The sequence below is a fragment of the Somniosus microcephalus genome, chromosome 17, assembly GCF_052327205.1.
Source record: "Somniosus microcephalus isolate GS21.2 chromosome 17, FLI_Smic_1.0, whole genome shotgun sequence".
Lineage (NCBI taxonomy): Eukaryota > Metazoa > Chordata > Chondrichthyes > Squaliformes > Somniosidae > Somniosus > Somniosus microcephalus.
Window position 1 is genome coordinate 16,372,187 of NC_141003.1, and position 72,089 is coordinate 16,444,275.

The window sequence follows — 72,089 nt, forward strand, 5'->3', positions numbered from 1 at the left end:
TATCAGGACAAATGAAATGATAATCACATAAATGGCTATCGTTTAAATTTATCCACTCAATTAGCTTTTGTGTCTATTTAAAAAATCCTAAAGTCTTTGTTTCAGGGTCTCAACCTGTCTCAAAAGCTTAGACTTCAACTGGATATTTGTTTAGCATCCAACCACATCTGTGCAGTCCCAGTTTCTGTAGTTTACAGATTTTTACAGCATGCGGTTTGTGTATTTGGAGCATGCCCAGTTTGCAGAGTGTCCCAACATACTGCCTATGCATCAAAAGGAATTGAAGTGTAGAGGATATGTCCGTTGAGTCCTAACTGTTTGAGAATTGCGTTGATTATTCCAAAAGACTGAAATAAATTTGAGATTGAATTCGCGAATATTTATTGAATGAAAGTGATGACATTTATTAGGAGATGTTGTTCTCTGTTGCGAACTGCTTAGACAACACAAGTGAGGGACAGACCACTTGAGTAGCAACGTTGTGACTGTGGTTTCCACAACTAAAATGTTATGCTTATTAAATTCAGTGGCCGTTCTCCTGATCGGCCATAATTTAGAATAAAAAATTCATAGAAATTTACGGCACAGAAGGAGCCCATTCAGCCCATCATGTCTGTAACGGCCGAAAAGGAGCTAACCAGCCTAATTCCACTTCCTAGCTCTTGGTCCATAGCCTCGTAGTTTATGGCACTTTAAGTGCATGTCCAAGTACTTTTTTAATGTGATGAGGGTTTCTGTCTCTTCCGCCCTTTCATGTAGTGAGTTTCAGAACCTCACCAACTTCTGGGTGCAAATACTTCTCCTCTACTCCTCTGTAATCCTTCCACCAATTACTTTAAATCTATGCCCCCATGTTATTGGCCTCTCTGCTGAGGGAAATAAGTCCTCCCTAAACATTCTGTGTAGGACCCTCATAATTTTACGTACATCAACTGAATCTTCCCTCAACCTCCTCTGTTCCAAAAACAACAACCCCAGCATATCCATTCATTCCTAGCTAAGATTCTTCAGTCCTGGCAACATCCTCGTAAATCTCCTCTGCACACTCTCTAGTGCAATCACATCTTTCCTGTAATGTGGCGACCAAAACGTTACACAGTACTTGAGCCATGGCTTAACTAGTGATTTATACAGCTCTAGCATAACCTCCCTGCTCTTAGATTCTATGCCTCAGCTAATAAAGGAAGTAGCCTGTATGCCTTCTAAACCACCTTATCTAGCTGTCCTGCTACCTTCAGGGATCTGTAGACATTTACGACAAGGTCCCTCTGTTCATCTGCACTTCTCAATATCCTACCAGTTATGTTATATTCCCTTGCCTTGTTAGCATTCTCCAAAAGCATTACCACACACTTCTTTGGATTGAATTCCATTTGCCACTTTTCTGCCCACCTGACCAGTCCATTGATATCAACCTTAAGTCTACAGCTGTCTTCCTCCTTATCACCAAACGACTTATTTTTCTTTCATCTGCGAACTTCTTAATCATACCCCCTACATTTAGGTCTAAATCAAGGATATATACCACAAAAAGCAAGGGTTCAAGTACTGAGCCCTGTGGAGTCACACTGGAAACAGACTTGCAGTCACAAAAACATCCGGTCACCAATACCCTTTGCGTCCTGCCACTGAGCCAATTTTGGATCCAACTTTCCACTTTCCCTTGGCTCCCATGGGCTTTTACTTTTCTGACCAGTGTGCCATGTGGGACCTTATGAAAAGCCTTGCTAAAATCCAAGTGGACTGCATTAAATGCAATAACCTCATCGACCCTTCTTGTTACCTCCTCAAAAAATGCAATGAAGTTAGTCAGACACGATCTTCCCTTAACAACTTCATGCTGACTCTACATGATGAGTCCATGCCTCTCTAAATGATGATTAATACTGTCCATCGGAATTTTTCCAATTATTTGCCCACCACCGAGTTTAGGCTGACTGATCTGTAATTACTCAGTCTATTCCTTTCTCCCTTTTTAAACAATGGTACAATGTTAGCAGTGCTCCAATGCTTCAGCACCACGCCTGTAGCCACAGAGGATTGGGAAATAATGGTCAGAGCTTCCGCTATTTCCTCTCTTAACCGTCTGGGATACATTTCATCCTGGCCTGGTGATTTATCTACTTTCAAACATGCTAAACCCCTTAATATTTCCTCTCTCACTATGTTTATCGCATCTCATATTTCATACTGTTCCTCCTTAACTATAATATCTGCATTGTCCTTCTCTTTTGTGAAGACAGACGCAAAGTGTTCATGAAGAACCATACCCAGGTCTTCTGCTTCCACACAGAGGTTACCTTTTTGGTCTCTAATAAGCCCTACTCTTTCCTTAGTTATCCTTTTGCTCTTTATATATTTACTAGCTGGAGTGCCCGGCGGTGCCGAGGCTTTTTCGAGGGTATGTTGTTGTTGGAAGAGAGAGAGAGAGAGCGCGCGACTGGGGGGGAAAGAGAGAGCGCGACTGGGGGAAGAGAGACAGCGACTGGGGGGAGGGAGGGGGAGGAGGAAGGGGGGAGGAAGAGGGGGGAGGGAGGGGGGAGGGGGAAGGGGGAGGGGAAGGGGGAGGGAGGGGGAGGGGGGAGGGAGGGGGAGGGGAGGGGAGGGGGAGGGAGGGGGGAGGGAGGTGGAGAGGGAGGAAGGAGGAAGGGGAAGGGGAGGGGGGAGGAAGGGGGGGAGGGGGGAGGAAGGGGAGGGGGAGGGGTAGGAAGGGGAGGGGGAGGGGAGAGAGGGGGAGGGGGGAGGAAGGGGAGGGGGAGGAGGAAGGGAGGGGAGGGGGAGGAGGAAGGGGAGGGGGAGGGGGAGGAAGCAGAGGGGGAGGAGGAAGGGGAGGGGGCGAGGAAGGGGAGGGGGGAGGAAGGGGAGGGGGAGGGGGAGGAAGGGGAGGGGAGGGGGGAGGAAGGGGAGGGGGGAGGGGGGAGGGAAGGGGCGGGGGAGGGGAGGGGGGAGGAAGGGGAGGGGGGAGGAAGGGGAGGGGAGGAAGGGGTGGGGGAGGGGGGAGGAAGGGGAGGTGGAGGGGGGAGGAAGGGTAGGAGGGGGGAGGAGGGAGGAAGGGGAGGGGGAGGGGGGAGGAAGGGGAGGAGGGGAGGGGAGGGGGAGAGGAGGGGGAGAGGGGGAGTCCCTGAGCCCTGCCCCCCGATCTCCCGAACCCCGATCTCCCGATGTCCCGCCCCCCAATCTCCCGATGTCCCGCCCCGTGATCTCCCGATGTGCCACCCCCGATCTCCCGCCCCCCGATCTCCCGTCCCCCGATCTCCCGATGTCCCGCCCCCCGATGTCCCGTCCCCCGATCTCCCGATGTCCCGCCCCCGATCTCCCGATGTCCCGCCCCCCAATCTCCCGATGTCCCGCCCCCGGATCTCCCGATGTCCCGCCCCAGATCTCCCGATGTCCCGCCCCCGCGATCTCCCGATGTCCCCGCCCGAGCCGGCTTCAAGACCAGAGAGACGCCGCTGCGCAACCTACCGTGTGAGGCCCGGCCGGACTCAAGTCGCGCTCGGGCAGAAGCTGACGCGGACGCTCACTCCCGCCCCACCCGCCTTTACTAAGATGGCGGCGGTGGCGATGCTCAGCTCAGGCCCGCCCCCTCCAGCCTTCCCGGGAGGCGCCTAGCTCGGGCATGGCTGGTCAACAGACGCCCAGGCTTTGAGGCCTGGAAAAAACGGTGAAAGTTTGGAAAATTATAGAGGTTAAACAAAAAGATTTACAAATTAATAAACTTTTTTAAAAAACAATTTGTCTTTTAAAAGCAACTTTTTTTTGCTGGAAATGTAGATTTGAAAAGAAACACGCAGAAAGCGGGGAAAAGAAAGGAAAAATTTGGAATCAAGATGGCGGCGACTCACCTCGGTTCAGAACTATAAGGCCCGCCCACACAGGCACCGATTGGTGGACCGTCAGGTCACCGAAGCGTAGGATTGGTCAATCGTCCCGTCACTCGACCGTAGGAGGGCCCGGCCGCATGCGCCAGGAAGCCGCCATACGATTGGTTGACCTCGACGTCACTCGATGCTAATGAGCGGATAATGAGCGGAATGTTGAATGTTTTTTGGATACCGCGGGCGCAATTTTTGTGCGGCCAAAACGTAAATACACTTAGGACGGTTCTGGAATCGTCAGCTTTCTTTCGACGTAACGCACGTGTAGGTACGCTCTATAACTTTCGAGTTAATTCAATACAGACAGACAGACGGAATGACAGACAGACAGATGTATCCTTTTATATATATAGATAGATAAAACATCTTTGGGGTTTCCTTGATTTTACTTGCAAATATTTTTTAATTCCCTATCTTTGATTTCCAATTTCCTTTTTAATTTCACCCTGCACTTGCTATACACCTCTAGACTTTCTGTAGTATTGAGCTCTTGGAGCTGACAAAAGCTTTCCTTTTTTTGCCTTATCCTACCCTGTATGCTCCTTGACATCCAGGGGTCTCTAGATTTGGGAGTCCCACCCTTTTTCTTTGTGGGAACATGTTTGCACTGAACCCGCACTATCTCCTCCTTGAATGCCTCCCACTGCTCTGACACTAACTTACCTTCAAGTAGCTGTTTCCAGTCCATATTTGCTAAATCACAACTCAGCTTTGTAATATTGACCATTCCCCAATTGAGAACTATTATTATTTTTCTTTGTCCTTTTCCAACACTACAGTAAATCTAACTAAAATATGATCATTACCACCAAAGTATTCTTCCACTGAACACCCCTTCCATCTGCCCAGCTTTATTCCCTAAACTAAGTCCAGAACTGCCCCCTCTCTTTTTGGGCCTGCTACGTACTGGCTAAAAAATTTCTCCTGAATGCATTTTAACAATCCTATGCCCTCTATACCTTTTACACCGATTCTATCGTAGTTAATATTAGGGTAGTTGAAATACCCTACTATCACTGCCCTATTGTTCTTGCACTTCTCAGAAATTTGGCAACATGTTTGCTCTTCTATCTCCCTCTGACTGGGGTACTATAGTACACTCCCAGCAGTGTGATTGCCCCTTTTTTGTTCTTCAGTTCAACCCATTTAATGATCCTTCTAACATATCATCCCTCCTCACAGCTGTAATTGTTTCTTTAACTGATAATGCGAAACCCCTCCTTTTTTATCCCCTTCTCTATCTCGTCTGAACACGATGTAACCAGAAATGTTGAGCTGCAATTCCTGCTTTATTTTAAGCCATGGATCTGTAATAACTATGATATCATAGTTCCACGTGTCTAACTGTACCCTCAGCTCATCTCCCATATTCGCTACACTCCTTTTTTTTAAATTCATTGATGGGATGTGGGCATCGCTGGCTAGGCCTGCATTTAGTGCCCATCCCTAATTGCCCTTGAGAAGATGGTGGTGAGCCGCCTTCTTGAACCGCTGCAGTCCATATGGTGTAGGTACACCCACAATGCTGTTAGGAAGGGAGTTCCAGGATTTTGGCCCAGCGACAGTGAAGGAATGGCAATACAGGTCCAAGTCAGGATGGTTTGTGGCTTGGAGGGGAACTTGTAGGTGGTGATGTTCCCATGCGTCTGCTGCCCTTGTCCTTCTAAGTGGTAGAGGTCGCAGGTTTGGAAGGTGCTGTTGAAGGAGCTTTGGCGAGTTGCTGCAGTGCATCTTGTAGATGGTAAACACTGCAGCCACAGTGCACTGGTGGTGGAGGGAGTGAATGCTGAAGGTGGTGGATGGAGTGCCAATCAAGCGGGCTGCTTTATCCTGAATGGTGTCAAGCTTCTTGAGTGTTGTTGGAGCTGCACTCATCCAGGCAAGTGGAGAGTATTCCATCACACTCCTGACTTGTGCCTTGTAGATGGTGGAAAGGCTTTGGGGAGTCAGGAGGAGAGACACTCGCCACAGAATTCCTAGCCTCTGGCCTGCTCTTGTAGCCACAGTATTTATATGGCTGGTCCAGTTCAGTTTCTGATCAATGGTAACCCCCAGGATGGTGATAGTGGGGGATTCAGTGATGGTAATGCCATTGAATGTCAAGGGGAGATGGTTAGAGTCTCGCTTGTTGAAGATGGTCATTGCCTGGCACTTGTGTGGTGCGAATGTTACTTGCCACTTGTCAGCCCAAGTTTGAATGTTGTCCAGGTCTTGCTGCATATGGACACGGACTGCGTCAGTATCTGACGAGTCTCGAATGGTGCTGAACAGTATGCAATCATCAGCGAACATCCCCACTTCTGACCTTATGATGGAGGGAAGGTCATTGATGAAACAGCTGAAGATGTTATAATTGCTGTTTGGCAATATATAATGGCCCAGAAATTCAGGTCTCCACGGGTGAGTACGCACGGGGTACTCACCCGTAGGCCCGATGGAAGTGCCGGTTTCCTGCATGCACTGTGCATGCGCGGGAAACCGGCACTTCCGTTCCTCTGAAAGCAGGGGTTCAGAGGTCGAACACGTGCACGGGGGAGGCTGCACATGCGCATTGAACTTACGTTTTTTTTACAGGTTTTTCCGTGAGGGTAAGTCTGCAGAAGTTAGAAATTTAAAAAGCAGGCGTAAGGCCTGCATTTTACAAGGTAAGTGGTGAATTAATTAAAATTAAAACATTTTTTCCACAGGTTAATTATTTTTAAATACTTTAAAGCAAGGTAAGTTTATTTTTAGCCCTGTTAGAATATAAAATAATTTTTTTCAAAAATTTAAGTTATTGTTTAAAATAGTTATTTCATGTAATTTATAGTTTATTTAAAAAATTTGATTTTTAAATTTTATTTGAAGGTTTAGTACTATTTTGGGGCCGTAGTATTTATAAGTCTTGACAGCACTTCCTGTCAAGACTTATGAATGGAGCATTCCCTGCTCCGATTGGTTCCCCATGGCCCATGTGATCCCAGGGAATGCATCGAAGTAACTGTGCCCTGGGATACGCAAGCACCGCGCGCCGGCAGCTGGACCAAGCCCCGGATCGGAATTCCATGGGGCCCTACAGCTCAATGGCCGGCGCGCAAGGTGCGTGCAGGTCGGGGGCTTGCACCTGCGGGTAGCCCCCGACCCGAATTTCTGGGCCATTGAGAACCACTTTCACTGCTCCCAAAATCTTCAACCACATTTCCAAAGCCCCCTGATCCTTGAACTGCCATCTTTACTGCCAGACCATGAGTGAAACACAACATCCATCTCACAGTGATCACTGTGGCAGGTCCTGCACCAGTATTGCCAGAAACAGTATTGTGTTTCCAGAATACTTGGGCACTCTCTCAATGCTGTCAGACTCCGAAACACTCAAAATACAGCTAGACACCATTCATTAATTTTAAAACCCTAATATTCTGAATGCTCACAGATACTAAGGCTGCCTGAATGCCGTTTAATCAGATTCCATTCTAAAAGCTTAAAAACTTCCATTAGACAACTGGGGGTTTGAAATTAGTCCCCTTAGCACCTCCCATTAGTGCCAGTAGATGGCAGTAATGGGGCGTTAGACCAGTATCGCTGGGGCGAGGCATATCCAGTGCCACATGCCATGCCACACCCCCACTCACCACAGTGCCGCTGGTAAGAGGTATCCTCAGGAACGTCAACGCCAGGTATATCATGACGTCAGTGAATGTGCAATGCTCACTGACTCCACGATTTGCTAAATTTATTCTTGCAACCTACCCCAGCACCAAGAACCCGGCTCCAGGAACATTATTTAAAGGGATCATCAGAAATGACTTGCAGCTGTCAAGTTAATGCAGTTTTAATGGTTTCTTGTCAGTTTCACCCACTGCAACAGTTCCATTCAGTAATTTGAAAGTTCTTTTGTATCAGGAGTCTTCTGGCAACTAAATAGAAGTTACATTTATTCTTCAAAGATTCAAACTGTAAACTTAGTAATATTAATGGGGGTTGTACTGACATGCCACCTCTCCCTCCAGGATCTACAGCAGAGAGAGCATAGGCAGCGAGAAATATGGGCATACATGCATATAGACTTGAGGAGGAACATCAGGTCTCTCACCAGGAAGCCTTACCCTCTGAGGGTATTCCAAGAGCACTTCTCCTACCTTTAATTAATCGAGGAGCAGTGTATTAGATGCTCTGCCTCACCAAGGAGGTGGTCACTGAACTCTGCCACCTCATCCAACCAGACATCTAGACTCACACCAGGATGACTTAAAGCCCACGTTCCCTTTGCTCACCACATCCCCATCATTCCATCCCTCTCATAGGCCATATGACACCTCAAAGCTGAAATGACAGACACCACAAAAGAATGGTAAGTGAATTAATAAATTTTTCAAAAATCAGTGAACACATATGTACACCAAAAATATTAACTATTCATCCTTGGGCAATCCCTTAGTTCCTGTCGTTGCTGTGCCTTTGCCTACCCAAGTGCTCCAATGACGTCTTGGCCCAATGGTTGCAGCAGGGCTAGTGGAAGGCTGCTGAGTGTATATGCAGGAGACTTCAGATGGCCTTGCAAGATGCCCTCGACAAGCTCTGGACGGGCAAGGTGCGGCTGTAGACTGAACCACCTCAGCATGGGCAGCAGCGGTCTGGGCTGGCTGGATGATGGGCAATGGCAGAGTGGTAGTGGTGGGAGCAGGAATGCTGTCATCCTGAGAGATGACAGCAGGTTCCTGCTCCACTGACCCACTGCCAATCCCCGGGGCAGCACCTCAGCAACCCTAGCAATCTGTTGGAGCACAGATTGCTGATCTGCTGCACCTCATTCTCACTATTGCTGGCTGTGCAGCTGCCTAAGCAAGCAGAAGTAGAACAAGGGAAAGGAGAGGGAGCCAGAGAACTTAACCAGGTGAGCTCATGGCAGATCCACGCCCCAGGGAGAGAGCCTGCTGGTTCTCTGATGAAGCATTGGAGGCATTGGTTTTCGCTGAGGATTGCTGACCTGCTGCAACACCATGAAAGCCCCGGTCAATGATGGTAGACCCAGCCACGATGGCAGCAGTCAGAGCTTGCTTGGCATCAAGCCAAGACAGCATGAGAGCGGTCTGAGATTGGATGCCACCAAGCAAAGACTGCATTACAGCACTAAGACATTGTCTCACTTCTGCCTGTGCTGCAGTGTAAGCTGCCAGATCGCCCATCGCACACGGAATCAGGTCTGGGTCATCATGGGCTCTGTGGGAGTCTGCCATCCTTTGCAGACTGGAAATTATGGGCTCCTTGGTGTGTGCAGAGCCTTGTGAAATGTTGGAGGTGGACTTCTCCACACTCCTTACCATTGCTGAGAGGCTCTCGGGCACCCTTGCCATTGCACCTATCATCTCTGTGTGAATGCCCAACACCCTCCTTCTAAAGGCCTCCCCATCGGGGTCCTCATCTGAATCCTGTGCAGCAAAACTCACTCACCCTCTGGGGAGCTGGCCCCCGAGCTACCCTTTCCCCTTGGCCTTGTTGCAGCCCACTCACACACAGTGCCTCATCCTGTGCAGATCCCACTACTATACCAGCCTCTAAATTACACGTAGTGCCAGTATCTCAGCTGATGTCTGCAGGTGAGAGATGCAGTGATGTGGTGTGTTCTTCCTCCTCCACTTCTCCCACCTCGCTCTCTGCAGTGCCCTCAGGAACAGACTGCTCAGGTGTTTGCTGATTATTTGACAGCATAAAGGCACAAGAGTCGGGTTATGGTGAGGACAGAGCAGCAGAAAGGGAGAAATGCATAAATACAGCCTGATTAGCTGGAAGGTGCGAAATGCTTGTGGGGTGAGTGGGCAGTGGGATGTGAGAAGACGGAGTATGGATGCACATACCATTGTTGCCCCCAAGGTGGGGTCAATGTCGGAGGTGGCCATGGCGCCCACCACCTGGTGCCCAATGATCTGCAGCATTCGATTCTCCAGCGCAGACAGTGGTTGCGGGTCGGCTTGTCCCCCACCTGTGCACTTCTGCTCCCTCCTGTTGTGAGCCAACTTGGCCTACAAGAGATAGGAAAGTGTGTGTGAGTGGGGAGCAAAGTGTTTGTGTGATGTGCCTGCCAAAGTTGAATAGCTGTGATTGTGTGCAAGGTGTGAGATGTGGATGAGTGTTGGTCATTAGAGATTGTTGGTGGGTGAGTGCTGGGGCTGTGGTGCTTTGGGCAGTGTGTGAAGACTGCGGTACAGATGGTGGTATGTAGCATTTGTTGAAGCATTCACTCACCCTGACCACCAGAGTGAGGTCATTAAATTTCTTCCTGCACTGTGTGTGGGTCCTTGGGACCACAGTGCTGCCCGAGATGTGCTGCGCTAGTTCCATCCACATGGTGTAGGCCTCCTGCCACTTGTCGGGTACAGCAACACCCTCCGTCTCACCTCAGCGAAAAACAATGCCTCCAATGTTTCATCAGAGAACCTGCAGGCTCTCTCCCTGGGGCGTGGACCTGCCATGAGCACACCTGGTTAAGTCCTCTGGCTCACACTCCTTCTCCTTGTTCTACATCTGCCATTACCCTTGTAGCAACTTGCATGCTGCAGTTAAAATACAAATGTTGCCGGAAATCAGAGTCAGAACTCAGTGGCCCATAATTTGCAGTCAGCAGCAAAGTGAAGGCGTTCGCTGCTAGCCCCAAAGTACACTTAGCACAAAGATCTCGTGATTCCTGTGTCGAGAACTTCGGGTCTTCCGAGCTTCAATGCTAATGAACGGAAGTTAATGGGGATCCCCTTGTGCTAACTGCTGTGACGTCAAGAGGCTTTCTAAGCAGCCAATCAAAACGCAGAATTCTCACAGGATTATGGTGATTGGCAGAAGAACCAAAGGCGACATGAGCAAAAACTTTTTTACGCAGCGAGTGGTTAGGATCTAGAATTCACTGCCTGAAAGGGTGGCGGAGGCAGTTTCAATTGTGGCTTACAAAAGGGAATTGGATAATATCTGAAGGAAAAACATTTGCAAGGCTATGGGGAAAGGGCGGGGGAGTGGAGTGCACTTGCAAAGAGCAGGCATGAGCTCGAAGGGCCTCCTTCTGTGCTGTAACCATGCTATGATTCTATGATTCTTCGACGGTGAACAAGGAAGTGAGCAAGCTCATAAAATTCTAACTTTTTTAAAATTTTAGAGAGAGCAAAACAAAGATTGGGGCTCTCACATGGGGAAAAGGCAAAGCTGAAATAAAGATGGACAAATATTTTTAAAAAGTTTGAAAATATTTTTTAGGAAATCTATTTAACATTTTTATTTTTATTAAAATGGATAAATTTCACGCTGCACAAAATTTAAATTAATTTTCCAGGCCCTTAACATTTGTTTAGCATTAATAATGCTGTTAAAACCCCAGTTGCACCTTTAGGCCTAACATTTAGTGGTGAATTTAACAGCGTATTTACTGCGGATGAGCCAAAATTTTCGTCAATTTCCCTGACTTGGCTGATTACAAAGATTGCCGGAAAAACGGTGGGGGGGTGGCGTGGGGGGGGGAGTCACAGCACTGCCAGTTTCGGAGCTGTGAATGACTGACCGCAACTTCGCCAAACCCCAAAGTTGCGGTCAGTTTCTAAGCAGAATGACAGCGAATGCTGCCAGTTCGCCATCATAAGGAAGTCAAATTATTGGCCAATGTTATAAATTCGTCTTGTGCGGTAGCGGATAAACAGGTGAAAGCGCGACAGCTGCCCATTTTGCAATCTGCCCGATTTTCCTTTGCATTTACTTCGATGGAATAATAATCAAATGGAGAGCAAAATGGAATGTCGATTCACTATTGCCGACTTTGCGCAGCGGCACAAGACACGTTTATACCCCAATACGTCACTGGGGTGCATTTTTAGTTTCTGCAATAAGAAAAATCGTACAGGGTGTGTAATAGGTGGGCGATCTACCACCGCATATATTGCGCCCCCACTAAGTTTGAATTTCACTCCCTCAGTTGCTGTCGGATCAAAGTGACTGCTGCAGTAGATCGCAGCCCACAGAGTCAATCCAGTCTTCTGTGGTTCTCATCCCAAAGGGCAAATTGAGCAAGGATTAGGGAGGAAAATATATAATTGGATCTAAAATTGTGCTAGCGTTAAGGTTAAAACCATTTTTACCACTTCAAATTTCCCGAAAATATTTTGTGTGTATATTTGGTGATACTACGATCCCAATAAACAACATAATTCCGGTATGATTTTGGACCTATAAATACGCCCGCTAGAGTGAAAACGAACTCGGAACTCATTGTCTCGTATTCTCATTGATGGTGTTCGGCCGCGATTCTGTTCGTGGAGGCGGGTTGCGGATCCGCAGCCAGCTGCAGCCGGCCTTCCTACAGAATTTTGGTTTACTTGGGCTAATTGAGCCCGCCGCATGGGTTACCCGCCCTCATCACAAGGTGCGGGTCTGTTCAGCTGCTCTGCTGACGCGTGTGCAGCCGGAGTAATTAAGGGGACCATTCCACAGTTACATCTGATGTCGGTTATGCTGCTCTTGACTGCAGCTGGTGCGCAATATGTCTGCAGAGGGACAGCAGGCAGCTCCCCTTTTCAATGTGGAAATCCTGGTTCATGTTGAGGGAGTCAGAGCTCCTGAGGTCCTGTACATGGGAGATGGAAGAAGGCAGCCTGGCTGCGAATACCTGGGGAGGTCAATGCCAGATCAATGGTAACACGCACCTGGATTCAATGCAGGATGAAATTCAATGATCTCCTGCGCACAGGAAAAGTGAGCATAAAAGCACAATTCCCTTAATTCTGCTATGCCTGTCATCATATCCCCATCACTCTGCATTGTCAACCCTACACATGCACATCCTCACTCAACCCTGCATCACTTGCACCATCAACCTTCCCTCTCTTCCTATGTACAGAATCACTACCCCCATCTAACTATGCACCGCTCACACCCACCTTCATGGTTATGCAATGACAACAATTAGCAACTCAAAAGGAGGGAACTTGGTAATGGGAACCCACTCCATCGTAGTCTCCCTCCAAACATCTATCCTACCCATTCTATACACTCATTCAATCACACTCACTGAAAGTCTAAATCTTTCCCTCATTGCAGGAGAAGAGAGCCCAAAATAAGAGGGTGAGGGGGAGAAAAGGAGAAGGACCACCATCCATGGCGCAGTTGACCAAAGATGAGGAGTCAGCTCTAGACATTACTGGAAGTCCTGAGGAGCTTGAAGTGGGGGATGGAGAGAAAGGCTCAGTAGAGCAACCTGGTGACAGAATTATTTTCCAGATATCTGATTTGGCATTCATGAGTGACGAATATGGAATCTGATATTCATATAAATGTAGTCATGATCATGTGCACAATGGCATGTGTCTGCAATCTACATTTTTGAGGATGTAACTGGTAGAATAGATAGGGGTGAACCAGTGGATGTGGTGTATTTGGACTTTCAGAAGGCTTTCAATAAGGTCCCGCATAAGAGATTAGCTTGTAAAGTTAAAGCACATGGGATTGGGGGTAAGGTACTGACTTGGATAGAAAACTTGTTGGCAGACAGGAAGCAAAGAGTTGGAATAAATGGGTCTTTTTCCGAGTGGCAGGCAGTGACTAGTGGGGTAGCGCAGGGATCGGTGCTAGGACCCCAGCTATTCACAATATATATTGATGATCTAGATGAGGGAACTAGATGTAATATCTCCAAGTTTGCAGATAACACAAAGCTGGGTGAGCGTGTGTGCTGTGAGGAGGATGCTGAGAAACTCCAGTATGATTTGAATAGGTTGGGTGATTGGGCAGATGCATGGCAGATGCAGTATTATGTGGATAAATGCGAGATTATCCACTTTGGTGGCAAAAACAGGAAGGCAGATTATTATCTGAACGGCAATAGATTGGGAGAAGGGGAAGTGCAACAAGACCTGGGTGTCCTTATGCACCAGGACCTGAAGGTAAGCAGGCGGTTACAAAGGCAAAATGTATGTTGGCCTTCGTAGCGAGAGGATTCGAGTACAGGAGCAAGGATGTCTTGCTGCAGTTGTACAGGGCCTTGGTGAGACCACACCTTGAGTATTGTGTGCAGTTTTGTTCGCCTTATCTGAGGAATGATGTTCTTGCCATGGAGGGAGTGCAGCGAAGATTCACCAGACTGATACCTGGGATGGCAGGAATGATGTATGAGGAGTGATTGGGTCAATTGGGCTTATATTCGCTGGAGTTTAGAAGAATGAGAGGGGATCTCATTGAAACTTATAAAATTCTAACAGGACTTGACAGACTAGATGCAGGAAGGATGTTCCCGATGGCAGGGGAGTCCAGGACCAGGGGTCACAGTCTAAGGATAAGGGGTAAGCTATTTCGGACAGAGATGAGGAGGAATTTCTTCACCCAGAGAGTGGTGAACCTGTGGAATTCTCTACCACACAAGGCAGTTGAGGCCAATTCATTAAATATATTCAAGAAGGAGTTAGATATATTTCTTAAGGCTAAATGGATCAAGGGATAAGGGGATAAAACAGGGACAGGGTACTTAATTTGGATGATCAGCCATGATTGCATTAAATGGCGGAGCAGGCTTGAGGGGCCGAATGGCCTACTCCTGCTCCTATCTTCTATGTTTCTATGTTTCTATGTCACATGTGTAACGCATGTCTTTACTGTCCCACAGGGCCATCATGAGCCACCCTCCCTACTGTCCAGGAAGATGAGCAGGAGGACTCTTCAGAGGAATCTTCGTCCTTTGAGGAGCATCTTCAGCAGAAATGAGTGCACCCAGCACCAACGCAGAGACGCACACCTCGATGGGTTTTTTGCGACATAGAGTAGTATTGTCACCTGGCGTTTCACAACTCACAAGTGAGCAAGAGCAGATGGTGGAGACATGCACAGCAGTGAAGAGTCGTCGTCAGAGGCCACAGGGCGCTCCTAGCTCTGCTCAGTTGCATGTAGATGCTGAGCCTCTGTGTCATCCAGAAGGAGAGCGGCACTGGATCTTCTGGAACAGCTGCAGGAGGCTCTGACTGGTTTTGCAAGCACAGTGAATGCGAGTGTGCAGAGAATAGAGGAGTCCATCACAAACATGAATAATGCAATTGTGCATGCATGGGCGAACGTGGGTTCTGCAATGGAAAGAATGACAACCTCCATGGAGGACATCATTCACCAGAATCAAAGCAACATGGTGAGTCTTCTAGATAGATAGTCAGCTATGGAGGATAGAAGGACATATATCCTGGAGAGGAACCAGAGGTATATGGATGTCCCCATTATGAGGACTCTCAGTACAGAGACAGGTCCACATGGTGCAACTGATGTGCAGCACGGTGCTATGTAGCTACTTGCTAGCAGAGAAGTGCGGGTGGCCCATGAGAGGGATGATGGGGCAGGGGACATGATTGTGAGGGCTCCTCTCCAAATGCTCAAACTTCCATCCCATTACCAACCCCTCGGTCAGAGCTCCAGATAAGCACCCAAGCAGTGATGGCCGAGTTTGCCCCTGTGCAGCTGCAGGAGGTGCAGTCTTTGGCGGGGCCTTCACAGGCTCCAAAGCCCAGAGGATGACCGCCAAAGGCATCTAAGCAGGCGCAGCAGGGAGGTGAGCAGACTGTATCTACATCTGCTGAAGCCACGGGGGAGCACAATGCAGAAGTACGCGTAAGAGACAGATGACATGTAAATAAGCACAAGGGTACTAACTTATGTGTTCTGATAGATTTAATTGTGAAGTTTCTGTTATTTTCTTATGTTGGATTAAATTTACGTTGAATGAAGGTTTGACATCGTTGCCATATGTGTCTTGATAATTTGAGATGGCACAGTGAAGGGTATGTGCGCCTTTAAAATCTAGCAGTGCAGGTGACAGTAGATATAGAGTGAACACTTGCAGCCTAAACACCGGCCGGAATTTTGCCTGCTCTTAGAGGGCGGGTTTGGAGGAGGGTCAGCGGTTAAAGCCATTGGGCTAGAATTGCCCAGGGCCATGGGGGCAGGAATGGAGGCATGTGGAGTGGTAAAATCACGAAATCGGGGGGCACGAACCCATCCCGCCCCCACCCCACCTCCATGCCCGTTTCCCAGGAGGCGGGTACCCAACCTGTGCTGGGAGCTGCCTCCCCGAGGCGGGAAGGGGATTAGTGCCAATTAACTGCCTGTTAAGAGGTAGTTAACAGGCAGTTTTTAGCCTAATCCCTATTTTTATCCCTGAAGTGTGGGCTGCCCGATGGCTCCAAACCAAGTTCGCGAGGCGGACCGTTGGGCTGAAGGACTTGGAGGGTTCGAGATGTGTGGTGTTCAGGTGAGTGATGGGTGCATGAGTGCAGAGGTAAGTGTGTTTGGTGTGTGTAAAGTGTTTAAATAAGTTTTGCTTACCTTTACTTACTAATGCAGGCTTCCTTCCTTCAGGTTTCGGGCGTCTCTCATCTCACCGGCACAGAAAGCAGAATGGCTGTGAGCTGTCAAAAGTTGCAACATTCTGCTTTCTGTTCTGGAGAGATCTCTAAATCAGCCTGAGAGGAAGGAATTAACTTAGAGTACAGATTGTCAGTGTTTGACAGCTTCAAAGAGTTGTCAAACGCTGCTATTTCATCTGTCAAAAGCTCTTGACAGATGAAATGTCAATCTGTGATGTCACCTGTTGCCGGGTGGCCCATAATTGGACTGCTGATCCCGCTGCGCGGGCTCCACAAGGTCAATCAAGGGTGGGAATATCGAGTGGGTTGGCCATAACTCATTGGAGGCGGGACTACAACCCAAAAGGTGGAAGTCCCGCCTCCTACTCGCCTCCATTGATAAAATCCAGCCCGTTATGTTTGACGGCGGGTTCCAAACCAGAGTGCAGGGCTGATCAATCACGGCCGAGGAAAATGCTGAAAAAGGTTTTTCATTGATGCAACCATCAGCCTCTTCAAATAGTGCTCCCCAAGCACACGGCCTCCCTAACAATGCCTCTTTTTTATTTGTTCATGGGATCTGGGCATCGCTGGCAAGGCCAGCATTTATTGTCCATTCCTAATAGCCCTTGAGAAAGTGGTGGTGAACCGCCTTCTTGAACCACTGCAGACCGTGTGGTGATGGTACTCCCACAGTGCTGTTAGGGAGGGAGTTCCAGGATTTTGACCCAGAGACGATGATGGATTGGCGATATACTTCCAAGACAGGATGGGGTGTGACTTGGAAGGGAACTTGGAGGGGACGATGTTCCCATGCACTTGCTGCCCTTGTCCTTCTAGGTGGAAGAGGTTTGGGTGATGCTGCCGAAGAAGCCTTGGTGAGTTGCTGCAGTGCACCTTGTAGATGTTACACACTGTAGCCATGGTACACTGGTGGTGCAGGGAGTGAATGTTTAAGGTGGTTGATGGGGTGCCAATCAAGTGGGTTGCTTTGTCCTGGATGGTGTCGAGTTTCTTGAGTGTTTTAGGAGATGCACTCATCCAGGCAACTGTAGAGTATTTCATCACACTCCTGACATGTGCCTTGTAGATGGTGGAAAGGTTTTGGGGACTCAGGGTGTGAGACACTCGCCGCAGAATACCCAGCCTCTGAACTGCTCTTGTTGCCACAGTATTTATGTGGCTGGTCCAGTTACGTTTCTGGTCAATGGTTACCTCCCAGGATGTTGAAGTTGGGTGATTCGGAGATGGTAATGCCGTTGAAAGTCAAGGGGCCATGGTTAGACGCTCGCTTGTTGGAGATAGTCATTGCCTGGCACTTGTGTGGTGGGAATGTTACCTGCCACTTATCAGCCTATTCAGGATATTCAGGACAATCTCCGATTTGCCTGACCAGCGAACAGTGTGCAGCTACAGTCCTGTAATGTTCTAAGCGGCTTTTAGTCTCAAATATGTGCCTACAACTTAACAGCGACAGGATAGCTCTCCTTTTAGTTAAAAGCTGTAGTTCGAGCGAGCGCCATTGCTAGTTACTGGTCACTTGTCTTACTTTGAAAATTGCATTTCAATTTACTTGGCTGTAAATAGTTTATTTAATTTTGATAACCAGCTTTATCCCTTTTTAAAATATTGCTTCTGTATCGTTCACAGGTACAATTAATTCAGATCAGAATGAATCAGAAACAGGTAAGTTATTATATGTATAAGCTACATACAACTGTTTGAGATTTTGAGATGAAGCAATGTTTAGCTTGTATCCATATTTCACCTTCCTGAAAATGCACACGGGCTCAGCGCCTTTCATAAAACGTCCAGAACAGAAAGACAAAAAATCCCCAAAACAAAGAGTTAGGTGCAAACAGTCCTGTTTTATGCGGATATCGAATTTGTAAATTTGCCACCGATGATTGCATTGAATGTACACAAACGGCATCAGATGCACACAACAGCTGGAGTCACATAGAGATACTGCAATAAGGTAAGATTCCTTAAATAAGTTTTTAGTCTGAAAATTGCCCTGTGTGATATTAACACAAGATCGCTAAAGGTGTGTGTATTAAATTCCCTGCCCATTACTTTACTGGAGATAGCAACTATTTGAAGTAAATTGATTAATGACTGTGTTGAAGTAACCGACTTTGTGCATTGAGTGCTGCTGGAGTTTTGCTAAGTGGGAGAAAAATCATTTAAGTGTATTTTGTGAATTTTAGTGTGTTAAGAAGTCAATTATTTGAAGTAAGTTTAATTTTTTAAGGGTTTTTTAAACTCTTGGGCAGTTTAAACCGGAAGTAGAATCCGGGTATAAAAGGGGAGGGGCTAGTGCAGTGTACAGAGTGCTTTGTGCATTGAGTGGTGCTGGAGTTTTGCTAAGTGGGAGAAAAATCATTTAAGTGTATTTTGTGAATTTTAGTGAGTTAAGAAGTCAATTATTTGAAGTAACTTTAATTTTTTAAGGGTTTTTTAAACTCTTGGGCAGTTTAAACCGGAAGTAGAATCTGGGTATAAAAGGGGAGGGGCTAGTGCAGTGCACGGAGTGCTTTGTGCATTGAGTGCTACTGGAGTTTTGCTAAGTGGGAGAAAAATCATTTAAGTGTATTTTGTGAATTTTAGTGAGTTAAGAAGTCAATTATTTGAAGTAAGTTTAATTTTTTAAGGGTTTTTTAAACTCTTGGGCAGTTTAAACCGGAAGTAGAATCTGGGTATAAAAGGGGAGGGGCTAGTGCAGTGCACGGAGTGCTTTGTGCATTGAGTGCTGCTGGAGTTTTGCTAAGTGGGACAAGTGGGAGGTGAGGGTGTGTTTTTTGCTCTGTTTTGTTCCCCACTCCCAGGCGTAGACAGCACTGCGGAGGCGGAGCAGCGAGACGAGTCAACCAAACAGGCCCCACAGACAGTATTCAAGGAGGAGGTTGGTGATCAGCTGGTTGGTTGGTTTTCTTCCTTCTCTTCTCTTCTCTTTTATACCTTTAAGTTAGTAAGTCTTATTGAATAGTGGTGTGACATTATCATCTATATCCAGGCAGGGTCTTCATAACTAATAATAAGAAATTTAATTAATTATATAGAATGGAGCAGGTGATGTGTTACTGTTGCGAGATGTGGGAGCCGGTGGTCCCCATTGAGGCTCACGGTGATTACATCTGCGACAAGTGTTTGCTGCTAGAGGAACTCAAGTTCCATGTTATGGAGCTTGAGACCGAGCTTCAGACACTGCAACATATCAGGGAGGGGGGAGAAGTTCCTGGACTCTATGTTTCAGGAGATGGTCACACCTATGAAGTTAATTACTGCAGATGTAGTCCGTGGTCAAGGACACGACGGTGTGACTACGATTGAGGAAGGTACAGGGATCCAGGATGTAGTGTTGAAGGAGATGCAGCCCTTGTTCTTGTCCAGCAGGATCGAGGTTCTTACTCCCTGTGAGGGCGGGAGTGTGGACTGCAGGGAGGATGAGCAACCTGGCCACAGCACTGTGGTACAGGGGGCCATTCAAGTGGAGGGAGTAAAAAGAAATGTTGTAGTGGTAGGGGATAGTATCATTAGGGGGATAGATAGGGTTCTCTGCAGTCAAGAGCAGGAGTCCCGAAGGCTGTGTTGCCTGCCCGGTGCCAGGGTTAAGGACATCTCTTCTGGGCTGGAAAGAAACTTGGAGTGGGAGGGGGAGGATCCAGTTGTCATGGTCCATGTTGGTACAAACGACGTAGATAGGACAAGGAAGAAGGTTCTGTTAAAGGAGTATGAGCAGCTAGGGGTCAAATTAAAAAACAGAACCTCAAGGGTAATAATCTCTGGGTTATCACCTGAGCCACGAGCGAATTTGGCTAGGATAAATAAAATTAAAGAGTTAAATGCGTGGCTCAAAGACTGGTGTGGGAGAAATGGGTTTTGCTTCTTGGGACACTGGCACCAGTACTGGGACAGGAGGGAGCTGTTCCATTGGGACAGGCTCCACTTGGCCAGTGCTGGGACCAGAGTCCTGGCGAATCATATAACTAGGGCTGTAGAGAGGGCTTTAAACTAATTAGTGGGGGGGAGGTTTCTAGAGAGCAAATAATAGAAATGACAACAAAGGAGGTCATAGACTTAGGTAGCAGTGGGGGAATTAAAAAACAGAACGTGTCAGGAAGGGACAGAAGGTATGGAGTAAAAAGTATAGTACTAAAAAGGGAAAAAACAGGAACTAAGTGTTACAAAACATATTTGAAAGTTCTTTACCTGAATGCACGTAGCATTCATAACAAAATGAATGAGTTAACGGCACAAATAACGACATATGGGTATGATCTTGTGGCCATTACAGAAACATGGCTGCAGGGTGACCATGACTGGGAATTAAACATACCAGGTAATTTAACAATCAGGAAGGACAGGCAGGAAGGGAGAGGAGGTGGGGTGGCTATGTTAATAAAGGAAGGAATCACTATAATACAGAGAAATGATATTGGGTCAAAGGAGCAGGATAGTGAAACAGTTTGGGTGGAGATAAGGAATAATAAGGGGAAAAAAACACTAGTGGGTGTAGTCTATAGGCCTCCGAACAGTTGCAACTCTGTTGGACGGAGTATTAATCAGGAAATAGTTGAGGCTAGTAATAAGGGAACAGCTATAATTATGGGGGATTTTAATTATCATATTAACTGGACAAATCAAATTGGGCAGAGCAGCCTTGAGGATGAGTTCATTGAGTGTATTAGGGATGGGTTTCTTGAGCAGTATGTAACTGAACCGACCAGGGCGCAAGCAACCTTAGATTTGGTCCTGTGTAATGAGACAGGATTAATTAAAAATGTCCTAGTAAAGGATCCCCTTGGAATGAGTGACCATAACATGGTTGAGTTCCATATTCAATTAGAGGGTGAGAAGGGTGGATCTCAAACAAGCCTGCTGAGCTTGAATAAAGGAGACTATGAAGGTATGAGAGCGGAATTGATTAGAGTGGACTGGGAAAATAGATTAAAGGGTAAGACGGTACATGATCAGTGGTGTACATTTAAGGAGTTATTTTACAACTTCCAAAAAAAATATATTCCACTGAGGAAAAAAGGGTGTAAAAGAAAAGATAGCCATCTGTGGCTAAGTAAAGTAATTAAGGCTAGTATCCGACTAAAAACAAGGGCATATAAGGTAGCCAAATCTAGTGGGAGGATGGAAGATTGGGAAGTCTTTAAAAGACAGCAAAAAATAACTAAAAGATTGATTAAGAAAGGGAAGATAGATTATGAAAGTAAATTAGCAAAAAATATAAAAACAGAAAGCAAAAGTTTCTATAGTTATATAAAAAGAAAAAGGTGGCTAAAGTAAATGTTGGTCCCTTAGAGGATGAGACTGGGAAATTAATGGTGGGAAACATGGAGATGGCAAAAACACTGAACAATTATTTTGTATCAGTCTTTACAGTAGAGGACACGAAGAATATCCCAACACTGGACAAACGGGGGGCTCTAGGGGGGGAGGAACTAAATACGATTAAAATCACTAAGGAAGTGGTACTTGGTAAAATAATGGGACTCAAGGTGGATAAATCCCCTGGACCTGATGGCTTGCATCCTAGGGTCTTGAGGGAAGTAGCGGTAGGGATTGTGGATGCATTGGTAATAATTTTCCAAAACTCACTGGACTCAGCAAAGGTCCCGGCAGATTGGAAAACTGCTAATGTAACACCCTTATTTAAAAAGGGTAGTAGGCAGAAGGCTGAAAACTATAGACCTGTTAGCCTAACATCTGTGGTTGGTAAAATGTTAGAGTCCATTATTAAGGAGACAGTAATGGGACATTTGGATACACATAATTTAGTAGGACAAACTCAGCATAGTTTCATGAAGGGGAAGTCATGTTTGACAAATTTGCTTGAGTTTTTTGAGGAAATAACATACAGGGTGGATAAAGGGGAACCAGTGAACGTAGTGTATTTAGACTTCCAAAAGGCATTTGACAAGGTGCCACACAAAAGATTATTGCTCAAGATAAAAAATCACGGGATTCGGGGTAATAGTCTGGCGTGGGTGGAGGATTGGCTCTCTAACAGAAAGCAGAGAGTTGGGATAAATGGTTCGTTCTCAGATTGGCAACCAGTAACTAGTGGTGTTCCGCAGGGGTCAGTGCTGGGTCCCCAACTCTTTACAATCTATATTAATGATTTGGAGGAGGGGACCGAGTGTAACATATCAAAGTTTGCAGATGATACAAAGATGGGACGGAAAGTAGTGAGTGAGGAGGACATAAAGAACCTGCAAAGGGACATAGACAGGCTAAGTAAGTGGGCAGAGATTTGGCAGATGGAATACAATACTGGAAAGTGTGAGGTTATGCACTTTGGCAGGAAAAATCATAGAGCAAGTTATTATCTTAATGGCAAGAAACTGGAAAGTACTGTAGTACAAAGGGATCTGGGGGTCCTGGTGCACGAAACTCAAAGTTAGTATGCAGGTGCAGCAAGTGATCAAGAAGGCCAATGGAATGTTGGCTTTTATTGCTAGGGGGATGGAATATAAAAACAGGGAGGTATTGCTGCAGTTGTACAAGGTATTGGTGAGACCGCACCTGGAATATTGCATACAGTTTTGGTGTCCATACTTAAGAAAAGACATACTTGCTCTCGAGTCAGTACAAAGAAGGTTCACTCGGTTAATCCCGGGGATGAGGGGGTGGTCATATGAGGAGAGGTTGAGTAGATTGGGACTCTACTCATTGGAGTTCAGAAGAATGAGAGGCAATCTTATTGAAACATATAAGATTGTGAAGGGGCTTGATCGGGTGGATGCGGTGAGGATGTTCCCAATGATGGGTGAAACTAGAACTAGGGGGCATAATCTTAAAATAAGGGGCTGCTCTTTCAAAACTGAGATGAGGAGAAACTTCTTCACTCAGAGGGTGGTAGGTTTGTGGAATTTGCCTCCCCAGAAAGCTGTGGAAGCTACATCATTAAATAAATTTAAAACAGAAATAGAGAGTTTCCTAGAAGTAAAGGGAATTAAGGGTTACAGGGAGCAGGCAGGAAATTGGACATGAGTCTAGGTTCGGAATGGTCATGGCCCTGTGGATAGTGGAGTGGGCCCAGGGGCCGTGTAGCCTGGTTCTGCTCCTACTCTGTTCTAATTCTGTGTTAGATTTCAGGAGATGGTTTTATTCCTGTTCCTGGCTGGGGTGGAGATCGCCTTTACAGAAGGTAAGTACTGTAGAAAATATAGGGACAGAGTGATCTCCTGGAAGAATTTCGATCGCCTAGATGAGTCGGAGAGGAATTTCCCAGATTTTTTTCTCCCAAATTGGCCATTGGGTCTTTAGCTGGTTTTTCGCCTCTCCCGGAAGATCACATGGGTTCGGGTGGATGCAGAGTGATAGAAGATTTGAGGTTAGGATCAGATCAGCCATGATCTTATTGAATGGTGGAGCAGGCTCGAGGGGCCGATTGGCCTACTCCTGCTCCTATTTCTTATGTTCTTATGTTCTTATGAAGAAGTTGTTATGAATTCTTAAAGATTCCTAACCGAATGTTCTACTGCATAAATTCAAGGGCCTTATTCAATCGTCCGTAAATAGCTGGGTCTTTGGTTATGCTGTGAGACAGTAGCTTTGGAACTCGGTATGCTTTCGTCCAAAATTTCTCTCTTCCTCATTTCACCGAATGCACGAATCCATTTAAAACAGAACAGCAAACGCCTCCTCTAAAAGAGGGGAAAGACAAATTGCAGATACTACCTAAATTGTTCTCAGGGAGTAACCTCAGAGCGTATTTCTACAAACCACGTTGATGGATGGGGGTGGATTTCAGAAATGTTCTTTACCTGTTTCGAATAGTTTTATGTGGCAGTAATGACCGAACATCAGATAAAACTATAATCCTGGTAACTTTCAATGTGAGAGCTACGGTGTATCCTTCATTACCCAAACACTGCCTAGTTTTCTAGACCCTTTGAATTAGTGATAAAGCCAAATCAAGCAGCTGCTATCACTAACACCACTTTATTAAAACAATGCATCTGTTCTTGCTTACATGTCTGAAAGCACCTTTAATCACTTTACCCTAATTATATCTAATTGAAATATTGGGCAGGACGTCAACTTTCAGTTCTCAACTTCACTGCAAGGTCAAACATCTCTTGTTCCCACTGGCGATATTCCTTTCCATTCTGTTGTCCAATTATCAGCTGGAGAAATGACAGGGAAGAAAAAATCGATTTATAAAGGAAAAATGATCAACCTGTATTTCCATTTTTGATCCTTACCCTCTGCTAGAAAGAGCGGATACCGTGATGGAATAGGATGGGTTTCAGCTATGTTGTCCCTCACAATCGAAAAGCCTACCGCCACTCTAGGCCACTTGGGTGAGTGTGTAGAGTGTATCCGGCAGTTGTGGATTTATACCCAAACATAATTCAACACCTTTGGAGAACAAGGGAGGAAACTGAAGGCATAAAAGTCAGAATCAAATGTCTGAAGACCACTAGCAACAACAAATTTAAATATGTTTTTTCTCTGACGAGGTGAACAGACTGGCAGCAAACTGAATTGATTACTGAATTGCTGGTGGGCAAATACTAAATACCCACTGGAAAATGCAGTCGAAAATTATATATTGCCAAACAGCAATTATAATTTTCGTAGAAATTGCGAGAATGTAATGTTGTAATATCTATTACACAACTTTTCAGTTAAATATCTTCTGGTCATGTAATTAAATAAAGAGTAGATATGTATCTGGGATAGCAATGTACGTTTTAAAACTCATTTCATTGGATACGCAGGATCCTGCTTGGGATTAAACCGAAGAATGAAAAGAAGGAGCGAAAGAATGATGACGATTTCTACAATGTGTTTTTTATATACAGCCCATGTAATGGGCAACTCATGAGGAATGAACATTAACTGAATATCTCAAATAAATGACCATTGTACCTCGGTGACGCATAGAATCAGGAGCAGTTAAACAATGATTGTATACATGGAACAAATTATTGTCACCTAAGATGCATATTTCAATGCTATTTTATTTAGTTGTTATTTTATTGCTCCGCCGAAATTTCACATCGCATAATATCGTTTCTTTATTGCTCTGTATAAATTGTTCAAATGATTCGTTATGGACTAGAAATGAATCGATACACGGAAATAGCTAAGATTTGTACAATTGGTCCTTGTTGTTTCTCTCTGTGCATTCTTTATTCTCCAATTGAGCTTCTAGGTTAAGTCTCATTCCCAGTTCACCTACATGACATGTTTCATCGTGTGTTTTCTCCCTCACAGCACCTTACCTATCTTACCTAGAACAGAGATGCCTCAATGAAAAGGACCGCCTCGAACTAATTCATGTCAATCTGTGTGTCATCTTAAAATTGATTAATTGTTGAAAAATAAAGCAGATGCTTATAAACTTATTCCAGCCCGTTAAACCATTTGCAAAAATCCCGGCATTGTCCAATACCCCGACATATTGTACACAATTTACTCACTGGACTAGTTTCGAGCGATCGATACTGAGAGCTGTCCCAGACCTTAACTTTATATTTGATCCTGGGAATTACGTTTGAACGGCTTTCCAAATTGCGTACATGCATGTAAAATAAAAAAAAGCATAAATTAGAAAGTTACCTGATTGAAAATATGACAGGTTACAACAAAAAGTGTAAAGTGTAAACGGTATAAATAATATATAAGAAAATAGAAATAGCCGAGGTGGTAATTCATTACTCAAACAAAGCAGGCTAGCTTGATCTTTCACTGCTAGCGCTAGACCAAACATTGCTGTTCTTTTGATTTGAATGTTGAAAAATGAGCAAGCGAACTTGCACAATCAGGTGTGAAATTTATCTCCTTCAACCTGTTGCAGTGACAGGGCGAATGTTTCGCAATGTGATTAATGCGGCTGTGCGGGGGCGATAGGCTGTTTACGGTCCTTTCAATTTAACCAAATACGCGAGTTATTTCTGCTCAGGAAGCTTCGGTTGCGTTAGTGCAGGTGTTAATATTAAGCCACGCAGTAAACCTCACTACCAAAATATACCGACTATAATACACCATGTGCTCTTTATATATGATGTATATGTCAAATGGTAATAATCGCAATAAAATAAATAGGTGAATTGGGATTAATCTGTGGTAATAACAACAGAAAACGCTGGAAAAACTCAGCAGGCCAGGCAACATTCATGGAGAGAGAAACAGAGTTAACCTTTCAGGTCGAAGACCCTTCGTCAGAACTGAAAAAAAAGCAGGAAATGAAACAGCTTAAAAAGCAGTTTGGGGGCTGGGAAAGGGGGGAGGGGCTGAAAGAACAAAACGGGAGGTCAGTGAGAGCTGAAGAGACATTTAGAGATATTCAAGGCGAGACGAGATGGTAATAGGACAGGGAAAGAAACGAAGGATGGCTCTAGATGAAGTGTGAAATGCTCTGGCAGAATGAAAGACAGCTGCCATGTGGGAGAGGACAAAAAAGTAAAAGGCACAAGCCAAAAGAGTGGATAATAGATTTTTAAAAATATGATAGGGGCCGAGGTTATGACCTGAAATTGTTGAACGCGATATTGAGTCTGGAAGGCTGTAAAGTGCCTAATCGGAAGATGAGGTGCTGTTCCTCAAGCTTACGCTGAGCATCCGTGGAACAATGCAAGAGGCCGTGGACGGTGAGGTCTGAGTGGGAATGGAGCGGTGAATTGAAATGACAGGTGACCAGAAGCTCGGGGTCACCCTTATGGACTGAAGAGAGGTGTTCTGCAAAGCGGTCACCCAATCTGTGTTTGGTCTCTCCAATGTAGAGGAGAGCACATCGTGAGCAGCAAATACACTATATGAGATTGCAAGATGTACAAGTAAATCGCTTTTTCACCTGGAAGGAGTGTTTGAGGCCCGGGAGAGTGGGAAGGAGGGAGGTATAAGGGCAGGTGTTGCATATCATGCGCTTGCACGGGAAGGTGCCAGGCGAAGGGGAAGGGGTGCTGGGGGTGATGGAGGAGTGGACTAGGGCATCTCAGAGGGAGTGGTCCCTATGGAATGCTGAAATGGGAGGGGAGGGGAAGATGCGTTTGGTGGTGGGATCACGTTGGAGGTGGCGGAAATGGTGGAGGATGATCCGTTGAATGTGAAGCTTGGTGGGGTGAAAGGTGAGGACAAGGGGAACCCTGTCGTGTTTCCAGGAGGGACGGGGAGGGGTGAGGGCAGAATTGTGGGAGATAGAACGGGCATGGTCGAGGGCCATGTCAACCATGGTAGAGGGGAATCCTCGGTTGAGTAAGAAGGAGGACATGTCGGAAGTACTGGTGTGGATGGTGGCATCATTGGAGCAGATGCAGCAGAGACGGAGAAACTGGGAGAATGGAATAGAGTCTTTACAGGAGGCGGGGTGGGAGGAAGTGTAGTCCAGGTAGCTGTGGAAGTCAGTGGGCTTGTAGTAAATGTTGGTCAATAACCTATCCCCAGAGATGGAGATTGAGAAGTCAAGGAAGGGAAGAGTCGGAGATGGACCATGTGAAGGTGAGGGAAGGGTGGAAATTGGAGGCAAAGTGAATGAAATTATCCAGTTCAGGGCGAGAGCAGGAAACGGCACTGTTACAGTCATCAACGTACCAGAACAAGAGGTGAGGGAGGGTACCCGAGTAGAACTGGAACAAAGAGTGTTCCACATATCCCACGAAAAAGCAGGCATAGCTAGGACCATACGGGTACCCATAGCAACACCTTTAATTTGGAGGAAATGAGTGGAGTTAAAGGAGAAGTTGTTCAATGTGAGAAGAAGTTCAGTCATGTGGAGGAGGGTAGTGGTGGTTGGGGACTAGTTGGGCTTCTGTTCAAGGAATAAGCGGAGCACCCTCAGGCCATCCTGGTGGGGGATGGAGGTGTAGAGGGATTGTACGTCCATGGTGAAAAGGAGGAGGTTGGGGCCAGGAAACTGGAAACTGTTAAAGTGGTGGAGGGCGTCGGAAGAGTCATGGATATAGGTGGGAAGAGGCTGATCTGTGGTGTTGCGAGCAAGCACTTTCCCAAGAGGAAATATAATCACAGCCTTATGACTCGAGATTGTGTGACCCATGGAAAATTAACCTGCTGTTTTCTGAAGGAGGAAATGCAATGTGTACGATAGTGCAGTGGTTATGTTACTGGACTTGTAATCCAGCGAGCATGAGTTAAAATTTCAGCATGGCAGTTTGAGAATTTTAATTCAGTTTGAAAATAAAAAGCATGATAATTAAAAATGTTTCAGATAAATCTCTTTATGGATGTGATTGCAGGAGTAAAGATCTGGTAGCAGTAAAATTGGCAATCAAGCTGTTAGATTGTTGTGAAAAAAACAGCGGATTACTATTGACTAACGATGAACTAACGGTTCACTCCTTTAAGGAATGAAAACTGGCACCCGGCCTATATGTGTCTCCAGTCTCGCACTAATGTGGTTCAATCTGAACTGTACTCTGAAAAAGCCTAGGAAGCCATCCAGTTGTAAAAAAAAAACTTCAAGGAGAAGACCTGTCACTATCACGTTCTCATATCAAAGGGATGAGTCCAAAACCACTTAGAAAATAAGGAAGAAAACTTACTCTGGAAGCGTGACAAATCACTTATGTTTAAACTAGTTTACCTGCTTTCGAAAATGCAGAAGCAGATTTAAAACAATGTTGCCTACGTTCCTGCCCATTTCTCTCCTGCTCTTGAAAGTGAATCAGATAAGCGTCCACTTGCACAATTAGCCCTCCTGTACCATTCACCCTTACCCAACTGATCATTCTTCAAGCGTCAGTCCCAATGGTGACTGGGAGTGAAACATGGAAATGGAGCCAGAATTGGGCCATAGGGGACATGCAACATAAACACACACCTTGTCGCAGGCGTCACGAGTGCAGATACAGGTGAGAAAATAAATTTGGGTCGTGAGCCATGAAAGACGGTACAGATTCCATACAGAGTATCCAATTGTTTTTGAAATTATTCCATGGATACTTTTTTATCTCCACTACTCTAACTGGAAGTTCCTTCCACATGGTGGCCACTCCTATGTGAAAATAAATCTTCCTGACATCAGTCTAAAATTTACCTTCTGCTCGTTTGCACTCGTGTCAACTTGTCCTACTATCACTGCTTAACTGTCAGTAGTATTCCAGAATTACCTTTACAATCCTATTTTATACATAAGGATCGTAGAATCATAGAAACTTACAGCACAGGAGGAGGCTATTCGGCCCATCCTGCATGTGATGGCACTTTGGAAAAGCATCCGTGATTAATCCCACAGCCCTGCTTTTTGTCCATAACAATATAAGTTCCTCATCCACAAGTACCTGTCCAATAACCTTTAAAAATTATTTATGAAATCAGCTTCCACCATCCTCGAGTAAAAGAAACTCCTCATCGCTCCTATAGATCTTTTGTCAATGATTTTAACCTATGGCCTATAGTAATTGCACTGCTCGCCAGAGGTAATAGTTTTCTCTTTATCGAAACCTCTCATCATCTTGAAAACATCTATTAGGTCACCTCTTAAACTTCTCTGTTCCAAGGAGAACAGGCCTACCTTTTTCAACTTCTCCTCATAATTGAAGTCCATCATCCCTGGTTATATCCTAGTAAACCTCCTCTGTATCCTTTCTAAGATCTTTACATCTTTCATGTAGTGTGGTGCCCAGAATTGTCCACGATACTCCAGCTGAGGCCTAAGCACTGATTATCAAGTTCTAGCATGATCTCTTTGCTTTTTATATTCTATTCCTCTATTTATAAACCCAAGTAACCCATGTGATTTTTTAACCATTTTATCAAGTTGCCCTGCATCATTTAAGGAGTTGTGTATAAGGAGACCAAGGTCTCTCTGCTCATCTACGCTTTTCAAAATCGTGCCCTTTATCATTGTACAGACTTTTGAATATAAGTCCTCCCAAAGTGCATCACTTCACATTTCTCCGCATTGAACTCCATCTGCCATGCTTCTTCCCATTTCACCATCCTGTCTATGTCATCTCGAAGCCTATAACAATCCTCATCTCTATCTATTACTTTACCAAGTTCCGCATCATCTGCAAACATCTGCTCCCTAAAGCTGAGTCTAGGTCGTTTATTAAAATTGAAAAGAGTAATTGACCCAAAACTGATCCTTGAGGAACACCACTGCAACCCACCTCCAAATCTTAAAGACATCTATGCACCACTACCCTTTGCTTCCTGTCACTGAGCTAATTTTGTATCAATACCACCACTTTCCTCTTAATTCGATGGACTTCCATCTTCTAAATAAGCCTCCTGTGCGTAATTTGTCCAATACCTTCCGAAAATCCATTCATACAACCTCTACTGCATTACCTTGATCAACCTTCTCTGTTAGCTCATCAAAGAATTCAATCAAGTTAGTCAGAAAAGATTTGTCTTTAGCAAATCCATGCTGATTTTTCTTGATTAACCCATGTCTTTCCAAATGAGTGTTTATTTTGTCCCTGATAATGGTTTCTATTAACTTCTCCACTTCCGATGTTAGACTGACTAGCCTGTAGTTTCCTGGTTTATCCCTCTCCCCTAACTTGAATCGTGGTATAACATTAGCAGCCCTCCAGTCCTCCAGCACTACTCCTGTATCCAATGAGAATTGAAAGATTTTGACCATTGCCTCTGCTATTTCTACCTTTGCTTCTTTCAGCACCCTAGGATGCATTCCATTTTCCTTTGTGAAGACAGATGCAAAATATGCATTTAATAGTTTAACCATGTCCTCTGCCTCGACATGACGATTCCCCTTTGGGCCATTGATAGCCCAACTTTGTCCTTAGCTAACTACTTATGCTTTATATGTTTATAAATTATTTTAGGCTTCATTTTAATATTACTTGCTAATCATTTCTGGTAACCTCTCTTTGCCTCCCGAATTATTTTTTTAATTCACTCCTGTACTTTCCATACTTTTCCTGGTTAATAATTGAATCTTGCTCCTGAAATGTATCATAAGCCTCCTTCTTCTGTTTTATTTTAATTTGTATTTCCTTTGTCATCCAGGGCGCATTAACTTTGTATGCTCTACCTTTTCCCTTCAAAGGAATAGACTTAGTTTCCACCTGAACTATCTCTTCCCTCTATGCCTTCCATTGCTCCGTTACTGCTTTGCTCTGCAATCCCCTTTTACATTCTATTTGTGCTGGGTCCCTCCTTAAATCACTGAAATTAGATCTTCCCTAGTTGAGCACTTTTGCCTTCGATATTTTCTGTTCTCTTTCCATACTTATTTTAAACCGAATTATATTGTGGTCACTTTTAGCTAGGTGATCTTCTACGGTAACACACGCCACTTGCCCTACTTCATTTCCCAGGACCAGATCCAACACTGCTTCCTTCCTTGTTGGACTGGTGACATATTGATCGAGAAAGATCTCCTGTACACGTTTCAGAAATTCCTCTCCTTCTCTACCCTTAGCACTATGTTTCCCCCAGTCTATATTAGGGTAATTAAAGTCTCTTAATATTACTAATCTATTTTTGTTACAGGCCTTTGAAATTTGCCGACAAATATGCTCATCTATCTCCTTCCCACTGTTTGGAGCTCTATAAAAAAAGTTTCCAACAGTTTAACAGCTCGCCCTCTGTTCCTCAACTCGAGCCAAATAAATTCAGTCCTAGAATCATCAAGTGTATACTTTCGACTTAGAACTGTAACATCATCTTTAATCAATGCTGCCACGACCCCTGCACTTTATCCTTCTCTATCATTCCTGAATACTTGGCAACCAGGAATAGTAAGAACCAATTCCTGGCATTGTTTTAGCCAGGTCTCTTTTTCTACAACCATGTCATAATCCCATGCAGCAATTTGTGCCTGCAGCTCAACAACCTTATTAATTACACTGCGGACATTGGCCTACATACAAAACTTCATTTCAGTTGGCTGCTTCAGATATGGATGACGACCAAAGACTAATTGATTACTATTCTCTCCAGTGCAGGGGCACTTAACTCAATCATGGCACTACTGTAATAGTTGTCTCTGAGCTCACCTAATACATAAGATTCCAAGGGCGATGGCTTCACCAAATAAGCGGCCAGGTCATGGTAAGCAAGCATGCAATCTGAAACAATACAGATATAGGGTGAATGGATTTAGTGTCAGCATGAATGTTCACTGATGTAAACCAAACTCACACCGGAGTATATGATCGGAGGATGGTGCTAATGGGATACTCATAGACTATGGTAGACACTGCAATCATTTAATAAAAGCCACCACAACAGCATTTGTGAATTCAGGTAGATCTGGGAGCTATGATCGGGCAACAGGACGCACAAAATAACTTTAGTCCACACGATCTGGCGTTCCACTTTCACTCTTGTTTTCTCATTTGCTAGTTTCAACGTTCATCGGAAATAAGACCCGAAGGTTAATAGGGATGAGGTAGGCCAGTCAGTTCATCCGACAGTTCACCATCACAGCTGAAGTCAAGCGTGTTGTTACATTTGCACAACCGTGTAGCAGACAAATAGGCTCCTCCTATTTACAGCAGAATGTGAGTCGCTGGGTTTTGACATATGCATTTAAGATCATTACCATGGAGATCTCGATTGGTTAGCGTAAAGGCGCACGGACATTCAATGCACAGACAGGAGATTTTTTTTTACACCGATCAGGGTTTGCTGTAGGAATAGACGGAACAAAATACACCAGTACAATTAATAACGCTTTATCACCACACCAACAAGAAAGGAGCACTCACAGTCCAGAGTTCTCTCCGCGTTTCCGCCAAGACAGAAGTGCAATCTGGAGGCAAACAAGTTACATGGCTTTCAAGATGGTGCATTTTTGCGTAAGTGAGTTACACGAGTAAGAACAATGCGCCAAAGTATCCTAGATCTTATAAGTGGGTGCATTAAACCCTGAGCCTGCACTAAACCCTGAGCCTGCACGACTCTCCGCCCACAATACTGTCTGAACAAAGGAAATACATCAATTGAAATTGTACATTTACGCACGTGATGTTACACGCCACTCTAGATCACGTGCAGACCCCTGGCTTCCAAATCTCCAGGAGCTCAGTGGCTCTTTGCAGGGTATGGCCAGTCTAATGGCCACATCGTCACTCAGAATGGCGGTGATCTCCGCGCTTTTCTGCATCTCTTTGGTGGGAGTTCTTTACAGAGGTATGTTTGTTTATCTTACCGCTCCACGCTTATCGAAAAAAAGCTAATGTTAAAATAATTTGTCATATTTTGTGCACATTTCTTTCTTCCGTTGTTCTTGTTTTATTAATGTGGTTAATTTTCTTGTTTTTTTTATTTCTAAGTCATTATATTTGTTCTTTTTCTAAAGTATGCAAACTGTTATGTCAGCATTTTTGTTTATTTTCTGATAGCCGCTGAAGTAACTTCGGTCAAAGTGGGTCAATTCCCGAAATACATTAAGGTTGCCAGGAATACAAATGTTTCCATGTTCTGCACATTTCCCATCTTCCAAGATGCCCCTGATGTTTATTGGTGGAGACGGGGCGAGGAGACGTTCCTGGAGCCAGACAGCAGAAAGCAATTTAATGTAAAAAAGGGAAGTGGTTCATTTGATCTCCTGAATGCGAGTGTCGCCGACTCCGGAGTGTATTACTGTAAAGTAAAACATCGTCAAAAATCTATTGGAGATGGAAGTGGCTCTCAGCTCACTGTGTACGGTAAGTGCCATTCGGCCGGGGAGTGGGAGATTCTCAGCAGTGTGCGATATATGTAAAACTCAATAGTGGGCGTAATTTGAACGTTTATCACTTGCCGAAACCCTGGCGATAGCAAATTTGTTTTACACTTCTCCCGATTTTCTTTTCCATTGACCCCGGTGTACAACGCCCGCCGATTCGCTAGCGCCCGGTTTGCGCTACTGCCCCAGATCAATTTCACCGCTTCATTGTCCTCATGACATTTCAAAGTGCTTTGCATCCAATGAGTTCTTTTGGAAGTGCAGTTACAATTGTTAAGGAGGCAAGATACTGAAATAGTATTAATGTTTAACTCTTGGCTTGAAATTAATAACTGGGATTAGATGGCCAAATTCCTTCTCACCAAAATAGCGGTGCCAAGGAGCGACAATGGGAACAATTTTAACACCTCCGAGGTCAGGTATTTTATACTTCATTAAAGGCCAGCTGCTCCACCCCAACAAGGTGCCTTCATCACAAACTCAACAGAAGAATGACCTGCTACAATCGTGGTTATTGCACACACCAGGGAACATTTTGGCCCCACTACCTAAAATTGCCAATCTAATATTTCCTGTACAGAATTGTCCAAAATCTGGAATTCTCTCTCCGAAAAGGCGGTGGATGATGGGACAATTGGAGCATCCAAGATTGAGATGGGTAGATTTTTGTTAGCTGGTGTTAACAAGGGATATGGAGTTAAGTGGTCAAATGGATTTGAGGTACAGATTACCCATAATCTAATTGACTGGCGGAGCAGATTCGAGGGGCTAAATGGCCTCCTCCTGTTCCTATATCCGCAGTTTAGGCTGTGCACTTGCTTTCATTGAGAACTTTTTTGAGACTGCAAAACTCATTTCACAAAGGAATCTTATAATCCATTGAATGGGAAGTGTTGGTCTTACCCTCAATGCTGGATTCCACCCCAAGTCCTAGACCTTGCACGAGAGTGTAGAAACCCAATGCTCCTGTTTGAACATCTGTCTTACGCCAATTGGACTTTCTTTCATACACTCACAACCTGTAAATTACGCGCAAATTATCGCCGACATTGCTTTAATCGCCTGGGCTCCCGTATTTGCAATTCATGATTTCCATTTCCATTCTACCAATCCCAGACTGAAGCTACGGCTGCAGATTAAGTGAACACTTTCCTCCTCCTCCACGGAAATTCTACCGCATTACATATTACACCTAAACAGACCAGTAGTAAACAATGGAGGAATTCTGAGCTTTGTTTGGGCAATCATCACGGTGCTGCTGGGAATAAAGGCTAATGTAAATTTCAAGTTAATAATACCCCTGATTTAAATATTTGCCATTACTACAAATCGGAAAAGTAAACATTTAAAGAAAAGATGTTAAGCAGATTGTTTGTAATGAACTGACAAAACAATGCAAATCTAATTAGGGAATCCACTTCCAGCTAAACAGTGACTGTAGCTCTAGCGGACAAAGGTTCACATCAGTAAGAGAATATTGTAGGACTGATATAAGCAGAATCATCTTCAGGCAAAATGTGTTCAACAGACCGAATAGACTTGGGGAAGGACAAAAACCCTGGAATTATATAAGACATGCACTCTGGGTTAGGAGTTCCTATTCCGTTTCCCTCATCTGTATGAACGATGTGATCTACACAGAGATACATCATTACCAATATAACCCTTTCATGACGTGAAAAAAATATTCCAGCCCTCGGTTCGCGCTCTGGGGAAAGTACATTTAGTAAAAGCTGCACGACCTGAAATCTCCACCACAGAGACTGAAATGCTGAGTTAGCAACTGTAATGAACGAATATTAATCTATAGATATAATAACAGCATCCTGTCTGCAATCTGTGTAGACTTCCGACATATTTCGAGATATTGGTAAGAATTCTTCTTCTCAATATTCACCGTTTATATAAAATATGTCTGCAATATATGAAATATCTAAAAAGCGACCAATTTTTAAATAAACACAAATGTTTAATACTCCAAAGATTATCAATCAATAACAAGAAGCAATTCCACTGTTCGTGCAGACTGGGTTGCGCTCCCTCCGATATAGTCGGAGAGGAACCTCTCTCGGAGTCACTGCTGCCAACCAGAATCCCGCGCCAGGATCCGATACTCCCTTCAGAACAGTGACGCGTGCCTCCCTGCATGTTAGCAGCCCTGGGAGATTCACCCTATTTGCGTACGGGTTCCAATACATTCCCTGATTTTGGTGAGCGCCGTAAATGAATTTATAAAATAAATGGAAACTCGAAGTTTTAAAAAAACGACAGCGCGGATAACTTTTGTGACAGTAGGACTGTAACAGCATAACCAGAGTAGGCATGTGAGAATGCGTTCCTTTAAATTAAAAAAAAACTTTTTTTCAATTAAAGTTCCTCCAACTCCCCTGAAAATCGCTCGTGTTGAAGGGATTTCAGCGACTTCTCTAAAACTCGAGTGTAAAACGGCTGCCTTTTACCCGGAGCATTTAGAAATCTCCTGGCGAAGAGATGGTGTCAAAAATCTGACCGGAATAGCAACTGTGAAAACCAAGAGCGCGGAGGGACTGTTTGAGGTTTCCAGCTCATTGGAAGAAGCCCAGCCTGCCCAGAGCGGAGTTGTTTATACATGTCTGGTATCTCATGTCTCTCTTCTGGTGCCCGCCAGTGTCAGCTACACCGTTAATCAAGGTAAGATTGGAAACCTTTACAGCGGGGAGCGGGGATCTGCTCCAACCTGTATTTACTTATTAGACATGCAGCTGGGCAGCTGTTCAACCCCGAGGATACAAGGTAAATGTGAAATGTATTTACTCTCAGTGTCACATCAATGGGAGCGGAATAAAAATATTCCAGCTGGTTTGTAAGTGAAGGAGAGATCTCGCTGGAGAGATCCGCAACGGAAGGTTGATGTGCGAAATGCTCAAAAGTTGAAATATCATTCCTCGTCAAATTCTTGCCAAATAAAATAAAGTTACGCAGAAATTGATCCATTCTACAAGATTTACTTTTACATCCTGTGTATTTAAATGGAATGTATGGAACTGTTATTAAGTAGATTGAGCCTATACTCTCTGGAGTTTAGCAGAATGAGAGGTGATCTCTTGAACGATATAAGATTCTGAGGGGGATTGACAAGATAGATGCTGAGAGGTTGTTTCCCCTGGCAGGAGAGTCTAGAATTAGGGGGCATAGTCCCAGGATAAGGGGTCGGCTATTTAGGACTGAGATGAGGAGGAATTTCTTCATTCAGAGGATTGCGAACCTTTGGAATTCTCTACCCCAGAGGCCTGTGGCTGGTCGTTGGGTATATTCAAGGCTGAGGTAGATAGATTTTTGGACTCTAAGGGAATCAAGGACTGTGGGGAAAGGGCGGGAATGTGGAATTGAGGTCAAAGGTGATGCGCTTGAATGGCGGAGCAGGCTCGAGGGTTGGTATGGCCTACTCCTGCTACTAATTCTTAATGTTCTTATTAAACTTTGGAATTCCCGCCCTAAACCTCTCTTCTATATATCTCTCTCCTTCTTTATGACGTTCCTTAGACCCTACCCCCACCTGTCCTAATCGTGGCTTGGTGTCAAATGTTGTTTGATACCGCTCCTGTGAAGTGCCTTAGGACGTTTTACTACGTTAAAGGCGCTATATAAATGCAAGTCGTTCTTGTTACCTATCAAAAGTTGCAGTAGGTGTCCTCTGGTAAGGCTGGTGAGGGCGACTTTCCCAATTTTTGCAGCCGGTGCCCATCAGGCTGGTGTAGCATGGCTAGGTAAAACATGAAACTCTCTTTACTCTTAATTGACAACAGTCATGTGCAGAGAGAAGCTTCCTGGGCCTTTATGTAATGGGATTTGTTTTCTCCATAAATTGCTTCACTGACTTGCAGTTGATGTCGTTTGGTACACGTTATAATCCATGTAGAGCAACTGCCCATAGAAATAAAGGGGTCGAGCCACTGTGACAGTCAGTGGACGCCATCATCTCAAGAGACACCTTTGGGACTCGCCCTCCCGTGCCGGATCCATGATTCCCTGTGTGTATATCTCTTTATGTTCTACAGTTTCTTATTTCAATTATCTGTTGTTCCTGTAGGTACTGATGACAAATTTACACTGATATTTGGATGTGCAGGGTGTGCATTGACAATTTCACTGTTGATAATAATTTTGACGAGACTCAGATTGAAGGCATCAGACGGTAAGAACATTTCTTATTTCGCCGAATGCTTGTATTTTCTGCGATCCAGTCGTATTGTTACAAAACCGGAAGGGTAGGTGAATATGGATTGATTCACAGAATCACAGAAACCCCACAGTGCAGATAGAGGCCATTTCGGCCCATCGAGCCTGCCCGACACATATCCCACCCGATCCCCGTAACCCCTACACCAACACATATCCCCACCCTATCCCTGTAACCCCACGTATTTAATCCCCCTAACACTAAGGGTCAATTTATCATAGCCAATCAACCTAACCCGCACATCTTTGGACTGTGGGAGGAAACCGGAGCACCCGGAGAAAACCCACGCAAACACGGGGAGAATGTGCAAACTCCACACAGACAGTCGCCCCAGGCCAGATTCGAACCCGGGTCTCTGGCGCTGTGAGGCAACAGTGCTAACCACTATGCCACCGTGCTGCCCAATGTAGAGGAATAAAGTGCCCTTAACTACCTGCACCTTTAAAGAATGAAGTTACTACCACAAGAGCATTATGTGTTTGGCACTAGTTGAATACGACAATGTAATCCCGATCTTGAAATGTAAATATGTTACCTTCCCATTCGAACTATTCACTCAACTTATACACTTCCATTTTGCAACACCCGGAATCCTTAATGTTCTGCAATGTCTTAGTATCAGTGTGGGTCCAGATCTTGAAGCGTAAACAGTTTGAGGTAGATGTTGACTTTTGCGATAGTGTAAAACGGATGATAGCTAATTGGCAGACTGTTTTACATCTCTCCCGATTTCTAGTTCCCTGTGTGTGTGTCACTGGGAGAGATGTAAAATGGGCTGCCGTCTCACTAGCACCCGTTTTACACTATCGCACAAAGTCAAAGTCTACTCCATTGGGTGCAGCTTCACTACGGGGTATGAGAAGATCATGACCTTGTACTACACTAAACACCTTCAAGCAGATCTGTCCCTGCAGATCTCCTTACTTTATAAAGTAAATGTGACCAACATCAAATCATGTTGATTTTGCTGGCACACAGATTAAATTATTCAAGGTGGATTTGTTTTCCTTTCCTTTAGGCATTAAGAGAAATTCTGTGGAAGCGGGTCAGAGTGAAGAGCCGGTAGGGTGACAATGTTCTTTATGTTCCAAAAAAGAAGAGGGGGCAGGGGGTGAATAGCAACCCAATATATACATTCAGCCGAGAAGATACTATTTATATTTCATAGAATCATAAACTCTTACAGCACAGAAGGAAGCCATCATGCCTGTTCCGGCTCTTTGAAAGAGTTATCCAAATAGTCCCATCCCCCCGCTCTTTATCCATAGTCCTGCAATTGTTTTCGTCCCAATTCCCATTTTCTAAGTTCCTACTGAATCTGCTTCCACCATCCTTCCAGGCAGTGCGCTCCAGATCATAACAGCTGGCTGCATAAAAAATTCTCCTCATCTTCCCTCTGGTTCTTTTGCCAGTTATCTTAAATCTGTGTCCATTGGATACCAACCCACCCATCAGTGGAAACAGTTTCTCCTTATTTACTTTATCTAAAACGCCTCCGAATTTTGAACACCTGTATTAAATCTCCCCTTAACCTTCTCTGCTCTAAAGAGAACAATTCCAGCTGTAAGATCCTCCAATAGGCTGGGCTGGCCGAGGAATAGGAATGTGGCCGACGCCCCAGCAGGAGTGAAAACCTTCAGGAGAGTAGAGAGAGAGAGAGTTAATTGGGGAAGAAAGGGGAAAATGAGTAATGTGTAGTATTCATATGATACTTATTAGCTGTGTTCCAAATCATCCTGATTTTAAATGTACATAAATAATTTGTGCGTTATGGGTTTCATATTTAGAACATTACTCCACACCTTATGGGTGAAACATTGGATAAACTCATTGAGTGGGACAGAATGGAATTGTGCCCTAATCTATCAGTTACTCTGTGCATATTTAGTCTTTCAGACTCAGTTCCAATTGATGGTAGCTGGCAGCTGTATCAGGCTCTCCGCTATCAGTATTTCATGTATTTTTACAGGTTAGACAAGGGCCAAGTGAAGAGATTGTCGCCTACGCTACCCTAAACTTGAGAGACGACAGAGGACCTCCCAAACGGAGACAGGAGAAAGAGCACATCGTCTATTCCCAGGTATATAGGATTACATCGGATATACGGCACAGAAACAGGCCATTCGGCCCAACCAGTCCATGCCGGCGCTTATGCTTCACATAGCCTCCTCCCATCTTCCCTCATCTAAATCTATCTGCATAACCCTCTATACCCTTTTCTCTCATATGCTTGTCCAGCCGCCCCTTAAATGCATCTATACTATTCGCTTCAACAACTCCCTGTGGTAGCGAGTTCCACATTCTCACCACTCTTTGGGTAAAGAACTTTCTTCTGAATTCCCTATTTGATTTCTTGGTGACAATCTTATATTGATGGCCTCTAGTTATGCTCTTCCCCACAAGTGGAAACACTCTCTCTGTATCCACTCTATCAAAACTTTTCATAATTTTAAAGACCTCTATTCGGTCATCCCTCAGCCTTCTTTTTTCAAGAGAAAAGAGACCCAGCCTGTTCATCCTTTCCTGATATGTATACCCTCGCATTTCTGGTATCATCCTTGTAAAGCGTCTCTGCACCCTCTCCAGCCTGCAGATAGAGCGGAGGGATTGGCGCCAATATTATCCAAACCATTTCCATACAAAATCAACACTGTGATAACAGAGGCAATGTTAACAATCTGTACAGAAACGTGGGGGTAATTTTGACTTTGTGCGACAGTGTAAAATGGTGATAGCGAAACGGCATCTCTCCTACTGACTTCAATGGACATACAATCGGGAGAGATGTAAAACGGGCTGTGGGCCCGTGTCAAACTACCGCACAGTCAACATAATCCGCGTTTATTTTTCGGTTCTGGCTGTGATAATGATTGCTCTGAATGACAAATTCCAAAATAAGAAACTCACCCGACCAGACTGGCAAATATCTCTGTTACAGACGAACCAAGGAACCGCCGACAGGCTGACCTACGCCTCTCTCGTAATCAACACCACGAAAAACGCGAAACCCAGACACAAGGAGGAGAGCACGGTGTATGCCCAGGTACAGCTCAGTTCATTCATTGAAACACGATCAATGTTCTGCGGTACGGCACTGAGCCGTAGGAAATAGAAAGATCCCAGGTTTAATCTACCAAGTGTGCTGTGTCGGCTGATCTCAGCCAAGGTTCATCATAATTGACCTCCGTGCCCCAGGAATCGGCAGGGGCGGCTGAAAAGTGCAGGTGCGTGGGCAGGTTCAACCTTGGAGCCTCCGCCATGGGATCAGCAGGTAACACAGGCTGTCGAGGCTCAGACACCTTAAAACGGTACATTGCGATATGAGATATACTTAACAGACGGGTGTGGCATTCCTTTGTCTGCTATTGTAATTGAAGTATTCACTTGCTCATTTAAATGGATTACAACAGCAGACGAACTAATTTTATATGAACGTTAAACTCGAATACTCACAAGATTTTTTCGGGCCTAAGAATGTACACTGAGGCGGGTGGGGGCACAGATGCTCCTGGAATTGGAGCCCAACAGGAATCATTGTTTGCAGAGCAAGGAGAAACCGGAGAGAAAATAAAATCAGTACAAAATCTGAATAAATCGGTTCCAATCTGAAGTTGGTAATTGATGACAGGAAATTTCCCCACAGCCTTTTTTAAAGCTTGATTGCTTCAGGCAATGAGTGGGCAATGGAGTAACGGCTGCTACTAAATGTTACTTTCACAGACTAAACAAAGAGGCGGAGACAACAAGCTGACTTACGCCGCTCTGCAGCTTGCTGATTCCAAGAAAACATCAAAATCGAAACACCAAGACAAGCGGGCTGTGTACGCAGAAGTAACCGTGAGAAACAAAGAGAGAAGCTGAAAATCGGAATACAGTCCGAAGATGTGGGCTATTGATGAGTGCAGGCCCAGGGTATTCGATTATACACCATATAAAATGTGTGTCTATCACTGTTTTCAGTTATTGCAGCCAGACGAAGGAGTGACACCTGGAACATCACACATTTTGTGTGTGTGGCGGGGTGGGGGGTTGGTTGAGGAGGCAGGTGAAGTGGTAATTTTCACCTTCAGTGTTGAGGCGGTAAACTGGCGGAATTCGTCGCCGGCCCATTATACAACCAGCCCGCTATCACGCGCTTTCCATGGCGAGGGCAGAGTCCGCAACGCCAGTTTTACGCGGGCTGCAAGCTGAAAATCTACCTCGGCCCATATGTTCTGGATTTCAAGTGTGCACAATGTACTGTGCGCGATATTATCAACTCGTTGTCATCGAAATTTTGCAATGTCAGCTTGCGATGGCTCTTAAAATTTTGCTTGCATGTTTGAGATCATAGGGATTCATAAGGAGTCCCTTGCAGTCTAATAAAGTGCTAATCGATTCAACGTTTTATAAAATGAATATTTATTTACATTAACAAATTATAACATTTGTCTTTTAAAATGGTTGAGGCGACAGCAATTATTTGCCGCGAATTCTTCGTGTAGTGTGGTCTTTCCACAGGCTCGAGGGAGGAGGTAGGCCAATGTACCCATACCATAGCAATGAAACGTTTCCTAAATTATTCTATATCTTGAAGTAGCCGAGTTTCAATCCAGGGACAGATGAGCCTAACCCCCCCGCCCCCCCCCCCCCCCCCACACACACACACACACACACACACGCCCCACGGGTACACAAATTAAGTCCTAGGCAAAGGGGCAACATCACTAAAATATCAGAGGCTGGTCCAACCAAACAATTTTAAACAAAATTAAAAGCAAAATAGTATCAAAATCAAAATGGAAAATTAAATATGGTCCCTACCGGGCATCCCCCCACCCCGAACTTCACATGAAGCGAACCTAGTTGGAGAGTACAGTACACACAGCAACTATTGAAATAATGAAACAATTTATTTCTTCCCGCTCCAAGAGAAGCACAACTCAGTTGGATCCAACCGGGAGAAAGAGAAACGCAGCTAACATGGACTCTGGCTGTGGTCCGGGGTTCTGTAGTTTTCAGTGTGGTGTCGCAAAAGGCACCAGCTAGCCGAGCCCAATTCGGTTTCGTTGTTAGTTGGTTAGTGAAGGGGCACTATAGCAGAACAGGGCGCAACTCGAAGGTGCACTATGGTTCCAACACTGTAAATCAGTCTCGGGTACACAAATAGGCCAGAAAGACAAAAGATATGGGCACAAGTGCATGGCGTTCTGGAGTGGGGAGGGTGAACAGCCAGTTGTCGTGGGGCATATAGGTACCAATGATATAGGTAAAAAAACGGCATGAGGTCCTAAAAGCTGAATATAGGGAGTTAGGAGGTAAATTAAAAAATAGGACATCAAAGGTAGTAATCTCAGGATTGCCATGTGCTAGTCAGAGTAGAAATAGAAGGATATTTCAGATGAATACATGGCTAGAGGAATGTTACAAGGGGTAGGGATTCAAATTCCTGGGACAGTAGAACCAATTCTGGGGGAGGTGGGACCAGTACAAACTGGACGGCTTGCACCTGGGTGAAACCGGGACCGATGTCCTAGGGGGAGTGTTTGCTAGTGCTGTTGGGAAGGGTTTAAACTAAAATGGCAGGGGGTTGGGATCCTGTGCAAGGAGACAGAGGAAAGGGAAGCAAGGATAAAAACAAAAGGCAGGAAGGATAGAAGCAAAAGTGGAAGGCAGAGAAATCAAGGGTGTAAATTAAACAGGGCTACAGTAAAGAAAAATTCTAAAAGGACACAGAGTGTTAAAAAAGCAAGCCTGAAGGCTTTGTGTCTTAATGTGAGGAGTATTTGCAATAAAGTGGATGAATTAGCTGTGCAAATAGATGTAAATGGATTTGATATAATTGGGATTATTGAGACATGGCACCAGGGTGACCAAGGCTGGAAACACAACATCCAGGGGTATTCAATATTCAGGAAGGACAGGAAAAAAGGAAAAGGAGGTGGGGTAGCATTGCTGGTTAAAGAGGAGATTAACACAATAGTAAGGAAGGATATTAGCTCTGATGATGTGGAATCTGTATGGGTAGAGCTGAGAAATACCAAGAGGCAGAGAAAGTTAGTGGGAGTTGTATACAGACCCACAAACAGTAATGCTGAGGTTGGGGATGGCATTAAATGGGAAATTAGAGACGTGTGCAATAAGGGCACGGCAGTTACCATGGGTGACTTTAATCTACATATAGATTGGGCTAACGAAATTAGTAACAATACTGTGGAGGAGGATATCCTAGAGCGTATACGGGATGCTTTCCTGGACCAATATGTCGAGGAAACAACAAGAGATCAGGCCATCTTAGACTGGGTATTATATAATGAGAAAGGATTAATTAGCAATCGTGTTGTGCGAGGCCCTTTGGGGAGGAGCGATCATAAAATGATTGAATTCTTCATTAAGATGGAGAGTGAAGGAGTTGACTCAGAGACTAGGGTCCTAAATTTAAATAAAGGAAACTATGATGGCGCGAGTTGTCTAGGATGGATTGGGGAGCATTACTTAAAGGGCTGACAGTGGATAGGCAATGGCAAACATTTAAAGATCGCATGGATGAACTACTGAATTTGTTCATCCCTGTTTGGCATAAAACTAAAACAAAAAAGGTGACTCAACTGTGGCTCACAAGGGAAATTAGGGATAGCATAAGATCCAAGGAGAGGACATATAAATTGGCCAGAAAAAGCAGCAAACCTGAGGATTGGGTACAGTTTAGGATTCAGCAAAGGAGGACAAATGAATTAATTAAGAGGGGGGAAATAGAATAAGCTTACAGGGAACATAAAAACTGACTTTAAAAGCTTCTCTATATAGATGAAGAGAAAAAGTTTGGGGAAGTCAAGTGTAGGTCCCCTACAGTCAGAATCAGGGGAATTTATAATGGGGAACAAAGAAATGGCAGACAAATTAAATACATACATTGGTTCTGTCTTCACAAAGGAGGACACAAATAACCTCCCAGAGATGTCGGGGAGCATAGGGTCTAATGAGAGGGAGGAATTGAATGAAATCAGTATTTGTAGGGAAATGGTGTTAGGGAAATTGATGGGATTGAAGGCCGATAAATCTCCAGGGCCTGATAATTTACATCCTAGGGTACTTAAGGAAATGGTCCTCGAAATATTCGAAGCATTGCTGGTCATCTTCCAAAATTCTATAGAATCTGGAACAGTTCCCATCGATTGGAGGGTAGCTAATGTAACCCCACAATTTTAAAAAGGTGCTAGAGAGAAAACAGGGAATTATAGACCAGTAAGCCTGACATTGGTAGTGGCGAAAATGCTAGAGTCCATTAAAAAAGATGTAATAGCAGTGCACTTGGAAAACAGTGACAGGATTGGACAAAGTCAACATGGATTTAGAAAAGGTAAATCATGCTTGACAATCTGCTGGAATTTTTTGAGGATGTAACTCGTAGAATAGATAAGGGAGAACCAGTGGATGTGGTGCATTTCGACTTTCAGAAGGCTTTCGATAAGGTCCCACATAAGAGATTAGCATGCAAAGTTAAAGCACATGGGATTGGGGGTAAGGTAATGACTTGGATAGAGAACTGTTTGGCAGACTGGCTTTAAAGAGTTGGAATAAATGGGTCTCTTTCCGAGTGGCAGGCAGTGACTAGTGGGATAACACAGGGATCGGTGCTAGGACCCAGCCATTCAAAATATATATTAATGATCTAGACGAGGGAACTAGATGTAATATCTCCAAGTTTGCAGATGACACAAAGCTAGAGGGCGTCTGTGTTTGAGGAGGATGCAAAGAAACTCCAGTATGATTTGGACAGGTTGGGTGATTGGGCAGATGCATGGCAGATGCAGTATAATGTGGATAAATGCGAGATTATCCACTTTGGTGGCAAAAACAGGAAGACAGATTATTATCTGAATGGCAATCGATTCGGAAAAGGGGAAGTGCAACGAGACGTGGGTGTGCTTGTGCACCAGTTGCTGAAGATAGGAATGCAGGTGCAGCAGGCACTTAAGAAGGCAAATGGTATGCTGGCCTTCATAGTGAGAGGATTCGAGTACAGGAGCAAGGATGACTTGCTGCAGTTGTACAGGGCCTTGGTGAGACGACTGCTTGAGTATTTTGTGCAGTTTTGGTCGCCTTTTCTGAGGAAGGATGTTCTTGCCATGGAGGGAGTGCAGCGAAGATTCACCAGACTGATTCCTAAGATGGCAGGAATGACGTATGAAGAGAGATTGGGATGATTAGGCTTATATTTCCTAGAGTTTAGAAGAATGAGAGGGGATCTCATTGAAACTTAAAATTCATTAACATTCTAACACGACTAGACAGACTAGATGCAGGAAGGATGTTCCCGATGGCGGGGGAGTCCAGAACCAGAGGTCACAATCTAAGGATAAGGGGTAAGCCATTTAGTATTGAGATGAGGCGGAATTTCTTCACCCAGAGAGAGGTGAACCTGTGGAATTCTCTACCACATAAGGCAGTTGAGGCCAATCCATTAAATATATTCAAGAAGGAGTTAGATATATTTCTTAAGGCTAAAGGGATCAAGGGATATGGGGGGAAAGTAGGGACAGGGTACTGAGTTTGGGTGATCAGCCATGATCACATTAAATGGCGGAACAGGCTGGAGGGGCCGAATGGCCTATTCCTACTCCTATCGACTATGTTTCTATACCCCCTTTGAGCAGAGTACAGAGGTTTCATAAAAGGCTTTTCAACAAAAATGTGTACTTCTGTTCAAGATCACATTTGGAGAGTTGGTTAACTCTACTTTATAAATAGATTATAAAGTCTGGCTTACATTTACATAAACTGAAGTCAGCAGGTAGAGTATCGGTACCACTACACTGCAAGTCTGTGTGATGGAGTGGAGCAGGCACGAAGCTATCAGTTATATTGGTACCAATGCACAATAGGGTAGGGGGATGGTGGAGAAACACTGGTTCTGAAATTCCACAGGGATACTACCATCAATTCAGCTACAACTTCAGCAGACCAGGGGGCAACTGCAAAGAAATGGCACAATTAGGTGTTTGTCATTTCCTTCGAGTTGCCAAAATTATAGCGGGAGACCAGTGATAGCCTTATGGAATGTCAGGGATACTGTATTGAAACCAACGTGCTTTGCACTAATTGTGTAATAAAAGTTCATCTTCTCAGCATCACTCCCACCAGTGACAGACCCATCCCCACCATAATACTTCACTGAGCACCAACTTGCTTTGGATAGCAAAACGAATTACTGTTTAATTGCATGCAGCAATTTCAGTGCAGGTAGATCCACTATGAATTATACATGCCTACAGCAATCCTAATGACAGCACTTCTATATTGCGCCCAGCATCTGACAGAATTGCAACGCTACAATGATGGACAGCATCAAAAAAGGCCAGATTTCTAACAATCTCTGCAAAGTACTCAGTACAGAAATGCAGTTTTTTACTTCCTTCTTTGGATGTAAATGGCACAGGCAAGGTCACATTTGGTGCCCTGAGAAGGCGATGATGGGTCTTCTTGAATTCTCCAGTCCTCCCGATTGATGGTCCTCCCACATTCTAACTCACCTCAGGTTTGCCAAGAACGAACTCTCAACTGCATTTCAATGCATTTTGTGAAAGCATGAAATAAATATCTAATGCTTCCAACTTGCTGTTTTCAAGATAAACAATTAAAACAGACATTTCCAAACTTAGAAGAACTTCAGAATTAGAGCTAAAAGCTGAAGGTGGAATGAACCACAGCCCCAAACAAACCCAGACCCACAGGTGTCAAGACCAAGCTACACTCATCTCGAGAAAGATTTATATCCCCGCAGGCCAATCTTTTAATAACTTTAGTCCAGTTCAGACTGAATCTTTTCCTTTGTGGCTTCAAGTACTCACTACCCTCCACCACCCTGCCACCCCAATATTTTTTGAATACATCCAAATACAGCATTATGACTGTTTGCAATCTGACACTTACTGCACTACCCACCGATTGTGAACATTTCAATTTGCTGCATAGAAACATTGAAGATAGGAGCAGGAGTAGGCCATTTGGCCCCTCGAGCCTGTTCCGCCATATAATTAGATCATGGCTGATCATCCAAATTCAATACCCTGTCCCTGCTTTCGCCCCATATCCCTTGATCCCTTTAGTCTTAAGAAATATATCTAACTCCTTCTTGAATATATTTAATGAATTGGCCTCAACTGCCTTGTGTGGTAGAGAATTCCACAGGCTCACCACTCTCTGGGTGAAGAAATTCCCCTCATCTCAGTACTAAATGGCTTATCCCTTATCCTTAGACTGCAACCGCTAGTTCTGGCCACCCCCGCCATCGGGAACATCCTTCCTGCATCCAATCTGTCTAGTCCTGTTAGAATTTTGGAAGTTTCAATGAGATCCCCTCTCATTCTTCTAAACTCTAGTGAATATAAGCCCAATCGACCCAAGCTCTCCTCATACGTCATTCCTGCCATCCCAGGTCACTGCACGCTCTCCATGGCAAGAACATCCTTCCTCAGATAAGGCAACCAAAATTGCACACAATACTCAAGGTGCAGTCTCAACAGGGCCCTGTACAACTGCAGCAAGACATCCTTGCTCCTCTCTCTATGAAGGCCAACATACAATTTGCCTTCTTAACTGCCTGCTGCACCTGCATGGTTACCTTCAGCGACTGGTGCACAAGGACACCCAGGTCTCGTTGCACTTCCGCTTTTCCCAATCTATTGCTGTTCAGATAATAATCTGTCTTCCTGTTTTTGCCACCGAAGTGGATAACCTCGCATTTATCCACATTAGACTGCATTTCCCATGCATCTGCCCAATCACCCAACCTGTCCAAATCATACTGGAGTTTCTCTGCATTCTCCTCACAGCACACACGCCCACCCAGCTTTGTGCTGTCTGCAAACTTGGAGATATTACATCTAGTTCCCTCATCTAGATCATTTATATATATTGTGAATAGCTGGGGTCCTAGCACTGATCCCTGCGGTACCCCAATAGTCACTGCCTGCCACTCAGAAAAAGACCTGTTTATTGCAACTTTTTGCTTCCTGTCTGCCAACCAGTTCTCTATCCAAGACAGTACCTTACCCCCAATCCCATGTGCTTTAACTTTGCACGCTAATCTCTTATGCGGGACCTTATTGAAAGCCTTCTGAAAATCCAAATACACCACATGCACTGGCCCTCCCTTATCTATTCTACCAGTTACATCCTCAAAACATTCCAGTAGATTAGACAAGCATGATTTACCTTTTGTAAATCCATGTTGACTTTGTCCGATCCTGTCACTGTATTCCAAATGCTCTGTTATTACATCTTTTTTAATGGACTCTAGCATTTTCGCCACTACCGATGTCAGGCTTACTGGTCTATAATTCCCCGTTTTCTCTCTACCACCTTTTTAAATTGTGGGGTTACATTAGCTGTCCTCCAATCCATGTGAAATGTACCATAGTCTATAGAATTTTGGAAGATGACCAGCAATGCATCTACTATTTCTAGGGCCACTTCCTTAAGTACCCAAGGATGTAGATTATCAGGCCGTGGGGGCTTACCGGCCTTCAATCCCGTCGATTTCCCTAATACCATTTCCCTACAAATACTGATTTCATTCAGTTCCTCCCTCTCATTAGACCCTATGTTCCCCGACATCTCTGGGAGGTTATCTGTGTCCTCCTTTGTGAAGACAGAACCAAAGTATGTATATAATTGGTCCACCATTTCTTTGTTCCCCATTATAAATTCCCCTGATTCTGACTGCAAGGGACCTATGCTTGACTTCACCAATCATTTTCTCTTCACATATCTATAGAAGCTTTTACAGTCAGTTATTATGTTCCCTGCAAGCTCACTCTCATAATCTATTTTCCCCCTCTTAATTAATCCCTTTGGCCCCCTTTTCTGAATCCTAAACTGGTTTAGGTTTGCTGCTTTTTCTAGCCAAATTGTATGTCCTCTCCTTGGATCTTATGCTATCCCTAATTTCCCTTGTTAGCCATGATTGAGTCACCTTTTTTGTTCTATTTTTATGCCAAACAGGGATGAACAAATTCTGTCATTCATCCATGCATCCTTTAAATGTTTGCCATTGCCTACCCACTGACAACCCTTTAAGTAACGTTCCCCAATCCATCCAAGCCAACTCGTGCCTCATACCATCATAGTTTCCTTTATTTAAATTAAGGACCCTAGTCTCTGAGTCAACTACTTCACTCTCCATGTTAATGAAGAATTATATCATATTATGAAAGCTCCTCCCCAAGGGGCCTTGCACAAGACGATTGCTAATTAATCCTTTCTCATTACATAATACCCAGTCTAAGATAGCCTGATCTCTAGTTGGTTCCTCGACATATTGGTCCAGGAAACCATCCCGTATACACTCTAGGATATCCTTCTCCACAGTATTTTTACTAATTTGGTTAGCCCAATCTATATGTAGATTTATTCACCCATGAGAACTGCTGTGCCCTTATTGCACGCGTCTCTAATTTCCCATTTAATGCCATCCCCAAACTCAGCATTAATGTTTGGGGGACTGTATACAACAACCACTAACGTTTTCTGCCCCTTGATATTTCTCAGCTCTGCCCATGCAGATTCCACATCATCAGAGCTAACATCCTTCCTTAATATTGTGTTAATCTCCTCTTCAACCAGCAATGCTACCCCACCTCCTTTTTCTTTCTTCCTGTCCTTCCTGAATATTGAATACTCCAGGCTGTTGATTTTCCAGTCACAGTTACCCTGGAGCCATGTCTCCATAATCCCAAATATATCATATCCATTTACATCTATTTGCACAGCTAATTCATCCACCTTATTATATATGCTCCTCGCATTAAGACACAAAGGCCTAGAAATTCAGTGGGCTGCGCCACCAGTTAGTGCCCAAAGAGGGCACTCAGTGGCTTTAGCGCCACTGGCCACACCTCCCGCGATATTTAGCGGGGCGTTAATGGCGGCGTTAGCCTGTAGTGCTGCACCGCCACCGATGACGTCATCGGTGTGCGCAGCACCCCGCTCCCACCCCGATCACCATATTTGGTCGTGCCCGCCTCTTTAAGCCGGTCGCAAATCGCGACCGGTTCACCGGGCCTACCTGTGGCGGTAGTGGCGCAAATTAAGGTGGAGGTGCGGGGCGGCCGCTTTTTCGGCGGCCGCCTGCCAACACCTCCATCCCCGGCCTCCTAAACCCCCCCCCCCCCGCGGCATTGCCAGCTGTTTCCCGAGAGCCCGGCACTTCTCCTTGGTGCCGGGCTCATTTGCCGGCACTCGCGAGCGGGGCTCGCGCTGTTGCAGGCACTTCCCCCTTAACAGTGGGAGGAAGGCCTGCAGTACCGAAGCGTGCCGTGCCGCAGCGTGTGGTGCTGCGGCACGTTGCGCTGCGATAATCAGTTTCAGCGCCCCAAGCAGGACGCGGGGAGCCTCAAGTAGCGGCCCGCTTCCGTTTGGGGCACTGAAACTGAATATCGGGATGGCGCAAGTGGCTCCGCTCGCAGCGGTAATTCCGGCGCCCAGGCGAGCTTGGCGCCCCAAACGGAACCCAACTGAATTTCTAGGCCAAAGCCTTCAGGCTTGCTTTTTTAACACTCTTAGACCTTTTAGAATTATTATTTACTGTAGCCCTGTTTGATTTACACCCTTGATTTCTCTGCCTTCCACTTTTGCTTTCCTCCTTCCTGTCTTTTGTTTCTATCCTTGCTTCCCTTTCCTCTCTCTCTCTGTTCCCAACCACCTGTCATTTTAGTTTAAACCCTCCCCAACAGCACTAGCAAACACTCCCCCTAGGGCATCGGTTCTGGTCCCGCCCAGGTGCAAACCGTCTAGTTTGTACTGGTCCCACCTTCCCCAGAGCCGGTTCCAATGTCCCAGGAATTTCAATCCCTCCCTCTTGCACCATTCCTCTAGCCACGTATTCATCTGAAATATCCTTCTATTTCTACTCTGACTAACACATGGCACTGGTAGCAATCCTGCACTTACTACCTTTGAGGTCCTCTTTTTAAATTTTCCTCCTAACTCCCTTTATTCAGCTTTTAGGACCTCATCCCGTTTTTTACCTATATCGTAGGTGCCTATATGCACCACGACAACTGGCTGTTCACCCTCCCCCTCCAGAATGCCTTGCAGCTGCCCCGAGACATCCTTGACCCTTGCACCAGGGAGGCAACATACCATCCTGGAGTCTCGTTTGCGGCCGCAGAAACGCCTATCTATTCCCCTTACAATAGAATCCCCTATCACTATAGTTCTCCCGCTCTTTTTCCTCCCGTCCTGTGCAGCAGGACCAACCATGGTGCCAGGAAGTTGGCCTCCCTCAACAATATCCAAAGTGGTATATCTGATTGAAATGATGGCCTCAGGGGACCCAGGAGATTATATTACTTACATACGGAAAATGTAAATTACAGTGAGCAAACACACAACAAATTAGACTGGCCTGTAATCCAGTCAGATCATTTACATACCTAAAATGACACGGTACAAAGCATACAGCTAAAAGAAAGCATTAGCGTTTGTGTAAAGCAGGCAGGAGTTAACATCCCAAACAATGTATAAATCCAAGGGTCAGAGTTGCAAGTCTGATCATAAACCAGACCAAAACTGTACACGAGGCTGGAGTTGGACTAGAAAATTACGAATCCAAAGACGAGAGATAAACACACTTCACGTTTCTGCCATACAAACTGAAGAAGTAGAATCGGGTCAGTCAATTTTTTTTATCAATCCATCAACAAGATTTTGAGTGCTACATCCAATTACAAAATAAAGTAGAAGTCAAAATGAACATGGTGAAATAAAACAAAATACACAAACTACAGCCATTAAAACCCTGAAAAATAAAGGCATTTGTCCATTAAATAAAGTAGAAGATACAAACAATTACACACGAGCAGAAAGAAACATTTCTTTAAAAAAAGCGCCAGTTAAGTTCCTTGGCTTCATTATTGATGTAGGCATCATTATTGGTGTAGAGTTGAACAGAATCCCAATTGAGCACCAGCTGAGTCAGGGCAGGTGCTGCAATATGCCACTGGGTTTGGTTTTAAGAACTGATTACAGTCCCTGGCTGAAGAAAGCCACGCTACTGGCTCAGAGATGTTCAGGGAAACTGGACCTACACTGCCATCATGATCTTGTGTCTTTGCGAAGTCCATCAACTTCAGTTATAAATAAAATTAAACCTACAATTTAAAAAGTTAGAGAATTTTAGGTACATTGAAAAATGAGAGCAATATCAAATAAATATGACTTTCCCCTTTAAACATGAACAATGCAATTAGACCCAAGGGTATTATAAAGGATGGAATCCTTTTTAAGGACTGCATTGGCTGAATTAGGCCATAGGCTCAAGGCTAACCAATTGTATACACTGAAGCAGCCACGCCTACATGAATTAAAATCCGCGTGGTCAGTTACACTTTGCTCATAGGGAAGATTTAAAAGTGTCAACTAACTCCTGGCAGAAAACAAATTCCATTTCATAGCATAACAAATCATGAAACAAAAAGATGGTGGGAGCCGGGACCCTTTGCTGGAGGTCTTCCTCGCTCCCAGATACAGCTCATGTAAAAACTCCAAGGCCTAGAAATTCAGTATAGCCAGTTTTGGGGCGGTAAAGTCGGGCGGGCGCTAAAGTTTGCGCCCGGCGCAAAGTCGAGGGCACTTCGCCGATATTCAGTAGCTTCGCCCTAAGAGGTTGCTGGAGCGCTAAAACTGCCGATGCACGACTATCTTTAGGTGCTAAGCCGGCGGTGCTGAGGGATAGCGCCGAGGCCGGGCGCAGCGCAGGTGCGGTCATTTCTTGATTGACAGCAGACACCGTGGCGCCGGGCAGCTCTTAAAGGGGGAAGGGTCGACTTGGTCTGCTGCAACGGCCTGCACACTGCAGCCTTCCAGCTAGGCCTGAACACTGCTGGTGAGCAGAAGGAGCCATGGCAACGGTACAGAAGGCCCGTGAGCGTGCTCTGCGCTTCTCAGCCCATGACTTGAAGGTGATGGTGACGGCCTTGGAGAAGAGACAGCACATCTTGTTCCCGAACACTGGCAGGAAGCCTCCCACCAGCGTCTATAGGAAAGCCTGGAGGGAGGTCGCCCGCAGGGTGTCGGCCACCGGCGATGCCCCCAGGGACAATGTCCAATGCCGGAAGAAGTTCAATGACCTGACCAGGATTGTCAGGGTGAGTACCCTTTCCAGTCTCCTCCTCATCCTTGCATGTACACCTGATATGATGGGCAAAGGGACCTGAAAGCCCTAATGGCCAGCCCTCAGCCAGCAGCTATGGGACAGTCATGAACATCAATTGCACATTCTGCACTTTACACCATGGGAGGCAGTGCACACCACATCAGGGCTACACACTGGCCAAGCTATTCCACCATGGGAGGCAGTGCACACCACATCAGGGCTACACACCGTACTTACAGGCCGTCCTTTCTCTTGCAGGCAAAACTTGCAAACAACTGAAGGCACCAGGAGGAGACCGGAGGAGGCCGCCCCCAGATCCAGGGGCTCACTCCCCTGGAGGAGCGCGTGAGTCGCCTCATGGGAGCCCGGGTGATTGGACCCGTCGCCTGTGGAGATGCCGACCCTCTTCTGGGCCACAATGGTAAGGACATCTCCTTTTGGACCTCTCTCGTCGCACTTGCGCATCCGATCTACCTCCTTTGCCACTGTCCGACCAATGCGCTGAATGCCACCAGTCATGCCTCCCTCGCTGACGCCCTCTCCTCACTCTAAAGCTACTCTTGTGCCTTCCTGCTTTCAGCTGGTGACGAGGAGCTCCCTGAAGCTGCCAGTGACAGCCCCTCCGAAGAGGAGGAGGAGGAGGAGGAAGAGGAAGGCAGACCATCAGGGCAGCACTCAGGTCCGGCTGCAGATGCCGAAGTAGTGGACACGTCTTCCCTGGAGGAGAGCCTGGAGGAAGTGTCGGAGGGGAGTGGAGCTGCTGGGACCAGTGGCGTCCAGCAACACAGGAGGGCTGCGGTTGGTCGGCGGCCTTCCCCCCAGAGGGGGGAAGGATCGGAGGGGAGTGCAGTTGCTGGGCCCAGTCGCCGCCGGCAACGTGGCAAGGGTCGGGCAGCTCGGCCCCCTGCTCCCCAGCGGGCGAGTCCGGACTCCAGTCCGGGCACGTTCAACTCAGAGGAGGCGCGCCACCTCGATCAAATGGCCCAGGATTCGGATCGCCGGCACACCGAGCTGATGGGGGTAGTGGCACGGATTCCTGAGGCGATCGAATCCCTGGCTAGCAGTGTGCGCGAGTTCGGGGCCTCACATGCCGCGAGTGGCCGGCTGATCAGTGAGGCCGTCCAGACAGTGGCTGCTCTGTTGCGGTCGCAGACCAGGGCAACAGGGGCACTCACTGCTGCCACATGCGCTGCATCAGCCAGGCATCGCCTGGACACCCGCCGCGCTGCAGCAGCACAGCGGGCTGCCCTTCGGCAGATTGGTGCGCATGCTGCAGTGCGGGCCCGGGCGAGTGCCAGCGTGCCACATCACCAGCCAGCGCCTCCCATCCGTCAGCTTGCACACATTCCTCCAGCCGTCACCGCCACTCCCCCAGTGGAGCCTCAACGGCAAGCGGCTGTGAATGATGTTGGCCAGGCACAGCTGCGCCAATCACCAGCCGGCCCCTCGAGGGCCAAACCCCATCTAGGCTGCCCCCCAAGGGCATCTGCCGGAAGGACATCTGACCCTCAGGAGCCTTCCCCCAGCCTCGCAGCAGCCACTGGGCAGAGCTTGCGGAGGAGCAGCAGGCCGGGCAGGGGCCCCAAAAGGCTCGACAAGGTCTCGTCCTCGCGGCCCAATAAGTAGACGGTGTGGCCAAGTGTTATTTTATATGGCGATGGCTATGTTTCTTTTGGGGATGGTTGTTTTGTTTCTGGGGATGTTTTTTGGGTTATGGCCGAGGATGAAGGCCATTTTTGTCCAAATGCTCAGTTATTCCTCCCCAGGTTGTGGGAGTGAGTCATTTGATGTACTGTTTTTTGGGCCGTTGAATGTTTCTGGGTTTCATGTGGGAAGGGGTTTCATTTGTCTAAAATAAAGATTTCTCTTTATTCAGAGAGTGTCCATGTTTGTTGTTGTAAGTGTTTGTTGCCTTCGCCGGCTGAGGGCTTGCGGAGCGGCTGCGTTCATGTTCCTTCATGGCCACAAGGCATTCCCTGACAGGGGGCTTAGAAGTGACGTTCAATAAGCCGCCGATGGACGGCCCTTGGACCTTCTCGCTCCCTCCTGGGATGGTACTCCTCCTCCTCCTGCTCCTCCTCCTCATGCTCCTCCTGCTCCTCCTCCTGAGGTGGTGGTCCAACGTGAGGTGGCAGTGCCTGAGTCCTGCGGAGAGCCAGGTTGTGCAGCATGCAGCAAACTACGACGAATTGGGAGACTCGGTCCGGCGAATACTGCAGAGATCCGCCGGAACGATCCAGGCAGCGGAACCACTGCTTGAGTACGCCAATTGTTTGCTCGATTATGTTCCTGCTCGCTTGATGACTCTCGTTGTATGCCTCTTCAGCAGGGGTCCTGGGCACGCGGAGCGGGGTCATGAGCCAGGTACACAAAGGATAGCCTTTGTCCCTGAGAAGCCATCCTCTTGGGGGAGGCTGTGCCTCGAACATGTCATGCACAATTGTCTGCCGCAGGATAAAGGCATCGTGGCTGCTGCCTGGAAAGCGGGCATTGACAGCTAGGATGCGCTGCTTGTGGTCACACACCAGCTGCACATTGAGGGAATGGTAGCCCTTCCGGTTGCGGTAATCCTCGGCATGCTCCACAGGTGCCCGCAAAGCCACATGCGTACAGTCAATGGCGCCCTGCACCAAGGGGAAGGCCGCGAATCTTGCAAATCCCAGTGCACGCTGATGCTGCCTCTCCAGGGCCATGGGGAAGGAGATGAATTGGCGTCTCCTTCTGAAAAGGGCATTGGTCACCTGGTGGATGCAGCAATGCACGGCGAACTGGGATATGTTAGCAATGTCCCCAGCAGCGGATTGGAAGGAGCCGGTGGCATAGAAGTTCAAGGCCACCGTCACCTTCGCTTCCACCGACAGAGACGTCCTGCTCCTGAGCTTTGGACGCAGATCTCTGTGAAGCAGCTGGCAGATCTCTGCAACCACTTCCTTTCGGAATCTCAGCCTTTTTACACATCGCGCGCCACTCATGTTGAGGTAGGAGCGCTGCTGGCGGTATGCCCTGACTGGGTAAGGCCTATGTTGCCAACGCCTGTTGCCCCCTCTGCGTCTAGCCAGGGCTGCCCCTCTCACACCGCGTCTGCGAGCCCTACGGACATGACGCTGAAACTCAGCGTTGGCATCCCATGCAGCCCCCATAATATGCTGCCAAACAGTCAAATATCCAAGAGGCCACTTGCAACGCTCTGGCCTGAAGCCAAAAATACCTGAGCTAGTGTTGGCCCAAACCAGAAAGCTCTCTTCCTTGGTCTCTCTCCAGAAATCCGTTGCAAAAGACTGTTTGCTGCAAAATGGCTGCCCTTTATAGTGCAGGGTAAGTGCCCTTTAATTTGCGCTCCCCGGGGCCCGCGTCGGCTCTGTTGCGTTCCACTAAACAAGCGTTTGGGCCGCCAGCCGCACAATGGGGCGCTCCCACTGAAGTTCTGGATCGGGGCGCGCAAAGGGCGTTGCACGAGGATATGATGTCATTTTCTGCACGCGCAGGTGAGCGCACGCTAAGACTTTGCGCCGGCGCTAAATGTCTACTTAATTTGGGGCGAGGCGCAGATTGCGCTGCGCCCGGACGCTACACGCATAGCGCCCGAAATTCACTTCTCTTAAGGCGCTAACGGCTGGCACAACCAACTGAATTTCTAGGCCCAACTCTTTATTGGACCAGAATTAACTGAAAAAATAACAGTGTGAACAACACACGCTGTTAATATGCAAATTGGCCAGCAACTTGTGGCAAGGAAGTGCTATCGCTTGAATTGTGGATCATAAGAGCATAAGAATTAGGAGCAGGAGTCGGCCATATGGCCCCTCAAGCCAGCTCCGCCATTCAATAAGATCATGGCTGATCTTTGACCTCAACTCCACTTGCCCGCCCGATCCCCATATCCCTTGTTTGCCCTAGCGTCCAAAAAGCTATCTATCTCTGCCTTGAATATACTCAACAAATCAGCATCCACATTCCTTTGGAGTACAGCATTCCAAAGATTCACAACCCTGTGAAGAAATTCCTCATCATCTCAGTCCTAAATGGCTGACTCCTTATCCTGAGACAATGACCGCTAGTTCTAGACTTTCTAGCCAGGGGAAACAACCTCTCAGCATCTACCCTATCAATTTCCCTCAGAATCTTATGTTTCAGTGAGATCATCTCTCATTCTTCTAAACTCCAGCGAGTATAGACCCAATCTACTCAATCGCTCCTCATAGGACAAACCTCTCATCCCAGGGATCAATCTAGTGAATCTTCATGCACCACCTCCAAGGCATGCATGTCCTTTCTCAGATAAGGAGACCAACTGTGCACAGTATTCCAGATGTGGTCTCTGTTAAGTCTGTGGGTTGTATTATAAATAATCACAGACTCCACTGTTAACAAAATAAAACACGTCTTTACTATTCAGAGGCTCGGGCGATTCTGCCCTAGTTAACGTATCACAACCCTTATATACTGGTGTGGTCACTATTGATATTACAGTATACATGAGCCAACAAATAGTGCCACACCGAAAGTAGTGCTCTTAAAGGCGAACGGTTACATTCTATAGTTCCTTTAAAGGTAAACGGTTACATACACAACACTCCTCCCTTTTTAGCTTATTACTTACAGAATCCCCTTTAAACATACAATCTTCAACTTCATATAACAGTTTACAGATATACTCTCGATGGAGTCAACGTCATATAACAGTTTACATGTTTAGTCTCTGTGGAGGTTTCCGGATCCTCTCTGGATAACGCCGAAGTGGTGTCGTCATTCCTAGCGGCCCAGTAGGGGTGCCTGGCAAAATCGATTCAGCTGGAACAACAGTGTCAGGTTCATCTGAATCCAATGTTACTAGATCAGCAGTAGGTGTTCTAGGTATTTCAGTTTCAACATTACTCGGGTCAGGTGGTGAAGTCGAGTGCTCATTTGTGGCGGACTCTATGAGCTGGTCAACATGGCGCCTTATTACATTGTCCCCAATGTTCACCGTGTACATCAACGGGCCTAGCCTTTTTTTAATAGTTCCAGGCTGCCATTTTTCTGTACGATAGTCCCGGGCCAAAATTTGTTGCCCCATCTTGAAAGACCTAGTTGCCCTGTCATTGATGTTCTGGAATTGCCGGTTCTCCACGTCCCTTCTGACATTGGGTTTAAGTAGATCCAGCCGGCATCTTAAGCGTCTGTTAAAAAACATCATTGCGGGAATTTGATTTGTGACCGCATGTGTTGCATTTCGGTATGCCAACAAAAAACTGTCTACCTTATGTTGTAGACTTATGTCTTCATTACTCATGGCCTTTACGGCCTTCTTGAAGGTCTGGACGAACCTTTCAGCCAACCCATTGGAGGCGGGATGGTATGGGGCTGATGTGTAATGTTTAACCCCATTGCTCTTTAGGAATTTCTTGAATTCCTCGGACACAAATTGTGGTCCATTATCGGAACAGATCTGTTCCGGCAGGCCATTCTGAGCAAACATGGTTCTTAACACCGTGATGGTTTTCTCCGTCGTGGTGGTGGTCATTTTAATTACTTCCGGCCACTTGGAGTGGGCATCTACCGCTATCAGGAACATCGAGTCCATAAATGGACCAGCAAAGTCGATGTGTACTCTTTGCCAAGGAGATGAGGGCCACTCCCATGGGTGCAGAGGAGCCGGTGGTGGTGCGTTCTGAACCCTCTGACATCCTAGGCAATTCTTGGTGATCTCCTCTATGTTCCCGTCAATGCCTGGCCACCACACAAATGCTCTCGCTAAATTCTTCATCTTTACTCCACCCAGATGTCCTTCGTGCAGCTCCTTGAGTACTTTCTTTTGGAGTTTGGGTGGAATCACCACTCTCGACCCACACATTAGGGTTCCCCGGCACACCGACAGTTGTTCTTTCCTCTGTGAGAATGCCTGCAGTGTTGGTTCGCTCTGTGCTGGCCATCCCTTCACCGTTAAGTCATAGACTCGTGAAAGAGTCGGGTCATTCCTTGTCTCCTTCTCAATCATTGAGTTTGTTATCGGCAGACATTCCACAATGGACGAGTGGAACAACTCCACTGGGTCCCCTGTACTCGCTTCTTCTACTGTCGGCAATGGTAAGCATGATAACCCATCGGCATTTCCGTGTTTTGTTGACCTTTTGTACTCAATGTCATACTGGTGTGCCCCAAGTAAGACTGACCATCTTTGTAGCCTTTGTGCTGTCATGTTGGACACGGCCTTGTTCGGGTTAAATATGGACACCAACGGCTGGTGGTCTGTCAGCAATGTGAACCTCTTACATTGCAAGTAATGGTTGAATTTCTTCACGCCCCACACAAGACTGAGGGCCTCCCTGTCTATCTGGGCGTAATTTCGCTCCGTGGTTGTCAAAGATCGGGACGCGAAAGCCACTGGCCTTTCCGAGCCATTTGGAAGCCTGTGCGAAAGTACTGCTCCAATTCCGTACGGTGAAGCATCACACGCCAGCCGAAGAGGTAATGCTGGGTTGAAATGAGCCAACACTTCCTCGGAGGTAATCAACTCCTTGCTTCTGCGAAAAGCCTTTTTGCACTCCTCACTCCACTTCCATGGTGTCTCCTTTCGCAACAGCTCATTCAGTGGATGCAGCACCGTGGACAAATTTGGTAGGAACTTGTGGTAGTAATTGATCAACCCCAAGAATGATCTTAACTGTGACACGTTCCCTGGAGCGGGAGCCTTCACGACCGCTTCTATCTTCTCCGGTGATTTATGTAGTCCCTCGCGGTCAATGATATGACCGCAGTATGAGATTCGTTTTTGGAAAAACTCACACTTATTGCGGTTAACCCTAAGGCCATACTCCTTTAACCTGGTGAGTACCAGTTTCAAATTCGTGAGGTGTTCCTCTTCATCCATTCCCGTGATTAGGATATCATCCAAATAGCACTGCGTGCTTGGAATTCCTTGTAACACCTGTTCCATGGCCCTCTGCCAAATTGCTGGTGCCGAAGCCACTCCAAAGACCAGTCTGTTATAACGGTACAAACCTCTGTGGGTATTAATAGTTAGGTATTGGCGTGACTCTTCCTCAACCTCCATCTGCAAATATGCCTGAGCTAGGTCTATCTTCGTGAAGTGTTTTCCTCCAGCCAACGAAGCGAAAATATCTTCAATCCTTGGCAGCGGGTATTGCACCGAATGAAGCACTGGGTTCACTGTGATCTTGAAATCCCCGCAGATACGGACCTTCCCCGGTCCCCCTGGCTTACTACTTGGTGAGGATTTCATGACGGGTACAATGGGCGTGGCCCACTCACTGTAGTCTACTTTTGACAGAACCCCTGATCGTTCAAGTTCTTCTAGTTCTGCCTCCACTGCTGGTCGTATTGCATACGGTACCGACCTGGCCTTACAAAACTTTGGGCTTGCATGTTCTGCAATCTTAACCCTTGCTTTAATACCTCGCAGCTTACCCAGCCCTTGTTGGAATACTTCTTTCGCTTCATCTAATATTCGGGACAACCGTTCAGATTTGACGTCCTCTTTCTCGTGCTCCACCGACATGGCGTTTAGCTCATGCCAATCCATCTTTATTTTTCGGATCCACTCCCGTCCTAGAAGTGGTGGACCTCCCTCAGGCAGTACATACAGATCCAGACGGCGGTAATTTTTGTCTTTGTATCGCACATTAACTCCTGCCTTCCCAATAGGGAATACTTTGTGTCCCGTGTATGTCTGTAGTACTAATTCTGTATTCCGTAGTGGAATATGTTTGAAAAACTTTTTATAGTCATGCTTATTCATGACCGTCAATGCCGATCCCGTGTCTACTTCCATTTTGACTTTGGCCTTTTCAATCCGCAGCGTCATCCAAATGGTTTGTCTGTCAGCTTCGTTGTTCACGTTGTGAATCTTTAGACTGTCCAGTCCCTTGTATTTGAAGTGTGAGTCGGACTTTTGTTCCCTTGGACTTTTCTTGTACCCTTTTTTTGCGGACTCCCTCTTGTTGTCCGTCATTCTTGACCGGCATACTTTTGCTATGTGCCCGATCCTGCCACATTTCCTACATTCTTGGTTCTTAAACCAGCACTGATTCTGGTCGTGCGTTGTCTTTCCACAACGGTAGCATTTGGAAGTGCTTGCAGTAATTTGATCCTTCAGCACTGATACGATCTCTTCGAAGGTCTGGTCCACTGGTTTAACTGGTGCTATTAGATGTTTCAAGAGCCCGTATGTTTTTGCTCCCATCGAATTTAACAAAGTTATTGCCTTGTCGTATATGGCTACGCAATATATTCCTATGCGTTCCCCATACGTGGCCCTGTCTTCTATTTCAGCATTAAAATCATTAATATTTCCTCGCTTAGGCATCTTCTTCTCTTTCCGAGAACAGCACAAGTATTTCTTTACTTATTATTAATTTTCTTCTCTTCTTGAGAACACCACAAGTATTGCTTTACTTATTTCTTGTTTCTGAAAATTCTAATTAATTTTCTAAGATGGCGGTTTCCCGCTTCTGCCTTCTTCCCCTGCGGTTTTCCCGCGAAAAATGGCGGCTTTCCCGCGCTTCTCGCTCTCCCCGCCCACTTCAATGGCGGTTTTCCCGCGCTTGACGGTCTTCGCCCGTCCCCCGACGCTGTCTTTCAGCCCGAGTGCGGCCCTTATCAGCGGATGCGATCGATGGCCCGGCTGCGCCTCGCACTTGAAAGCGGCCCCCGGCCTCTGGCTCACCCGCTCGCGCGGATCTTGCTCGCTCCCTCCCGGGCTCTGGCTTACCCGCTCGCGCGTTTCACCGCGGCTCTTATCAGGGATTGCGATCGCCCTTATCTCCCGATCGGTGGCACTGTCTTTGCAGCCAACGCTGCGGCTTACCCACGAGGTTATGGAGGCTTCAGGGTCCTAATGCCTGTCGCTTCCAGCCTGTCGGTTCCAGACTGGTGAGGATTGAAACCTCTCTTCAACGTCCTGTCTTCGGACGAAGCCGCCGTGGAACAACTGCCGCAGGGTTCGAATCCTGACTCGTCGCCAATGTTAAGTCTGTGGGTTGTATTATAAATAATCACAGACTCCACTGTTAACAAAATAAAACACGTCTTTACTATTCAGAGGCTCGGGCGATTCTGCCCTAGTTAACGTATCACAACCCTTATATACTGGTGTGGTCACTATTGGTATTACAGTATACATGAGCCAACAAATAGTGCCACACCGAAAGTAGTGCTCTTAAAGGCGAACGGTTACATTCTATAGTTCCCTTAAAGGTAAACGGTTACATACACAACAGTCTCAAAGCCCATTACAATTGTACCAATCATTCCTTGCTCTTGTACTCCTACCCCCTTGCAATAAACATGCCATTTGCCTTCCTAATTGCTTGCTGTACCTGTTTGCTAACCTTGTGTTTCCTGTACAAGGACACCTAAATCTTTCTTGAGCACCAACATTTAATTGTTTCTCACCATTAAAAAATATTGTTCTTCTATTCTTCCAACCAAAGTGAATAACCTCACATTATACTCCATCTGTTACATTATTGCCCATTCACTTAACCTGTCTATATCCCTTTGCAGGATCTTTGTGTTCTCCTCACAGCTTACTTTCCCACCTAACTTTGTAACATCAGCAAACCTGGATACATTGCACTCGGTCCCTTCATCTAAGTCATTAATATAGATTGTAAATAGCTGAGGCCCAAGCACTAATCCTTGCAGCACCCCACCATTTACAACCTGCCAACCTGAAAATGACCAGACTATCCCTACTCCTTTTTTGTCTTTTAACCAATCCTCTAGCCACACTAATATATTACTCCCAACCCAACGAGCTGTTACCTTGCATAGCGAACTTTTGTAGCACCTTATCAAATGCTTTTTAGAAAGACAAATATACATGATCCACTGGTTCCCTTTGTCTACCTTATTCGTTACATTCTCAAAAGAAATCAAATTTGTTAAACACGATTTCCCTTTCAGAAATCATAATATGATTCGGCAGATTCAACATGGTTTTAAGCGTCCCGTTACCACTTCCTTAATAATGGATTAAAGCATTTTCCCGATGACTGATGTCAGGCTAATTGGCCTGTAGTTACCAGTTTTCTCTCCCTCCTTTCTTAAAAAGCAGGGTTACATTTGCTACCTTGCAATCCGCTGGGACCTTTCTATAATCTAGGGAATTTTGGAAATCACAACCAAAGCATCCACTATCCTGCAGCCACCTCTTTTAGAACCCTAAGATGTAGGCCAGAATTTGTCAGCTTTCAGTCCCATTAGTTTCTCAAGTACTTTTTCTCAACTGATATTAATTACTTTAAGTTCCTCACTCATTAGCCCCTTGGTTCCCCATTATTGTTGGTATGCTTTTTGTGTCTTCTACTATGAAGACAGATTCAAAATATTTGTTTAAAGTCTCTGCCATTTCCTTGTTCCCATTTATATTTTCAACTGTCTCAGCCTCCAAGGGACAAATGCTTACTTTTGCGACTCTCTTCCTTTTTACATACTTGAAGCTCTTACAATCTATTTTTATATTTCTTGCTAGTTTACTCTCATTTTTATGTTCTCCCTTTTTAACATTCTATGTTCTCCCTTTTTATCATTTTTTGGTCAACCTAAAGCTCTTCCAATCCTCAGACTTACTACTATCCTTCACAACATTATAAGCCTCCTCTTTCAATTCAATAATATTCTTAACTTCTTTAGTTAACCATGGATGGATCACTCTTCCCGTCCAGTGTTAATTTCTCAATGGAATGCATATTTGTTGAGAATTTTAGAATATTTCTTTAAAAGTTTGCACTGCTTATCTACCGTCATTCCTTTTAATCTAATTTCCCAATCTACCTTTAGCTAACTCGCCCCTCATATCCCTGTTTTAAGTTTAAAAATCTTGTTTCCGACTGAAGTATTTCACTCTCAAACTCAATGTGAAATGTTATCATATTATGATCACGCTTCTCCAGATGATCTTTTACTAAGAGATTACTAATTAACCCTGTCTCAATACACAAGACAAGGTCTAAAATAGCCTGTTCCCTGGTTGGTTCCCTGAAGTATTGTTCTAGGAAACTGCCCCGAATGCATTCCATGAACTTGCCCTCCAGACTAGCTTTGCCAAATTAAATTGCCAAGTCTACATAAAGATTCAAGTCCTGCATGATTATTGTATTACCTTTGTTACAATCTCCTGTTATTTGTCGATTAATACCCTTGCCAATGGTATAATTACTCTCAGCAGTATTTTCTGCCCCTTGTTATTTCTTACCTCCACACATACTTATTCTACTTCCTGATCTTCCGAGCCAAGACCCTGTGGTGTATGTGCCTTTAAGAGCAATTGTGGTGTATGTGCCTTTAAGAGCCCCAGGTGTGCGTAATGCCGGTAATTGCCACTTGGGCTATATAAGCCTGTGTATTGTGTATATCCTTTAGAACCCCCCCCAGACTTGCTTAGTAAATACCTATGAACCAACTCCTGTCTTCAGTGTCTTTATCTACACACGGACACTACAGTGGCGACGAAGTGGAAACGGACTTACCTGCAATTCGGCAGCACCTCAAGGACATCGATTCCTCCAGCGTCCAGAAGACTCAAGGAATTAATAGAAACTGTGGTTTCACCAGCTGGCCAAGCTGGTGGCAGGTACTGCGCTAATCCTTCCTGGGCTCCAGCGGCGGGCTCTACAACTGAGACAGGCAGCGAAATCGGAGGCAAGCAATAACGGACTGGGAGGGTGCACTCGGGAGACGGCCGGCGCGGCAAGCAGGTCAGCATTTAGACCTCCGTTGGGAACGAGTCTCCAACAGTGAATAAACGGAAACCACAGTAAGACAGCATTGTTATCGGTAGCAGCGGCGGGAAAGCGCAGGAAGCACCATATCGTTGCTACAGAGAGAAAAAAAAAGCGCGGGAAGAGCCATATTTTTTTTGAAATGCCTAACTCTGGCAATATTGATGCTTTTGATAACGAAACAGAGCCTAACTTTGGCAATATTGATGTTTTTGATAACAAGATAGAGGATTGGACCACATATGTAGAAAGAGTGGAGGTGTTTTGCACCGCAAATGGAATAGAAGATGAAAAAAAAGCTTCAGTGCTTCTGGATCTAATGGGCGCAGAAACATACAAGCTGTTACGCAACTTAATCACTCCAGCCGAACCGATGGACAAGAATTTTGAGGAGATTGTTGATACCCTACACTGCCAATTCGAGGCAGGACTGGCAGATTCTCTGCAAGACAAATTCATCTGCGATCCCCTAAATGTAAAAACACAAAAAAAGGTATCTTCTGGAAAAGAGTTAACACTGGACAAGGCTTTCAGTGCAATAGGAGCGGCAAAGATACAGCAAAGGCCACAGGACTTCGGCACCCATGAAATGACACGGGGTTTCAAGAGATGTTATCGCTGCGGCAGATCCAACCATGACCAGAGGGATTGCTGGTTCAAAGAAAAAGCATGCAGGCGATGCGGAAAGATGGGACACATTCCACGTGTATGCCGATCTGAAAATAAAAAATCCACTAACTGGAAGAGAATCAATAAGGAAAAGCACAGAAAGGTACAAATGATGACGGACAGTCGCTCCAAAGACCAGAAGAGCGATAGCGACTCCGGGAACAAGAGACTAAGCTCTCTCAAATTACATAATGTAATTGCCAATGAAGATTACCAGACCATTTGGGTTACCCTCATAATAGCAGGGTCCCCAGTTAAAATGGAGCTAGATACAGGATCAGCTCTAACCGTAATAAATCGACGAGATTACGAGAGGCTATTTTCGCATATACCTCTAAAAGACACATCCATTATCTTAAAAACATATACGGGGCAGAAAGTATACCCCAAAGGAAAAATAAAGGTGCCTGTGGTATACAACGGCAAAGAAATACAAAAGTTGTATTTATACATTCTACAAGATGGTGGTCCACCGTTGTTGGGACGTGAATGGATAAGGAAGATACGTTTAGACTGGCACTCCATTCAGGCACTGACGGTGACCAGTAAGGAAAAAAACAATGATGACATCATACCTGAACGATTAAAAGACATCTTGGCCAACGCCAAAGAAGTGTTTCAAGAAAAACTAGGAACCTTGAAAGGCATCACCGCCTCGATAAAAGTGGAAGATGCAGCAATTCCAAAAATTTTTAAGGCAAGACCGGTGCCATACGCAATACGTCCGGCAGTCGAGGCAGAGCTGGAGAATTTGGAAAAGGCAGGCGTATTATCCAAAATAGATTGGAGCGAATGGGCAACACCCATCGTTCCAGTCATGAAAAAAGCATTGAAAAATAACTCTGAGGAACAGAGAAAAATTCGCATCTGTGGGGACTTTAAGGTGACTGTAAACCCGGTCCTTCACACGGTACAGTATCCTCTTCTGAGGATAGAAGATATTTTCGCCTCACTATCCGGAGGAAAACGTTTCAAAAAAATTGACTTGGCACAGGCATATCTACAGATGGAGGTTGAGGAGACCTCTAAAAAGTATCTCACAATAAACACACACAAAGGCCTGTACCAGTACAATCGACTGGTTTTTGGAGTAGCATCAGCTCCAGCTATCTGGCAAAGAGCTATGGAACAAGTCCTGCAAGGGATTCCGGGGACTCAGTGCTACCTAGACGACATCCTTATAACAGGAGAAAATGACAACGAGCACCTTGCCAATTTGGAGCAGGTGCTCACTAGGCTGAAAGAACGGGGCCTACGAGCAAATCGCCCCAAGTGCGAATTTTTCCAAAATCAGATATCATATTGTGGCCACATAATTAATAAGGAAGGGTTGCATAAGTCACCTGAAAAAATTGAAGCAGTTATAAAAGCCCCAGCACCTGAAAATGTTTCACAATTGAGGTCATTCCTGGGATTAATAAATTACTATCATAAATTTTTACCGAACTTATCAACTATTCTACACCCTCTTAATGATCTTCTACGCACAGGAGTGATTTGGAAATGGAACGAAGACTGTAAACGTGCCTTCCATAAATGTAAAGACTTAATCACATCCGAGAAAGTTGTGGCTCATTACAACCCATCACTACCAATCAGACTGGCGTGCGATGCATCCCCTTACGGCATAGGAGCGGTATTGTCCCATAGATTCCCTGATGGCTCGGAACGGCCGATAGCTTTTGCGTCACGCTCATTGAACTCAGCTGTGCGTAACTATTCCCAGATAGACAGGGAAGCACTCAGCCTGGTATGGGGAGTGAAGAAATTCAACCATTACCTACACGGACAAAAATTTACCTTGCTGACTGACCATCAACCCCTCATCTCCATATTCAACCCTAAGAAAGGTGTCCCCATTATGACGGCACAAAGATTACAGAGGTGGTCCCTTTTTCTAGGGGCACACCAATACAACATTGAATACAAAGGGTCAAAACAGCATGGGAATGCTGATGGTTTATCACGCCTGCCGTTGCCAACGATAGAAGAGGCACCTACAATAGACCCAGTAGAGATATTCCACTCTACCATAGTCGAATGTCTACCGGTGACAAATTCTGCCATTGAAAGGGAGACAAGAAATGACCCTACTCTCTCACGGGTCTACGATTTAACAATGAAGGGATGGCCAGCACATGGTGAACCACTGTTGCCAGCATTCTCGCAAAGAAGAGAACAGCTGTCAGTGTGCCGAGGAACCTTGATGTGTGGATCCAGAGTGGTGATTCCACCCAAACTCCAGGATAAAGTGCTAAAGGAGCTTCACGAAGGGCATCTGGGTGGAGTGAAAATGAAGAACCTAGCTAGGGCGTTTGTATGGTGGCCAGATATCGATGGAGACATCGAAGACATGACCAAGAGCTGCCTAGGATGCCAGAAGGTCCAAAATGCTCCGCCACAGGCCCCTCTACATCCATGGGAGTGGCCCTCATCTCCCTGGCAAAGGGTGCACATCGACTTTGCTGGTCCATTTATGGACTCAATGTTCTTAATCGCAGTTGATGCACACTCCAAGTGGCCGGAGGTAATAAAGATGTCCTCCACCACCACGGAAAAAACCATCACAGTATTAAGGACCATATTTGCCAGGAATGGGCTGCCGGAACAGATATGTTCTGATAATGGACCACAATTTGTGTCCGAAGAATTCAGAAAGTTCTTAAAGAACAATGGGGTAAAGCACTACACGTCCGCCCCATACCATCCCGCCACCAATGGATTGGCTGAAAGGTTTGTCCAGACCTTTAAGAAGGCCATAAAGGCCATGGGTAATGAAGACATAAAACTTCAGCACAAGGTGGATAACTTCTTATTTGCATATAGGAATGCAACACATATGGTTACAAACCAAACTCCCGCCATGATGTTCTACAATAGAAACCTAAGATGCCGGCTGGATTTGGTCAAGCCCAACATCCGAAGGGACGTGGAGAACCGGCAGTTTCAGGGCATGAATGAAAGGCCAACTAGGGCCTTCCAGATAGGCCAACCGGTTTTGGCCCGGGACTACCGTACCGAGAAATGGCAGCCTGGAACTATCTGCACACGACTAGGACCACTGATGTATACCGTGGACATCGGAGAAAGCATAATAAGGCGCCATGCTGACCAAATCATCAAGTCATCCGAAAAGGGACAACCTACACCACCACGCTATACATCTAACGATGAAGTAGAGATACCCATATCTACCTCCGATCCGGTGATACTGGAACCCGATGAACCCGACACTGGCCTTCAAGCCGAATCAGCCTTGCCAGAAGAACCTACTACACCACCAGAAACTACTACACCCCCGAGGCGTTATCCGGACCGAGTCAGGAAGCCTCCTGAGAGACTAACTTATAATTAATTAATACAGCAATGTAAATTATTTTGCATATAACATGTAATTAATAATTACTTAAAATATGATGTACTAGTTAGCTAGAAGGGGAGGAATTGTGGTGTATGTGCCTTTAAGAGCAATTGTGGTGTATGTGCCTTTAAGAGCCCCAGGTGTGCATAATGCCGGTAATTGCCACTTGGGCTATATAAGCCTGTGTATTGTGTATATCCTTTAGAACCCCCCCCCCAGACTTGCTTAGTAAATACCTATGAACCAACTCCTGTCTTCATCTACACATGGACACTACAGACCCTTTCTCTCGACTGTCCTTATGTCATCTTTATCAGGGATACCCCCTCCTTTTCCATTCTTCCTGTCTTTTCTAAACGTCAAGTACCCTGGAATATTCAGCTTCGAACATTGGTCACCTTGCAACTACGTCTCTGTAATGGCTATTAGATCAAAGCCATTTATCTCTATTTGTGCCACCATTTGTGGACCTGAAAGGAGTCAGCAGCCCGGGAGAAGGCAGAGGATAATGAGCGCAGGAGGCTGAGGAGCGCAGACCTGAAAGGATTCTGAAGCCCCGGAGAAGGCAGAGGATAAAGAGCACGGGAGGCCGAGGACAACAGACATGAAAGGAGTTGGCAGCCGTGGAGAAGGCAGAGGATAAAGAGCGTGGGAGGCCGAGGACAGCAGACCTGAAAGGATTCGGCAGCATGGGAGAAGGCAGAGGATAATTCAGAGCAGCTGAAGGCAGTTAATTTGGGAAACTAGGTCTATAAAAACAGGCTTCACAGTGCGATTTGCACAGAGTGCTGACATTTGGGGTGATTGAGGGAGTTAGGTGGGTGAGGAGTGGAAGGAGGAGTTCCCTTGCTTCGCCTTTGCCTTCCCTAACTTTTCACTCTGTAGGAACTGGTTCTTACTTTACACCAAGGAAAGAGTCAGAGAGCAGGAGAAGCCAAACAACAACATCAACTGCAAAATCGCTAAAGTGACATCAAAACCAGGGAAGGAGCTGATTGGTAAGTATGACCCTAGTGAGTATTTCTACAGTCCAGTCATTAAAGCAAAAGTAAGGTCTCTAGTTTAGAGTAAATAGTGTTTAAAGTGAAGTAAGGTCCCTAGTGTAATTAATATTCTTTAATTTAGAGGAAGTAAAGGGGGTAAATCAAGGGTTGGATATGGCAGAGCAGCTCAGCAGCATGGAGTGCTCCTCCTGTGCTATGTGGGAAGTCAGGGACAATTTTGGTGTCCAGGGCGAACACGTGTGCAGGAAGTGTCTCCAGCTGCAGCTACTCGAATCTGCATTTTGGATGTGGTGCAGTGGCTGGAGTCACTGTGGAGCATTCGTGAGGCTGAGAGCTACATGGATAGCATGTTTAATGAGGTGGTCACACCGCAGGTAAAGAGTGCACAGGCAAAAAGGGAATGGGTGAATGCCAACAGAGTAAAAGGACTAGGAAGGTAGTGCAGGAGTCCTTTTCGTCCATATCCCTCTCCAACAGATTTTCCGTTTCGGATACTGTTGGGGGAAATGGTTTCTCAGGGGAATGCAGCAAGCACCAAGTCGGTGGCACTAGAAGTGGCTCAGCTGCACAGGAGGGGAGGAAAATGAGTGGAAGAGCAATAGTGATAGGGGATTCTATCATAAGGGGAACAGATAGACAATTCTGCAGATGTGACTCCAGGATGGTATGTTGCCTCCCTGCTGCCAGAGTCAAGGATGTCACTGAGCGGCTGCAGGACATTCTGAAGGGGAAGGGTGAACAGCCAGAGGTCGTGGTCCATATCAGTACCAATTACATAGGTAGAAAGGGGGATGAGGTCCTGCAAGCAGAATATAGGGAGCTAGGAAATAAATTAAAAGCAGGACCTCAAAGATAGTAATCTCAGGATTAATCCCAGTGCCGCATGCTAGCAACAGCAGAAATAGCAGAATGGACCAGATGAATGCATGGCTGGAGAAATGGTGTAGGAGGGAGGGATTTAAATTCCTGAGGTATTGGGACCGATTCTGGGGAAGGTGGGACCTGTAAAAGCTGGATGGGTTATACCTTGGCAGAACTGGGACAAATATCCTCACAGGGGAGTTTGCTAGTGCTGTTGTAAAGGATTTAAACTAGTTTGTCAGGGAGCTGGGAACCTAAGTGTGGGCCCAGAACGGAGAGAA

At 45.6% G+C, this 72,089-nt stretch overlaps 1 protein-coding gene across 1 annotated transcript; it reads left to right on the forward strand.

Annotated features, from left to right (window-relative positions):
* The first annotated feature begins 12,983 nt into the window (after nucleotides 1–12,983).
* Nucleotides 12,984–42,430, forward strand: LOC147105536 (tyrosine-protein phosphatase non-receptor type substrate 1-like). The gene is made up of 9 exons (XM_086010920.1): nucleotides 12,984–13,086; nucleotides 17,855–17,890; nucleotides 33,508–33,813; nucleotides 36,207–36,503; nucleotides 37,903–38,007; nucleotides 39,071–39,114; nucleotides 40,022–40,132; nucleotides 40,991–41,095; nucleotides 41,773–42,430. The coding sequence occupies exons 1-9, from the start codon at nucleotides 12,984–12,986 to the stop codon at nucleotides 41,911–41,913; spliced, it is 1,248 nt and encodes a 415-aa protein (XP_085867046.1). The 3' UTR covers nucleotides 41,914–42,430.
* Nucleotides 42,431–72,089: the final 29,659 nt, after the last annotated feature.

What these genes read in the sequence shown, in the direction of transcription:
- LOC147105536 (XM_086010920.1), top strand. Translation starts at nt 12,984, where the DNA reads ATGGCGCAGTTGACCAAAGATGAGGAGTCAGCTCTAGACATTACTGGA. An exon ending in CAGATTGAAGGCATCAGACG is followed by an intron (nt 38,008 to 39,070) that starts GTAAGAACATTT and finishes CCTTTCCTTTAG; the next exon opens with GCATTAAGAGAAATTCTGTG. An exon ending in AGAGCACGGTGTATGCCCAG is followed by an intron (nt 41,096 to 41,772) that starts GTACAGCTCAGT and finishes TTACTTTCACAG; the next exon opens with ACTAAACAAAGAGGCGGAGA.